A 70014-nucleotide genomic window follows, 5' to 3' on the forward strand; every position below is an offset into this window, starting at 1 on the left:
GAGCTGCCCAATATCAAGGTTGCTTTGCAGACAAACACCACCGACTCTGTGTAACACCCATTGTTCCCGCAAATACAAAGATATAGATACATGAACCAACAGTAGTTCTCATCACATTCCAGTTTTGATATCCCACATACAAGTCATCATTCATTAGTACCAAGCTCATACATGAAGAAAGAAATGGACCTGGCAATACAATAACTCAAGAGGGCATCAACAAAAGTAGGATACACACTAGACAACGCATGCCAAAATACTTTAATCATTTAATTATAATTAGTTCAACAGGCACATAACACCATATGAATAAGAGAGTTTATTTTAGTTAATTTGCCCCCAGACCCACTGTCTAAGAGAGTTTATTTTAGCCTATTGCTAGTAACCGTATAGTTGAAATCATGCTATTATCCAATTTCTTCTCACTTACAGACTAACAGTTAAGGCCTAGTCATGATTGGTGCATACATAGATAATAAAAACATATAAAAAAGTAAGAACCATACCATCCTATCGATGCAATGGTCGCATTCTTCATCAATCTCGTCATTCGACTCCTCTATGATAACTACATCGGCAGTGAGGGGCTTCGATGGCGTCCCTACCTTGCTAACCTTCTTGGCCCGGGCAAACTGACCCCTAGCGTCACGCAGGTACGACATCCTTGGCCTGGATGGTGCGGATCTTGGGGAAGGGATTTGGAAGGGATTTGTGAATGGGGGGATTTGTGGATGGGGAGCGGCCGGGACTGGGGAGCGGAGCGGTGCGGATCTTGGTGGAGGATGAGAAGAGGCGGGCGGGACTGAGGAACGGGAGAGATGAAGCGGACGGGACTGAGGAACGGGAGGGGAGGAGGCGGAGGAACTGAGTATGTTTAGGTGAGGAGGCAGAGGAACGGGAGAGAGAAGCATTAAAAGGAATAAATTTCTTCTCACTTATTGAAATCAAGTGATATCTCAATGGTTTGTTTGCTGCTCTGGAACTTGTAGGCCGCAGTTCGATTCAGTGATGCATCACAAATTTTTTTGCATTTATTTTTAGTTTATTCCTAAATTTTTGCCAGTTTTTTATTCCTAATTTTTTGCCAAGTCAAGTTTATATAATTCCAATATATATTTTCTTAAGTTCTAACACAATGTGCATGAGTGAATGCTATAGGTTTCAATCATAAATACAAAGATAAGTGTATCACGAGCTTTGTACATGACAATCCTATATGGTTTTCCTCTCGCAATGGTTTAGTATCCTGGTGTCACGAACCCAAACCTTAGTAAAGATGTCATGCCACTGCAAAAAGAACAAGTAGCTCAATGGTTTGTGTGATAAATCCTATCCTTGAGGTGCTCGTTTACCAATTTGCACCGAAACATTGTCTTAGCTCCCACATGATATTACCTCAAGGAAAAGAAGGTGACATTGAACATGATATACCTATATTGTATGCCATATATATAGACATGATCAACCAAGAATTCAAGTTGTCTATTTATATGCCCCTGGTACCTTTAACACATTCGAAAAAGGTCATTTCATTGTAGAGTAAGTAAATAGTGAAGCAAATGCCAAAATGTTAGTACAAGGGGTCGAGAACACCATGGAAATAAAACCATGTGAAAGAAAAAAGTTTTTTGAGAAATTAGAAAAAAGAATCACCTGATTTGGATAACAAATGCGAAATCTATACATGTTTAACATTTTTACAATGAATCAAAAAACAAAAAAATAAGATCACCATGAACCGAACTAGAAGAGCATAAGAACCCGGCGCCAACAAGTGGGACCTGCATGTCAGTCGCACACCGGCCCAAAACTATGTATAAGAATGTTCAAAAGCAAGAAAAAAACAAAACAACAAGTACCTCAATCGTTTCTGTGATAGTGATATTAGATTGATGTTCTAGGTTCAATCCCTACCCTCCACCCTTTTTCCACTTTTTTTTTCCTGATTTTTTTATTTTTCTCAAAAATTGATTTGGCGCCAGCCAGCAGCCATTTACCGCCTAATGGCCTGCCCATCCTGCGAACAAATCGCATCTTAACCTCCCCACTTCCTCATTAACCCCCCCTCTCCTCTGTTCTTTCCTTTGCTTCCTCCATCTCGGTAGATTGGGTTCTCCTTTTTGCACCCGCCGCCACCGGTTCCCTTCGGTGTCCCGTCGCCATCAAAAGGGTGCGATTGAGTGTGGCTTCGTCGCTGGTGCAGGACAGCCCGCACCCGGACGCCGCCGCGACGTGCCCTCCCACCGCGCATTCCCCCAAGGGTTCCTTCTCAGTCTCCATCATATGGACCAGCTTCCCATCAAGGTCGAGGAGGTGCTGAAGCCTCAAGGACTTCCAAAATTCCTCTTCCTCAGAGTTACGACAATGCCTCCAACTTCAAGGTGCTCAGACATTAGCATCCTGGACGTACGTAATGCGCCCCTCTCCTGATGATCCATCCCGTTTGATCCCACCTCTGTGTTTACTGATTCTACATTGAATTATTTACTGTATTGCTGGATACGGAAGTAGCAGAGAATTTGCCTACCTGCCTGCGATATGGCCCAGCTCCTCCCTCCTCTCCCTGGGCACCAGCAGCAGAGATTCAGTAGTAATTTATATTTTTTAGTCATCTTGGTTTGGAATCTGGTCTGAAGTTTCCCTACAATTGTGTTGTTTATGAAATTGCACACCTACTGTAAAAATTTGAGAGCAATTGTACAAGTAGTTTTAGATATATGAATTTTTCTTTGATGGGTTCCTTTTCCTTTTCAAAGATGTGTTCTACTGTACTAAAATTGTCTCCACAAAATTTTAGGTGGCTATGTGAATTTGATCACTTGATTCTCTCTTGACATTGATACCCTTCTTAGCGGATCACTTGATCTCCCAACACTTGAATCTTGTGCTCTCATTGCTCACTAAAATTGTCTCCACAAAATTTCAGGTGGCTATGTGAATTTGATCACTTGATTCTCTCTTGACATTGATACCCTTCTTAGCTGATCACTTGGTCTCCCAACACTTGAATCTTGTGCTCTCATTGCTGAGGTAATTAGGAGCTTGGGACGGCGTAAGGACGATCCATCCATGGGAGCAGCAAGCAAGTAAAAAATTTCCATTATGTAATTAGCCTTCTTTGATTACATTATGTAGTTTAGGAGATATGCTCAAAATACTATTGCTCAACTTGCTGAAATTCAATTCTAGACATTCGGTAGTAATTTAGATTTTTTAGTCATCTTGATTTGGAATCTGGTATGAAGTTTCCCTGCAATTGTGTTGTTTATGAAATTGCACACCTACTGTAAAAATTTGAGAGCAATTGGACAAGTAGTTTTAGAGAAATGAATTTTTCTTTGAATCAGCTGAAATGGGCAGAATGTTGCACTTTAAGTTTTCCTTTTCAAAGATGCATGCTACTGTACTAAAATTGTCTCCACAAAATTTCAGATGGCTATGTGATTTTGATCACTTGATTCTCTCTTGACATTGATACCCTTCTTAGCTGATCACTTGGTCTCCCAACACTTGAATCTTGCGCTCTCATTCTTGCTCAATCAAATATAAATAAATGAGAAGGATATATGTTAAAGATATTCTTGTTGTACACGTGACAATCTTGTTATGGTTGATCACGATGGCCTTGGTTGTACATGAAGCTAGGATAGTTAGTTAGGATCTTGCTAATCTATGTTTGTACCTTGTACTCCAAGATGTATGTGCCACGCCTATGCTCTGAACTTACTGGTACCAATGCTCTTCTTACTTGCATCAGCTTGTGAGCTGGTATAACTCAATTAAACAAATTTAAATGGTTCTTCTGTCTCGGTATGGTGATATTTCCTGAAAATTACCTATTATGCTATTTCTATAATTATGCATCAGTGTATCAGTGTCTTGTAATTATTTTCTCTTGCAAGCTTTTGGTCACAAATCATAGCTTCTATCTTGCTTGCATGTCTTAGCAATAAAATTAGTATATGACAGATTTAGTTGGAATTACTTCCTGACATGGAATACAATGTCATTCTAAATTTCTAACTAGCTACATTTTTCTTGATGGTTGACTAGAACTTATATGTATCTGAGCAGTCAAGGTGTTTCCTATTGCAATGCACATGTACAAGTAGCCGGTTCATAGTTTGATCATTTATCATGTAAGCTTTTGTTCAGATTTCATAAATGGCAAGTGGTTTGTATCATAGTGAACCTGTTATGCACATCCGTACTGCTGCCAATTTGTACTGCTGCCTTTTGCCTTCTGAGAGGTATTGCACTAAACTGTAAGTGTTGATCTTGATACCCCATGTATATGCAGAAGAAATCATGGTAAGACCACTTCTAAGGTTAAGGAACTTGAACCTTGAAGAAGAAGAGGATGCAAAACCTATTGATAATGGGCAGGACAACTTAGCAGAGAATGAGAATGGGCATGACAACCTAGCAGAAAATAAGAACGATGATGACTTACAGGATCCTCCTGATGTTGATGGATTATTAGCCCGCCTACCACGCCACCACCCACAAACCCCCATTAAGATAATATGTAAGTTTCATGTTTCTTCCTTGCATATCCAAATGCAGTGTCAAATAAATCTATTTCATATATGTAGGGCCAAATGGAGAGGTGAGACAAGTTTTAGGGGCTTTTAGAGTTTCAAATATAGAGGATTTAGATGGAGAAAGGTAATTATAGGTACTGATGAAAATGGTGTCCCAAATGAAAGTTCAGCCTCCATTTTTGGTCAATACCTTGGACAGACAGCAAAAAAACCATCATTAGCTCCTTTACACATTGAAAGATGGTACAATGCTCTGTTCAATATTAACAAGCAACAAATAATCAAGGATGTGGAGGTAAAATTAATCTTACTAGTTCAAGCAAGTACCTCAATTTTCATCCATCCAATAACATTTACCTCTACTCTTTATAGGAACACTTTCAGTTCCCCCGCCAAACGCTGAATCTTGCAAGGGACTGGGTGCTAAGGACTGTTAACAATAGGTGACGATCCTACAAATCAAAGTTGAAGAAACAATATTTCAATCGTGAAGAGAGATCTCTAGTTGAAATCATAAACGGGAAACCAAACAAAGTGAATGAACTTCAATGGAATGCTCTTGTTGGATTTTTGTGCCGAGAACAACATAAGGTGACATCCTTTTACTTAACATTTATATGCAATTTAAAAGCAACGAGTGTAACAGCGACTTCATCACTATTCTACCTTTGCAGAAAGTATGTGTGACAAATTCTAGAATTGCAAAAGAACAGAAGAATACACACACATTAGGGAGGAAAAGCCATGCTAGGATGAAAAAAGAGATGGTGAAATATATTCATCCGAAGTTATTTATTATATTCACTATCATCTAATTCAGATATGTAATGAGCCTCAAGTTACTCTGTTGTGCAAGAAGATAACCAGAAAAGGAAGGTTCATAGGCTAGAATTATGGGAGGCTGCTCATAAGAAAAAGAATGGCAGATACACTACCCACAAAGTGGATGCAGTAATGGTACATTTTCTAATCCTAAGCATTTATGTTCGATCTGAAATTCTATTTACCATTCTGTGACCTTCCATTATTTTTATTTCTATAGAATGCGTCATATGAGGAATTAGAAAAAAGGCAACAAAACAACAATGGTAATCTTTTAGCTCAAGATTTTAATGAGGTGTTCAATGAGATAGTTGCTAAGGAGTTAAAAGCACGTGGGTACTATGATGATAAGTACTGGAGTAAAGTTCCAGTGTCTCAAGGTCTAACTTTTATCACTCAAACTAAGGAAGAAAGAAGGTACCAAGAGAAAGTAAATGAAATGGAGAATAAGATGCAATGCATGGGTGGTTTCATGAAGCACTGGCTTGGTTTTATGTTAAAAAGGTTTCCTGAAGAGGATTTCATCAAGAAAATTGTAGCAGATCTACATGATGATGAAGTAAGCATCTATTCGACCTGTGTCATTTCATATTACAATGAACTGTATATATGCCTACCATCTGGAAGTAGACCATCCCTCTCTGAATTGTTTGTTTTTTCAAAGATGGACTTCTAGAACCAGAAAGTCATAGTGATCACAACCTTGCACACTCACTTGGTAATGTGCCCTCTCCCACAAATGAAGTGCAGGTAATAGAGTAGATACTTTACTTCTAATGTACATAGCTACAACAATAATATTAAAGTTTTTGCTAATGTATTATGTAATATGACTATTGACACTTTGTAGCAGGAGACATCCACCCAAGACCGTACGTCTTTACCTAGTGAGCAAACAGTTGCCAAGGTATGCTTTTATTGTTCAAAGCATACAATTAGTTTGCATAGAATTTATTTGCTGCAATTGGGTTAGTGTCAAAAATTGTTTTGTCAAATTTAGCAATGGTATTTTACCCCAGCTATCCTAGTGTATCCAAATGTACAACTGAAATCTGTTTCCTAGTTATTCAGTATTGGGTACGAGCTGTTGGTTTTGCCTTTTTCTTAGATGTAATTGGTAAAGGCAACATGTTGTGGTTGCAAGGTTATTTCTATAACATGCTTGAACAAGTACAACAGTAATGTGGAATACGACAGGAGACCATCTGTTCTTTTGCAAGGTTCTTCATTAGAAACCATATGTGTGCAGATGCAGCAAGACTCTTGCATGCTATATGTAAATATTTTATTTGTTCTCAACAAAAATCACTAGGTGTTTGACTGTATACTTTGCTACTGTACTGAATCATGTTGAATGTTTGCAAAGTTGATCTGTTTGTGCTAGTTTGGGTTCATACAAAAAGCGAATTGGGCAACCAAACTTGCTAGGGCAGTATCTATCTTGTACATTCAATCCCATTCACATTCAGTCCCCTAGGTTATTTTGGTGATGTTAGTAGGACGACTGCTTGCATATTTTTGTTCAATCTTTCTGCTTCTGCAGCTTTTCAGTTCATGCTGCTCTTGTTGCAGTCATTAAATTTTGTTTCAGTTCAGATCAAACTTTATTTATGATACATCTACTTTGGCCATACCTAGTTATCTACAAACTCATACTGCTACCTACACTGTGGCTGCAGGAGTCACATATTCAGAGTTCTATTCATGAAGGTAATGGTAATGCAGCTACAAATTTTTCACAGAATCCCATTTTGACAAACATGGTATGTCTAAGCTAATATTGCAATATTGTTTATAATGAGTGAACTTGCTTTAGTGATGCTGTATTTTGACTAATACAATTCCTGCCTATTCTAGAGGACTCAAAGAGTTAAAGCCTCCAGTTTGAACCGGTCAGAATCGGTATACTTCTATTTCGCTTGTTTATTTTATAGTTAAATTAGTTAAATGTACAAAACTCTTATCTTCATGTTTTGCAAAATGGTAGAGCTGTTATCCAGTCTATCTTCTTTCACTAAGATACAAAGGAAGAATTGTGGCCAAAGCGAAGTTAGGGACTACTGATGCCAAACGAAACATTGGAGGAAGCGTGCTTGGAAAGGAATATGTTGGGGTTTATGTTGAAGGTCTTGAAAATGTTGACAGTAGAAATAAAGGAGATAAGCTAATACCTAGACCTATTTTTGACATTCGTACACTAATAGATGATATTGGCTATATCATTCCATGGCCCCGTTCACATGCAAGTTTTTTTTCAAAGATTAAACTTACAATTTCGTAATATGTTCAAATTGTGATATTCATCTAACCCCATGCCCCGTTGCATGTGAAGAAAGCTACAAGTACAAATCTGAAACAACCTTGTGATGTAACTTTTCAAGGAATAAGTGAAGTTGCGATGGAGAGAGGGGCAAGAATGGGCAATGAAGCGTAGGTGCTGTTGAGCTATGCTGCTGTTCGACCAAATGCTGGAAAGGTATAGTGTTGAGATTTTTTTTGCTAAACTGCTGGTTAAGGGGAGCTTTCCTTCATGATTAGTTCAACCCATACCAAATAAACACAAATATAATTAGTTCAATCTCTAGAGCTATAGGAAAGCAACATTTTAACAACTAGGATGGGGTGTGATCCACATGCATGATTTTTGCGGACAAAATAAACACAAAGCTCTGAAATGTGATGTTCTCGATATCCAAAATTCCAAATGAAGAAGAACTGAAAATGGTGCGTGCTACTCTCACTTAAACTGTAGATCTGTAGTGGTTGTAGAACCCATACCCATCCATATTCAGCATTTGCTCTAAAATCTTATGATGGCGTCTTTTCAGTCATCCTGCAATGTGCGCTTACAAAAGAAAACATGTTAGATATCCATACTGTAACATCCCTACTTTTGGTTTAGTCATTAAAGAGTCTAACTAGAGTGTTTAAGGATCAATTATCATCTAAGTTTCAAACTTTTTATTGTTTGAGCACGATCACATTTAAACACTCAAAGAAATGTCACATTAGGGGCTAAATTGATCAGATCAAGTCAAACCCAAGGACTAAGTGGCAGAAATACTCACACTAGGTTTGTTTTGTGGTAAAAATGCCAAAAACCCCAAAGGACCAGGTTGAAATCTAATCAAGCACTTGAATGGACCTAAATGCCCTTAAAAAGGCTTAAATTGGGGACAATTCATAAATTTAGATTTTGTTAAATAAATCAAAGTTTTGCCAATACAAAAGTTGTAGAACTTTTCAAAGCACACAACTTTTCTTATTTGAGCTTTTGCTAGTTTGTAGTGGAACCCTTTCAAAAATCAAGTCAAAAATCAGCTCAATTTCAAACTCAATTCAAATTTCTCGAAGTCCTGAAAAACACCTGTTTCTCCCTACTTTGTCTGTGGTTATCTTCAAATCCAAGATAGTTTTGAACCGAACCCTTTCTAAGAGTTGGAGTCTAAAGTATGGACAATAACTTCTACTTTTGGAATTTCTCAGCTTTAGTTTAAACTTTTGGAGAAAATTCAGTTTGAAGTTTGGCAAAATCCACAAAAACTGCTTTGAAGTAGCTAAGTCTGTAAAAATTGGCGTTCTGTCAAAGTTTAGCCTAGTCTATCTCCAAATCTAGAAAAGTTTCAACCTTAGACCCTTTATAGAAGTTGTAGAGTTTGGTTTGGCCAGCAAGTTTTGTATTCGAACTTTTGAAAGTTTGAATTCAAATTTGTGCGCAAAATTGCTTCAAACCACACAGCTTCGCACGCCACGGCTTTTCCCGTGCGTGGTCACCGCGCCCGGCGCGGCGCGTGCCGCATGGTGCCGCCCAACCGGTGCTCCCGCCGGCCAACCCCTACCGCTGATGTGACGGGTCAGCCCGACCCTCCGCCCAACCAGCTCGCAAGCGCATCCCTATCCTCTGCGCCGCATCTCCCTTCGCCAAACCGCCCGCCGGCGCTATCTTCCGCATCCCGCCCCTAGCCGCCGCGCTCGCCACATCGCCGTTGTAACTTGGCCGTGCTGCCGCACCCAATGCCACCCCTGAGGCGACCACACGAGCTCAGCAACCGGCCAACTGCAGCCTGCAGCACAAAGCATCTTCTCGGCTCGCTATCTCACACCGCCAATCCATCGGAGATCACACTCGAGTGCTGCATCTTCGCCCGTCCAACCACCGACCTCGCTCACCGCGCGCCAGTGGTGTTCCGCCCATTTCTCTGCCTCCAATGCCCACCGGGCCTTATCCTTCCGCCCGGAGCCTATCCTTACACCCCCACATCTCTTCCCCAGGCTATAAAAGCCTTAAGCGCTCGTTGGAGCACCCCTTCCCTCGCCGTCTCCCTCTGCCCAAGCGCCGCCGCTCACCTCACCGCGGAGAAGTACATCCCGAGCCTCCACGCCGCCCACTAAGCTCGTCTGAGCATTCACACACATCCACACGCAACTCACCGAGCCGCCACCGAGCTCCCTCCCGCAACCACCTCGCCGGCGTAGGAGCCCGCCGCCGCCGATTTCGTCCCCACCACGGACAGCCACCTCCGACCACCCTCCGCCCTCGATTCCTTCATCCAGCAGGCCCTAGGTGAGCTCCTCCCCACGCCCGAGCCATCCTTTCCTCCTCTAGCACCACCGCTCGCCGGCGATTTCGCCAGAATCGCTGCCGGTGTGCGCAAGGACCACATTGCAAACCATAGTTTCTTTCTAGGGTCCTTTGCATGAGATTCCAGGACCTATCTGTGGAGTTTTAAAACTTCCGAGGGCCCCCGCGTTTAATGTTCTATCCTTTTTTCTATTTTTAAATGGTTTAAATCAACTGAAACTTTGAAAATGCATAAGAAAGAGTAGAAAAATGGGGAAAATGCAAAACCAACTTTGTAAGAATCTGTGTGTTGAGTAGTTTTACAGAAAAATATTTTGTGTATGTCACTGTTGTAGTTTTTTCTCTAGGTTTTATTTTATGCTTAGGAAAGTAAATGCCCTATAAATCACACAAAAATGCTAAAAATGTAAATCCACTTCTGTTAGCATTGTTTTGCTAATCTTGTGTTGAATAAAATAGTCGTGACACAAGTTTAGATGTTTAACTCACTGTTTTAGTTTAAACCTTGAAATCTGAGGTGAAATCTTACTTTTTGCATAATAAATGGTTCAAGGCAGAGAAAAATATGAAACTATTGGGTCACAAATGCAATACACTCACTAGGAAAAATAATGGTTACTTCATGACACCTAGTGAGACATGCTTAACTTTTGTGAAAGACTAAATGAAAGGAAAATATGAAAACTAGATGTCATTTGCTATAAATCTTGGACAAATCATAGAAGCCTCTGTCACACTACTGTAACCTCCTGTAAATTTATCAGAGCCAAACTGCTACTCGAACTTGAGTTAAAAATAGATCGCTATAATCTACCATAGGGTACTGTTTTATTTTTAATTAATTTTATAGAAGTCCAATGCATCCCAAACTTTTACAGTAGCGCACTGATGTGATTGGAAGCCTCTGTAAAATTTTCAAAACCATATCTTATCAGAAGCTACCAGAAACATTTATGGAAGTTAAACCAAGAAAAAGGAATAAAAACAAGGTAGTTAATGAGAAGGACAAAATGGTAAATACACACTGAGGTAAAGAAAAATATTTAGAAATAGGATAACTTTCCAAATGAATCTTGAGCAACCCTAGAGTGACCCCACCTTTCTTTTGTGAAGTCTAAGTTGTAAAACCTTATATGTGTACACAATCACCCGGGTTTTATATCACAACACACCTTGAACCTATTTAGGTGAATTTGGTCGAAATGCAATTTACACTTCAGCAATAATTCATATTTTGCATCCTGCATGCGAAAGCATGAAAACTTGAACTATTACATATGCATCTCGTGTAGAAGCGAATCTCGCAGACGGAACGTACGAACTGCTCCCGACAACCGAGGAAGTACCTGCCAAGCTACATCACGTCGAGGTCGAGCAGGAGATCAGCGAAGCATCCAATGAGCTTCCCACTAACTTAGAATAGGAAGGTAAGCCCCGGAGCATAACCTAGTTTTCTAAATACATGCAATGTCTATGATACTTATGCTTGTGCATTTACGTTCATAGGAGTTGATTGAAAACCTAGTTGCACAATCTTCGGTACCTATGGTTGAACACTAGTATGATAGGCCGAGTAGCTGCAATGCTAAATAGGACTCGATAAAAGTCAAGTGATTTCCTATCACTCGCGAGTTTATAGTTGTTGATTTCTTGCTTATGCTATAACCATAAGGCTGACGAACGGGACCGGGATTGGTTCCGACTCGGTGGTTTTTGTCCCATCTGTCTAGTGATGAAAATGCTAAGGCCAAAATGTGTCGGCGTTCGCAGTCAAACCTGATTGAATCGGGACGTGGGCATACTCCCCGATCTCTCTGGAACGGAGTTCTCCTGATGCATCATGTGGGTACAAGTGCAGTCACGGTACGACAATGTTCCAGGACCGTGGGGCCTTGTATCCAAGGGAAGTGGACCCTGGCCACGTGCTTGGGAATTGATGGGGACGGCTGACATGTGTGGACCCGTCATGGTACACAATATCGTGGGATTAGGTTCACCTTGCAAGGTTAATAAACTCGATTTAAATCGTCTGCCTCTCACAGCTTGAGGCTGCTTGACTACTGTGCTGCACTAAGTAACAAGTGGAACAAAGAATGATTATCTTAATGATGATGTTTGGAATATAATGTTTGCTCAACTTGCTTGCTTAGAACAGTTTGCTTACCTAGAATAAATAATCTACTAAAACCTGCTGCTAAAACTTGAAAGTAAGGATCTACTTATATGCTTTTGGCAAAAACAAACCCCTCCGCCAAAAAGCCTTGCATGTCTAGAAGTCGGTGGAGTAGTTGCCACCCGACGGGGAAGTCTTGTTGAGTATTAGTATACTCAGCCTTACTTGTGGCTTTACTTTCAGGTAATTTGGATGTTAGTGCTTTTGCTGAAAGTGTGACTTGGCCAACCCAGCTCCCTCCGGGTTGGATGGTCGAGTGAGACCCATCCTCGGTGGGAGAGGACCGTGGTAACTGACGTCATGGTTGGCTTCTCCATGATGTTTCTGCTTCGACATTTAGTCACCATCCTTTTTCTGCTGCTTAAACTTTGAACATTTTACTTTATGCACTTTTAAATTACTGTGATGTAATAAATAAAGTGCGACCTACGTATTAAACTACTGGAATGTTGTAATCGCTAGACTCGACTTCGTGTGAGATGTTTTTCATTTCGATCCGAGACAAGTGGTTTATCAGGTATAACCCGATAGACTACCAAATTGGCTTGATTAAAGTGTCGGTTCGCATGTGAAGCGAAGTGAGAACACTTTAGCCAGGTTAATTTGGGTGGTTCTGTCACACATACCATTCATTGTCTCCAAAACATTTCTAGAGTAGTATAAGAGAAAACAAATACGCATGCCTTCACTCATTTCAGATTGAGAAATGTCTTTTTCATGGACTTTTGATCTGTGTTGCTTGACGGCAAGCTCATTTCTGATCTACTCATCTCTAACTATGGCTCTAATATTTCTTGAGTTTTGGTGTGTAGGTGTTGTTGCTATTGGTGTTCTTGTGCCCAACTCTTGTTGCAAGTGAAAAAAGCTACAAGTTCAAATTTTAAACAAGCTGGTCATGTAACTTTTCAAGGTAGAATCGAAGCTGCGATGGAGAGAGGGGTAAGAACTGGCAATGAAGCATAGGTTTTAGTTGTTATTAAAAAAATTTAGAAATAATTGTATGATATTGTCAGTTTGTCTGTGTTTCTTTATCAACACAATTGTCTTGTTGACAGTAATGTACTTGTTGGTTCTTGAATGAATTACTCAGTTTTTTTTTGAAGCAAAGAATTGATTGCCTATGCAATGTCATGGATAATTTATTTAGGCATTATTAAACTATTCGAAAATAAAGCGTGTCTAACTCTAAATCTGACGTAGCTAGGGAGGGTTTCTAAGTAGTGCCATCGCATGTTGTATTTCCTCCTGCGACGCTCTCGCTCTCTTCCACGCGCGACACCACCGTCAAGAAGATCGACTCAACCAGTCTACCTCTGCACCAAAACCAAGTAAGCCTAATCACCCTAGATCATGCATAGAACCCTAGATTAGATCCCTGCTAGTGCTAATTAATCATGTTTTAGTGTTAATTACTCTATATTAATGGCAAATGGCCAAGATTAGGGTCAAATTAATGCAAGCTAATAAGGTTCTAGCCCTAATTGCTCTCGGTAATCATGCTCATGTGGTCAATTAGTCTCGGGTAGATGCAATCTCTTGTCAAAATTGATGTTTTGGATCGGTTTAGTCCTAAATTGATGTAATCAATCAAGTTTAGTGATACCCTATGCCACTGTTAGGGTTAATCTCTCTCGATTCATCACAAATTCGACGCAAAACCCAACTCAAGTCATCGAATCATGCAATTGTAGGCCCGGATAGCATGTAGAAGGAGGGGAAATTGAATCAATTGAAGAAACCTTAAAGAAATCCCCTGAAATTCCTCAATTTCCAAAACCCTAGATTTTTTTCCCCGGTAAAAAGCCCCAAAGTCGAATACCCATGTCCCAAATTAAGAAAAAATATGGCACTTACAAGTGTGTTTCTTGATGAAATGCCGCCGATTGCGCACGAGCCTTGGGCTCATGCGCGCGTCGTGCGAATCTTGCCATTGACGCCTCCGGTCGCCTTCATGGCTAAGCCACCACGCACCGCCGCTAACGCGTGCCACCATGGGACCGATCGATGGAGCTATGCGCGGCTCCAGCCGCACACGAGCTCTGGTGAGAGGATCCACGGCGGTGGCGGGATCTTCACGCGCCTTGTAGCCGCCGTCTCCCTCTCTCCCTCACGCGAGAAAAACGGGAAAGAATGACATAGGGTTTGGCGAGAGCCGGCCGTCCGGTTTTTTTCGATGAGGGTGAAAGCTGAACCGTTGGATCCGATGGACGGCTCAGATCGACGTGCAGGAGGGGTGGGTTTGGTTGTTGGGCTAATGGGCCTCTTGGATATTTTTATTTTGGGCTCGGCATATTGGTTTGGCCGGCAAGAAAAGATGAAAGGGCAGCCAGGCCTGTGGGGTGAATTTTGGGCTGTTTCCGTCTCACGGGCCGAGATGAAGTTGTTGTTCACGAGTTTATCATTTTATTTTCAGTGTATTTCATTGTTTTAATGTATTTCTGATATTTTTTCACGTATTTTCGAGCACTATTAATGTTTTATTACGCATTTCAATGAATTTTACACGGAATAATTTATGATGAATGCCCAAAATAATGTTGAATATTTATGTGATTTATTCCACTGCATATGCTTTGTCTCTAATTAAAATGGAACCAATGGGAAATGTTAATTAGTGATTTTCATGTAATTTTATTTGAAATTATGATTAACTCATGTTTATATTTCTGTTCAAAGTTGATTTATAAATATGTGTTATTTATGGTGTATGTTTTTTAATTCTTTTCTGCCCAACAGTCCTAATTTCTCTAGAACTAATGCTGCTCACCGTGTTAACTCAGGACATGAGGATGGCTGTCCGATAAGCATTGAGAAGGAGGGGATTGATCTGAATCAAGGAACTATAAAATCATTGAGGCTGCAGGGACAAGCAGCTTACGCATTTTGACGTTCGTTGGTGTCATCTGGTCGTCAACCCACGTTGGTTGTCCTCACGCTCACGGGCGGCATCAGGAATAATAGAAGCTAGGCTGCGCTCCATATTAACGTTGCAGGTTTGAGTTTACGAAGTGAACACTTGCACTTCTATTTATTTGAATTGAATGTAAAGCAAGTGAATCTATGATATGCTGATGTCATTCTTTTTTCCTTCTTTTTTTGGACAATGTAAAAAAGTCCTATATGTTTGAGTTGTATAATTTGGAACTTTTCAGTTGAGATATGAGTTGTATATTCCTAAATTTTGTATGATATAGTGTAATCTAATATGAGTTGTATATTCCTTAATTTTGATATAGTGTAATCTAATAATAGAAGCCGAGCCCCAGTGCTACCTGTATTTGTAGAGCAGGAAGAGCAGAAATGTACAGAGGAAACATACATCGATACGTGTCGTTACTGAATGGAGCGCGAATTGTCAGCTGAAATCTGAATTCCTCGTGAGTGCATTTCATACATTTTCTCTGGAACGCAGTAACTTCATATGACTGGGTTCAGTTCTCGCACGATGCTGGAAACAATACTGCATTCTAGTCTTCTATAGGCTGTATCCACTTTTCTTGAACTCGCTTATATGACAAGCAGGCTTATCAGATAAACCTGCTGTCTTAAGAATCCACTGTCTGAATAAGCAGAATATTTGGCAATCCTGATTATTTTGTGTCGATTGTCTATCTAGCTGTTAAATTGACCTGAATGCCCCTGAGGCTGATAATAGCTCATTTTTCTTGTGAATACGAGGAGAAGACAATAATTCTAATGTCTTTGGAGTTTGTTAAATAAAAATTGCAATACAATGATATGAAACTCATATGATAGATCGGTCTAGTATGGAAACATCCATCATGGGTACAACAACAAAGTATTTTTCTAACTAGTTCTAACACGAGTCTGAGTTTTCTATAAATAAAAATGTATATGAATGATGATTTCTGAAAAATACTAGACCCTGCAGAAGCAGCAACAAATCTCCAGTAAAGCCTACCTATGCTACTGTTACTAGCCTAGACCTGAGTTTTCCTTTTCCCTTTGGAATCTTCGTAAAGATGAATTTTAGGATGCCCACCACATATATCACAGATGTCATATGAAAATTATAAATGATTAGATTCTAATCCTTAAATGGTTGCAAGCCCCATGAGCTAGGATTGAAATCCAGTAGTGAACTGTGAACTTGGTCAGCTTCTTTGTGATGTGAAACATCCAACCTTGCATCTGGGACCATCACTACATGCCTGCAAAAAGAATAAAATGTAAGTCTGCCATCAAAAGGTGCAGAATATGCATGACAAAAAACAAAAACTTACATTCCAGCAGTTTTTGCTGCTGCAACACCCAATGGTGCATCTTCAAAAACCAAGCAATTATTGGGTTCTACATCACACTGACAAAGCACAATGGAATTGCATCAGGGCTTAAAGACAATCACTTGATGGAACATCCAAATGGAACAGTGAAATTATAGTTTTTTCAGTTCGGTTAACTTGCATACCTCAAATCTCCTCATGGCAGCCAGGAAAATATTAGCAAATCAAATCATAGAGAACATTGATTCTCCTTCACATGGATTCGCCTAATCATCAGCAAATCAAATCAGTTTCGCATGGATTCGCCTTCACAAAGAATAGGAACATTGATTGTAGAGATAGATTAGGAAGGAACAGAAATTTTACCTGAACAGGGAGGCGGGCTGGAGCGGCCAGCAGGGGGCCAAGCCTAGGGGCGCGGCGACGGTTGGAGGAAGGTGGGCAGGGGCGAACGGCGGTGGGGGCCAAGCCTGGCTGCGGCAGGGAGGCGGGCACGGCGAACCGGGCGGCAGCGGCAGGATCTGCAGGACACGGGCAGGGCGAACCGAGCGGCGGCGGCGGGATCTGCAGGACGCGGATGGGAGCCGGCGACGAGATCTGCGGACGGCGGACGGGAGCCGGCGGCACCGTCGCGGGATCCAGGCACGGGGGCGAATGGTGGAGGTGTCGGTGGGTGAAAAGGTAGCGGAGGAAAAACGGTTCGCTTGCCCCAGAAGCGACTCCCATTCTGTGTACACGATAAGCCCGACGCTAGTTATTTTCAGGATTGTGGATTAAACGGCTTACGTGGTAAGCGAGAAATAAGCAAGATGTTTGGGTGGACTTATGGCTTATTTCCACCAATAAGCAGGAAATAAGCGGATACAAACAGGTCATAGACGACTCGGTCTCAGCTCTCAATGTCAGAGAATAGTACTGCTTGCTAGCTCAAACCATCAGCAACACCTGCTGTGGAAACGTCGTCCTGGTCTACATCAAGATACCCACGAGATTGCTTACGCTTACAACACGCTGAGTTCCTGTTCGCCAAGCGTGCCACCGGAAGGCCGGCACGTCCCGTGCCCTACCGGCGTTCTCGCTGACCCCTTCCTGATCGATCTAGACGACAAGACGTTCCGGACGATCTAGAAAGGAAAATGAAGCCGGCGAACTTTCAGAGTCTCAATCCGGCGACTGGGCGTCTTCAGCAAAATTCAGCAGGCTCTACAGAAGCACTAGTCGGCCAGGAGGCTGTAGCAGTTTATATATGCACAGACGTGGACAGTGCTCAGAAGTTGCATCGGCTTGCTTTGCTTGCCACCGTGGAGCTCGATTCGATGGGGGCAAGCACACGCGGAGGAATCATGTGCCCCCTGACGCCATCTCTTCATTCAGAGCTTACAGGAATTGTGCCAGAACTTCACAGGATTCAGGGCAAAATTCCACGTTCTAAAAAGATATATGCTTCAGCCCTCAATTCCCAAGTCTACTAGCTAAAAGTATTTCAGAAACCTGATACGAAACTTCATGGTCTCCATCAGAATTCAGCGCCTTTTGGCTTTCGCTTACCACGCCGGCTTGCCGGAATTTTCCGGTGCACGGCCGCATGCTTAATTCTGGTTTACGTGCAATTCAGAATACTTTCGCGACGAATCCTAGTTTGTCTCCTGAAGGCCAGCACATGGTGCGTTGGACTCGCGGCATTGGCATTGAATTATTCTGGTCCTAGTTTACACGTGCTGCCATGAAAATATGAAAATGACATTCGACCCACTAACTTTGGATCAATCGGGTGGTTGCTCCGTGGATACATCGTCAAATTTATCGACAAATATATTAATATCTACAATATCAAATAAATGGTAAATCAATATGTATTTTTTTGCGAATAAAAATCAATATGTATTACATGATGTAATAATGCAACTAGTTTAGTCTTATAGATTTTTGTAAATTTTTCTATAAATTTAGTCAAATCTAGAGAAATTTGACTTGTGATAAATGAAAATGACTTTAATTTGAAAAGGAGGGACCAGCTACCAGGCAGTCGGGGGACTTTCTGCCTTGCCCCTGTTGTTTAATAGTAGTTTGCTAGGTGGCTGGATGCAATATTTGGGGAAATGGTACATTCATCCCTGTCCTGGTCGTACTTTGTTGTGAAAGAAATTAGTAAAAAAATGCTAAAGCTTAGATGAATATGTGTTAGAGGACAAAATTTGTCATAAAGTGCAAATATACATGAATTTTGTTATCGGTTCGTATGAATTTTTTGGGGAAGTCCCAACTTATTTTTTTATATAATTTTTTTAAAATCTGTTTAATTCGCTCTCACAGGAAGTCGCATCCAGACCTGTTAGATACTTACTCAGGTATTGTAACCACTAGGCTAGAGACTCTTTCACACCTTTTCTTATGAATTAACCTAGCACCATTTTGAAATATGGTTGTGCCAAGTTTTATTTTCTTTGAAAGTACAAACTGTGTGTTTGGGTGAATTTTTACCATTTTGTATATCAGAACCATATTAACGTGTAGCTTGCTTCTGGTAATATTACATTTTCAACTTGAAACTTTTTTTTTGGCAGATTAACTACATGAAATTGGATACGCCATTCTCCAAAACTAAATTAATACTTTCACCAAAAGGTTTGCTGGTCTCCGTCGATCTTACCAACCGTGCTAAGCTAAGAGCATCTGCGCCCGTTAGATTTGTGATCCAACGGTTCTGGACCGGGAGGCGGGCTGCAGGCACGTGCGCGGACCAATTCAGATGGGAAGCACGACGTGCGTACGTGGGCAGTCGCCGACCCACACCGCTCGCCTCTCTAAACAAAGACAACCCGCGCGCGATTCCTGGCAGGTCCCCGGCCACCTCACCCCACAACGTCACGTCTCCTACTTGCGCATGGCGCCGTCAACCGGCTGGCGGTGGTTGCGCTCCCACCTCGCTGACCCCGCAACAGCGCTTCTTCACGTGTTCAACGTGCGCCGCGCGCTCCACACTCCTCGGCAACGTGTTGTTTCGTTCCTCCCACGGAAAACACCTATAAAAACCAAGACCTCCCAGCGAACCCACAAGAGAGCCCAAGCCAGAACAAATTACGAGTTCCCTTTGATCAATCCTCCTCCTCACGCGACAAAGAGCATTGCCGGCGATGGCGGCGGCAGAAGCGACCACAACGGCGACGACCAGCCGGTTCGCGGCGGCGTGCGGCGCGCTCAGCCAGTTCGTCAGGGCGGCCGAGGCCGAGAGGGAGCGCGGCGGCGCGTGGCATCCCGCCGTGCCGGTGCGGCCACTCCCCCTCATGCCGGGCGCCGACGTCGACGAAGAGCCCGAGGCTGGGCCCGCGCCCACGGCGCAGCTGACCATCGTGTACGGGGGGCGGGCCCTGGTGCTTGACGACGTCCCAGAGGACAGGGCGGCAGACTTGCTGCGCCTCGCGGCGGCGGCGGCGGCGCGAGGAGTCACGGGGCAGCTCTCCTCGGCCGACGACCTGCCGGTGGCGAGGAAGGCGTCGCTGCAGCGGTTCATGGAGAAGCGGAAAGGGAGGGCCGCCGCGCGCGCCGCGCCGTACCGCCGGCCCGGTGCCGCTGAGCGACATGACGGCCTCACGCTCGCGCTGTGAATCTGGGCTGCTAGATAGCTGGTAGCCTGTTAGTAGACTGTTTGGCTTGGTAGTATTGCAATCGTATTTGTTAGGTTGTTGACTTGTATAGATACAGGGGACTGTTCTTGTCTGGTGATTGTTGAAGCAAACAGAGCAATGTATAGATGGATGATATGGTTATTGAACACTGAATTCCGATGGAATTTCAAGAATCTTGAATTGGAGAAGTTATTTTTCTTTTGCACACGGAGAAATGGTTTTTGATTCAGGAAGCATTGAACAAGATTGACTTTCAAGGTCTTTCAAGTTTTATTTAAAGTAAAAGGTCTTTCAAGTTCGAAGACATGGAAATGGAGATTTTTGTGAACGGTAAAGAGAAAAAAGAAGACGCCCAAGATTTCCCTTTAGTTTTGACAACTGTATGTCGGCAGTCACAGATTCTACCCGAAAAATGATTTTGAGCTTGTGTACCATTATGAGTTTTAAATTTCAATAGTGTGAACGATGAAACAACATAAAAGAGCAGATCCGCTAATTCGTGCAGGCGCTAAATGTGGGCGAAGTTCCCCGGAAGTGAAGCTCAAAGGGGCGGCCTGACATGGACAGCCCAAGCGGAAAGCGACCCAACCCAACCGACACGTGCTTGTTCCACGCGAGTGCCTCCAGAATTTCAGATCCCAAGCGTTCCCACCGCTACTGGCAGGATGCTTGGTCTCGGAATTGGATCGTTCAAGCGGCCGGCACGAACCTCCCAAAGGTGTTCCATGGATGATGCTTTCGGGACCAACTCCGCTTTGCCTGCCTTATCTGATCGTAAACGTACTGTTGTATCGTCTTGACCTCTATCACAAAAGTCATCCGAAATCATTACCAACGTGTTTGGTTTGAGATGCTGGTGATCCGAAATCATCCGAACCTGGCCGCGCTGTTGGTTCGCATCGCCTGACGAGCTCATCTACCATCGATCGCTTCCGTCTAGTGCTAATCGCAGAGGCAAAATGTGCCGTACCACTTGATTTGGAGAAAAAAATATAAGCGGACGAAGCCATTCCATTTGGAGCGGAGCCACCCGATGCGCATCGACCGCTAAATCAAACAGGTTGTACCTTGCTGTCGTTTCTTTCTCTCAGTAATATGTATGCTCGAATTCTCGATACACCCTCCGTTTCTTTTACAAAGCGCGCGGACATGCTGAGATTTATATTAATTGACCAAGATTTAATCTAAGAGTGTGTAGATTGTGCATACAACATTAGTAACTTTGAATTTGTATTTGAAAGCACTTTATATAGTGTTGATCTTATATAAAATCCGTGAAGGAGGAAGAAAATAGCGTAGAAGTCTTTTGACACGGTCGATCCACGCTGCATGTCACGCCACATCATAAAAATTTGCAGAAAATTTGGAGATTCATTTTAATAGTGGCAAAAAATATAGGAGCTTTTGAATGCTTGCATTTGGTAACGACGGTAAAAAAAAATTAAATAGCGCGCAAAATTGATGGTCGGAACGTCGTTCGAAATTTATCATATGTTCCTTTTTCCCAGCAGAAGTTTATCAAAATTTCCTTTTCCGTTGGTAAGCGTGAGTTACTGAGCTGGTTACTCTAGCCTCCGAGTCCGAGCCGTGGCACGGTGGCAGTGCTGGGGCTTCGGCCGCCTATCAAACCCCCGATTGAGCCGAAAAAGGTCGAACACATTTTTCAAACCAAACGCGAAAAAAAGGAAACCCGCCCCTTCCGTCCATTCCCCTCCCACCCAACGGCCGACCCGTTAACCCGCCATGGCCGCCACCGCCGGCGGCGTCACCCGCGCCGGCCACCTCCCTCGGCAGGAAGATCGGCGCGAGGGGGATGAAGGATCCGTTGAATCGGAGGAGGAAGAGGAGGTGGAGAGCGACGACGAGGGCTCGGAGGCCTCGAGCCCCTCCGACCTCGGCGAACCCGACGCGGGCTCCGACGAGGACCCCACCTTCGACCCGGACGCCGACGGGGACCTCGAGGTGGAGGCCGTGCTGCGGGCCAGGATGAGCCGGATGTCCATCTCGGCCTCGGCGCGCAAGGGCAGGTCAGGCAGCGGGGTTGGTCTCCGCTTCTTACCTTCTGTGATTGTGTAAATCGGTACAATTTGTGCGATCGTGGTGGATCGGAGAAAGGATTTCGGTCTGTGACTTTTGCGTGTTCATGTGAGATGAATTTCGTGATTTCAGGAAAGGGGCAGCGGTGCTGAAGATGGGAAAGGAGGAGATTGACCTTCTGGCCATGGTGGACAGGCTCAAGCAGGGTGAAATTTCGATTATTGTTTCTTTCTGATAATGCCGATGGGAACTGGTTCAGAAATGGAACAGCAATGTATTGTGCCTACTGGTGTAATTAAACTTGGGGAAAATGACATGACAACCTACTAAAAACTTGGCTAACAGAAAAGAACTGTGCTTTGTTTTCTTACAGCATGTGAAACACAATTATGCTCAGCATTGAATCATTCATCTCAATACCTTGATGCAAGGAATGAACTTCATTATGCATTTATCTGCGTAGGCACAAAAGTTTAGAAACTGGCATGGGAATTTTGATTGATATGCAATTTCCCCAAAAGAAAACCATTACATTTTTGTATTTATCATGCGGTAGTTGTTTTATAAGATATTCAAGATGGCAATGGGGACCCGCGACTCGATACCCGATGGGTATTTACTCCATTAGGGTTTGAATATGGACTAAACACACTACCCACGGGTACATAAATTGACCAAACCCTTCACCCATCGGGTACACGGGTATGGGTATGTTCCAGCGGTCCCCATACCCGTTAACCCGTGGGTGAAAAATACCCGGCCCAAAAGTAAAGAAGCATGTTTGTTGTCCTATATATGTTGACTGCAATGAACTTGGAGATTTATTTATGTACCCCTTTTGGCTATGTAATGTAATGACAGAATGACTTGTGTGATGGTGTTATGTGACTGGTGGTTGCAGTAGAGATTATTATATGCTATTATTTGTCTAATTTTATGTATTCTGGGACTGGTGGTTGCTGCTGAAGTGCTGATTTTCATGTGCTTAAATAAACTATTGGCGGGTACGGGAGACCCGCCGGGTATGATTTACCCTACCGGGTATGGGTTTGGGGAAATTCCCCACCCACAGCTGGGTATGGGGATTCTGGTGGTCTCAAATTTTTATGGCGGGGATGGGTCTGGGGTGTGGCCATACCCGATGGGGATTTACCCATTGCCATCTTGATATTGAGCTTCAGGTATTCCTTCTGTTGTCAATGTAATGTTAAGCACAAGCAGAGAGGTTGTTAGGTCATTTGGAGGAAACCTGTTTAATAAATGTGTTTCTGCCTACAGTTCCACGGATCAGAAGTGCAAAATTTTCTTTTTATTTGCTTAATGTAGTTGCTCATATGAGCATTGTTGCAATGTGCAGATGATCAGCTGGAGAAACTAAAGGTTTATGAATGTAAAGCATATTTGCGGATGCACAAATTAAGATTGACAGGCAAGAAGGAAGTGCTCCTAAATCGAATCAGGGAGCATATAGAGTATGAACTCCAACCATATTGTGATATATCCTTTTTTTTTAGAACTTTAATCTTGAGCTTCTGTTGTTGACTTTGTTAGATCATATCTGATGCCCATCAATGTACTCACACTTTCTTGTGCTTCACATACATTCAGGGTGAAAAATAACGGCGAGGAGAAGTACCCAGTTTCAAACTTTGTTCTTAACTGTAAAGGTGAAACAAGCTAGCTAACTTATTCAGATGTTTGAACAGAGTTCAAGTGCTTATAGAAAATGAGGTTCATAACTTTGTAGCGGTCCAGGCATCTACATGACCTTAGTTTAGGACTTTTAGTAGAGAAGCCTATAATAATTTGTTAACTTTTGCCTTCCTGTGCCGTTTGTGTGCAAATTTTGTCTCTCTTATACGTCACTTAATTCATGCAGGTGATGCATGCAAAGGTGATGTTGTGATTTTTGAGCAAAACATTTACAGAAGGTAATTGCTAAGTTCTGGTGGTATTTATCATGAATCGTGAATCTTTAGACATTGCATTTATTTTCCATTTTTTATTTCTGTTGAATATTGATGTAGGAAAAAGGGAGCTCCTCGAGAAGTCAAGGGGCGCCTATGTGGTCAAAGGACCAATGCTGGTAGAATAATAAAAGAAAGCTACGGCACTGCAAAGCAACAGCATACATTCACTGTAAGTCCTTAGTTCTTGTACAAGCATGCATTCTTCCCTCAGTTACAGTATAGCTAGAAGCCTAGAACAATGATCTTTGGAATCCATTTTATGTGCTAAAAATGTATATATAATGTAGATTGAGATTTTATGGAGTAAAGGATACAAACCATGGCCTCCCCTTCATCCGCTCCTCATTAAGGGCAGAAATCTTTACAAGGATAAGACCATGAGACAGGTGCATTCTCTAGCAATGTTCTTTTGCATACTCTCTCCATTCCAAATTGTAGGTCGTTTTGGCTCTTTTAGGTTCATAGATATTATTATGCATCTAGACATACACTATATCTAGATGCATAATAATATCTATGAATCTAGAAAAGCCAAAACGACCTACAATTTGGAACGGAGGGAGTATATGAAAAGAAAGCTTATTATTGATTGAGCTGCACTGATATATTTTACTACATTCACAGCCATGGCCTGATGAAGAGGAAAGAAACAGGGTCATACAAGAAAAACATGAAAGAGGGGATGTGGCACGCAAGTCAAGAGCAGCCAGGATTCATGAGAAAGAGATTGAAAAGCTGTCGAGGTTAAAAAGGTAAGCTCAAATACTATAATGTTGTACATTTTGACATGATAATATGGTATTTACAGTAATACTCATGGCGGGAGATCATGGTCAGTAGTAGTGTAGTACTGTTTAAAAAAGGTGCTAATAGCTGTTTCAGGAACAGGATGAAGGACAAGATCAAAGAACAGCAGAACATGAACCAGAAACAGCCTCAAGAGCTAAAGCAGAAGGTCGAATCCACGAATACTGTTCAGCAAAGGTATCTCAATGGGTTCGTAATGCTGCAATCGCTCTGATGCCCTCCTATTAGGCTGTTGCATGAAATGGGTCAGCTTGTGTCACTGCTTAGCATATTTACATTAAGCTGTACTACCAAAATATGTGCTGTCCATCTGCATCTAATACATGGTAGACACTTAGGAAAAGAAAATACTGCCTTTCTATTTCTATCATTCTCCTGTTACTAGGGTTATCTTGCTTTTTTATTGCTTGTCATATTAATGTACAGTTTATTTGCATCTAATACATGGTAAATGCTTACTAAAAAGAAAATGGCATCTAACTGTATTGTTTATAGAGTTCTTGGGCATTTACATCTACGATTGTGCTTATATAACTTTTTCTTGCATCTGTTAGGGTTGGTGAGAGGAAAGGCCCTTCCCCTCAAAATGGTGAACCAGGGAATACAAGGCAGCAACATATATCTTCGAAGGCTATTTCTACACACCACAATGAAGTGTTTCCACAGATGGGTGCAACAAGAAATTTCCAGCAAGAGTTCAACGGTAATCAGGTCTCTTCCAACCAACATGGAGGACCACAGCCGTTTTCAGAGCCCACTCATACTCAGCAAATGTTCAAGGACTCGCACCACCACCACAGTTATCAACAACGAAATGAAGTTCTGTCGCAGGAGGTTGCAATGATAACTTCCAGGAAAGCATTCCTAGGTCGTCAGGCCCCTTCCCAACACAATGGAGGATCAGGGAGCACAAAGCATCATCCCATATCTTCAAAGCCCACTCCTTCAACGTTCAAGTACCCACAGCAACCCCCCAAACATCAAAACCACAATGAAGAGGATGGTCCTAAGAGAACTTACAGAGAACATCATCATCAGAATAACGCTGACCATTCCACAGAATATGATGAATCTTCATTCCATCCTCAAGGGAAGTTCACTCAGCATGCAAGTCCGTACCAGCATGGCTCCAATTTTCATCAAAATGCCCCAGGTAGTCACCAGGCACATCAACCCCAAAGACCAAGAAATCAGCATCAAAGTAAAGCTTACTATGCCACAAAATATAATGACTCATTCCAGCCTCAAGGGAAGTCCACTCACCATGCAAATGCATACCAGCATAGCTCCAGTTCTCATCAATATGCCCAAGCTAATCACCGAGTGCATCAACCCTTGAGACCAAGAAATCAGGATTTCAATTCAAGTGACCCATCTTATGGACAGGATTACCATCATCAAGGATGCCATGATTACAGGGGAATCACTCGTGGCCAGTATCATCCTCAACAGAGCCAGAATCAAAATTACTATAGCCGCAGGCCTATGACTCAAGACCAGTATCTAACCCAACAAAACCATCATCCGAATTACAATGATCACAGGAAAACAAACCAAAAGCAGTATCATCCTAGACAGAACCAACCTCAGCAGTTTCTGGAACAGCAACCACAACCACGGCCATGCCGCTACTACTATAAACAAGGATGGTGCCCCTATGGGGAAGGCTGCTGGTATTCCCACGACATCTGAGTGCTAAAGGAGAGGCAAAATGTTGTGCTGCAGTGCTGTGACCTCAGCCAAGTTGAAGATTTTGAAGTGGCAGGGGAACACTAACTTTTTTTTGGGCGAGTAATGTGGAAATTTTTTCATTGAAACTTAAGCCACATGGGTCTACATCACGCTCTTGTATTAGCTGTTCAGCTAAATTTGGGATAATCTTTAGGTACCTATGTATTGCAGTCATAAATATCAACTCCATTTGTTGATTATTAGTTAATCCATATGCCATTATGATATGATTTATGGAAATTCCATAGAGATTTCACATGAAAATAGATCATATTACATAGAAATGCCCTGATTTTCTTAGGATACAGATCTAAGTTAATTTTATGTCCGTTCTGTGATTACGGTTTTACAATTACTGAAAGGTGAGTGAGGTAATGTAATGCTAATTCGCTTCTTTTGAACGTAAATGTAATGTTAATTCGTCGCTACCTGTAGTAGCTGATTGGCCAAACTGAACTTGTTTTAGTGGGCAGTTCAGTATTCATGTCCCCTAGGTCGTTTTGGCTTTTTATTTGCTATGTATCTACATGATCTATATCTGAATACATAGTAAAAGTTACGTATCTAGAAAAGTCAAAATGATCTATAACTTGGTACAGGGAGGAAGTACGTAGAAATCATGGTGAACGCAAAACAAGTGTGAAAATCTAACTTGAATTGCCATCCAAACCTCTTGTTTCCTAAGTAGAAGCTTATAAGTAATGTTTTAGACATTGACACCATCTCCAAACCATAATTTTGATCTAAAAATTATTGCAAAATATAACAAACCTATACTTTTATAAAGTTATATTTGGAGATAAAATTACCCATGCCATTTCCAAACATCCAAACTCAGTATATAAAAAGTAATATGTAACCAGAATTTGAAATTGATAATACAACCCTCAAAACATCACAAGCTTTTCATTTTTTTCACTCCATTTTTTGCTCACAGCTTAAGGCCCCCTTTGGTTAGGCTTTCCAACCTGCTTTTGCTTTTGCAAAAGTCAAAAGCCAACCAAAGGGTTCCAAAGCCATTGATGCTTTTACCCAAAAGCAATTTTTATGGTAGTACAAATCCAAAAGCACCTCCCCCCTACTTTCAAGTACTTTTGGGGCAAAAAATACCCACCTGCCACTGGTTATGATGTACCGTTTCATTTTCTAGCGATCTATTTTTTCTCCCGCACGCGAAGAGAACACGACCGGCTTCTCTCCCCCGTCCCCCGCACATCGCCGTCTCTGATCCAGGCGGTCCGCCGCCCGCCACCCTTGGCTGCCGGCCGGCCGTCCGCCTCCCCTGGCCGTCGGCCGGCCGTCCGCCACCGCCCATCCACCATCCCCCCATCGCCGGGCCCCCGTCACCAGCCCGTTAACGCCCGTTCGCCGCCCCCCATCATCGGACCCCCGTCACCGGCCCATCTAAGGCCCGCCGCCGCCCCTAACGGCCGCCGCCGGGCCCTCGTCGCCGCCCCCTGACGCCCACCGCCACCCCTTGTCAGCTGCCGCCAAGCCCTCGTCGCCGGTCCCTGAGGCCCGCCGCCGGCCTCCTGACGCCCGCCGCCGCCCCCTGAATCAACAGCAGGGCGCCCCATCGCCGGCCCCCCATCGCCGGCCAATTGGCTCTGCTCCTGGTCACCAGCGCACCGACCGGTTTGTCTTCTTTTTTCTTCTCAACTAATTTTTCTTATAACACTTGTTTCGTATAAATCATTTATACTATTCCAATTGTTTTATGTTGTCAGTTACAACTACAACACAAAATCAAATAGGAAGCTACCTGTGAACTTGCACAACATGCTGGTGCTATTGGAGAAATGGGCAACTTGTATAGTGAGTGGTATTTGCACAAAGCTGAATATAGGGAAACGTCAGAAACTGGAATTCAATGGGTGATGAGGCGTATGTCACGTCCGAGGTATTTTTATAAGATGTTTTGGATGAGCACGGAGATTTTCGATAAACTTCATGAGTTGCTAGTCTCTACTTACGAATTGACCTCAACCAACAATGTTTCGTCTACTGAGTCATTGGCAATGTTCTTGTGGATCGTCGGAGGACCACAATCTTTTTCACAAGCTAAAAATCGTTTCACACGGTCACTTTGAACAGTTCACATGAAGTTTCACGAAGTGTTGAAATGCTTGCGCAAGTTAGCTAAGGACAATATTAAGCCAAGAGATCCTACTTTTTCTACGGAGCATGAAAGGGTGGAGAGGACCGTTTTTGGCCATACTTTAAAGGTGCAATTGGAGCAATAGATGGTTCACATGTCAAAGTGGTAGTGCTAGTGGACGAAGTGGTTAACCACACATGCCGTCATGGATATACATCTCAAAATGTGCTAGCTATTTGTGACTTTGATATGAGGTTCACCTTTGCGGTTGCCGGGTGGACGGATTCTGCACATGACACACGTATCCTCAATCATGCATTGGCAAATTTTCCTTCATTTCCCGTACCTTCTAAAGGTATACATGGTTCCTTCAACAAATTAGCAATATTTGTATTATTATGTACCTTACTAACTTGATTTTGTAGGAAAGTATTATCTTGTGGACTCAGGTTACCCAAACCGAATTAGGTATCTTGTGCCTTTCAAAGGAAGCACATACCATACCAGAATTTCAGCATCGTTCGGGGCTTCCTCAAGGAAAGTATGAGATGTTCAATTTCTTGCATTCATCTCTTCGTAATGTCGTTGAAAATTCTTTTGGAGTCTTAAAGCAGAAGTGGCGTATTTTGAAGGACATGCCAAGTTTCTCACCTTGTACTCAGAAACATATCATTATGGCTTATCTTGCATTGCATAATTTTATTCGTGACAGCAATTTGTGTGATAAGGAGTTCAAGAGACGTGATGATGATGAGGATTACTTGGTACAACATACATGTGGCATGAGACAAACACAAGGAGATGAGAGTGACGATGTGGAGAATGAGGATACCATGAATACCATTCGTACTAGGATAGCTGATGCTTTAGTTAATACGAGAGAAGGAGAGTAATGTTGAGGGATGGCATCATTGTATAGAACTTTTAATGGATATAGTTCTATTTATGTGGACCAATCACTTTAATGGATGAAAAACATATAAAATTTATTTTTTTCTTTCTAAAATAGTGGTTTACATTTGAACTAGCGAACGCATTATTTTGTTACGAGCAATTTGCATATAAACACACTCACAGACTTTTAGGGGCATTACAGGTATTTCTTACACAGCCTACAGTTTCACAGCTCCTCTAACTAACGGTCTTCTGCTTTTCCTATAGTTGCTTCCTCACAGCTGCTTTTTCACAGCCTACAGCTCACAACAGCTTTTTCAAAAGCCACAGTCTAACCAAACACATCATTTAAGTCAGCAAATCAATTAGCATCATGAGCATCTTGTGGAACATGGATAAATTTCCGATTTTTCCCCCTCCTAGTTCACAGCCAGCCCAAATATCCGCTGCATGGGCATGAGCCCAACTGTCCAAACCCTCTCAAAGTAAAAAAAAAGAAAAGAAAAGGCCCAACCAGCCCCCCAAGGCCTAACTCCCCCAGGTCTGACCGCAAATCTACGAACGCCCCACCCCCATTTCTCTCTTTCTCGCTCGCTCGGTTGCTCCTTTTCTCGCCCATCCATTGCTCCGATCCAAACGGTGGCGGCTTCGGCGGCGGCCGGCGACCGGCGCGATCGGGCGCCCTCCCGAGCCCCTATGCCCTGAACGCGCAATCCGAACCCCGACGCGCCGGTTTCGCCGTCGCCACCATGTCTACCATCCCCTCCATCGAGCCCTTCAACCGGTGAGCCCCGACACTGCTCCATTCTCGTAACCCTAGCCGCAGCCGTCGCTGACCTCCGCGGGATCGGACCCGTTTTGTCGCAGGCTGGTGAGGCTGGCGGCGCGCGCCTTCTACGACGACATCTCCATGAAAGGCGACAACCAGCCCAAGACCTCCCGCGGGGACAACCGCGGCATGGCCGTCGTCGTCCTAGACGCGCTCACCAGGTACTACCGAGTCATTTCTGTTGAACCTTTTTGTCTTCTCAATGAAATCTTGTTGGGTGTGCACGCCAAGTTCGTTTGCAATATGTTCGGCGCTGTAGGTGGTTGCCTTGAAGGCTTGAACAAATGATTTGCTGCTAGTCTTCTTGTTTGCATGCACACCCTGCCTTTCAGGTTCCATCAAAACATCTCGCCTGCCCGTCCAGTGGCACTGCTCTCATGCTATCTCTTTTGAATGCTTGATTAGTTTCCTGTGGTGTGCTTCTGAGACAGCCTATTTGATTTATTGGGTTCTGTTGATTTACGCAAAACCTACTCTTTTTCCACCTCAGACGGCAGTGGGTCCGGGAGGAGGATTTGGCTAAAGCGTTGAAGCTCCACTCGAAACAGCTACGGCGCATTCTCCGCTTCTTTGAAGAGGAGAAGCTAGTCACAAGGGATCACCGGAAGGAGGTTGGTTCTATTCGTGTGTATTAATCTGCTGTTGTTCTTGCATCGCTGTCATTCCGACTTTTTTGTGGTAGAATTGATCAACTTTAACTGCCAGCTGGTGACAAAACATCATTGTTTCCTATTAAATTAAATGGCATTAAACTGTGAAGAAGATAGTTCGACATTTGTTTGGAGTCTTTTAAATGTGACACATGAAGATTATCAAATAACTAATGCATGTAGGTGGACATAAATTTCTTCACCTGAAATCCTCCGCCATGAAGCTGACCATTAGCTGCAGGCTGTTGATACATGACATATGTATTATAACAATCATTTAAAGGCGCTATGTAAATAGTTCTCCATATCTGAAAGCACGTCAGCGACTATCTTATGATTTCGTATATCTCGTTTCTGGTTGTGGTTCCTTGCCTTATTTTCTTATTTTTGTATTTTTTTCTTGGAAACTTTGTTGATGAAGAATGCAAAAGGAGCAAAAGTACATAATGCTGCTGCTGCAGCTGCCGGTGATGGTCCGCCAGGCACTAAGGAGGGAGAAGAGAAAGTAAAGATGCACACACATTCATACTGTTGTTTGGATTATGCTCAGGTTAGTTTCTGAAACCTATGCCATTAAGTTATTATTGCTTTTATAGATAAATAAAAGAACACCCTTTTATTAAAAAAATAACTAGATATTTCTATGTTGGCTTTATTTATTTGTAGCAATTATCTTTTCTTTATATTATCTCAGGGAACTGACTGAATGCATTAATTTCATAGACTTCTGATTCTGATGATGCTTTGGGATTCCTCTTTTTCATTTTATCTTCTTTCTGATTGGGCTTGATTGCAAAGAGGGAGAAATACTATTATTGCTATGTTATCATGAGTTAATCCTGCTTTCTGTTTGAAAACTGTTAGCCTTGGAGGGAAAGTGTTTGACCTACATTATTTAAAACATGACTCTTCCAGTATGAGCCATTGATTAATGTCAATCAATATCCAGTCTAACTGTTTCATGCCTCCAATGACACATAGTGAAAGCCATCTCATCAACTGCTTTCTCTCTGGTAGAACTCTCTAGAACTTCCTGTTTTAAAAGAACAGTTGACAATCCTCTATGTTCTCTCAATGGCATGTGAATGGCAATGGACCTTCTCTACATAACATAGATTACGGTAGTATTCTGTTTTGGACATGTATGCAGGTGATATTGAGGACACTTCTCTTGTTCTGAAGATCTCTTGGCTCAAAACACTTATTTTGATCAGTACAAAAACTTTATTGGTCATTTGCTCGAGTGTAGTTATCATTTCCATTTCCATTCATTGGTTCACATGTACTGGTTGTCTGGTTCTGAAGCTTACTACTAATTAAGAGTGTCCCCATTTCATCTTTCCTCTGTTTCTTGTTCTAATAATCCAATATAAATTGTTGCTGACAGATCTTTATCCTACCCAAACACAGATTTGTGATGTTGTAAGGTACAGGATTCACCGCATGAAGAAAAAATTGAAGGATGAATTGGACAGCAGAAATACAATTCAACACTACATATGTCCTAGCTGTAATAAAAGGTAGTAGGTGTTTGTCTAGTTTATTCATGCTGGGCAGAAAACTAGGGTGCTCAGGTAACTTTCTTCTGACCTGCAGGTATTCAGCCTTTGATGCCCTGCAACTGGTAAGCTACACGGATGAGTACTTCCATTGTGAAAATTGCAACGGTGAACTGGTTGCAGAGAGTGACAAGCTCGCTTCTGAGGAAATGGGTGATGGTGATGACAATGTTAGAAAGCGTAGGCGTGAGAAATTGAAGGACATGCAACAAAGAATTGAAGTAAGTATTCAATTATCTTTAGAACTCTCAATGTCAATATTTATATACACAGTCCAAAGATTACGAAAGGATACAAAAGTGTTAGGTTTTCAGATTTCCAGCATAACTGCTACTGAGAATAGATGGCTGCATAGAAGAAAAATCTCAAGAAAATAAGATTCCAAACTGTTGCCTGACTTTCTCATTGATGCAGGAAACTATTCTCTTTGTTTTTGCCTTAAGAAATGCCCTTGCTTTTGAGAATGTTGTTTGCACAGATACTCCCTCCGTCCCACAAAGAGTGTCCTTTTAGGTTTGTCCTAAGTCAAACTGTCTTAAGTTTGACCAAGTTTACAATGAAGAGTATCAATATTTATAACACTAAATAGGTATGCTATGAAAATATATTTCATAACAAATCTAATGAAACTTGTTAGACATCAAAAGCATTGATATATTTTTATATAAACTTGGTCAGACATAAGATGATTTGACTCAGGACAAAACTAAAAGGACACTCTTTGTGGGACGGAGGGAGTATGCTAAACACCCATCAATATATAGCCACACCAATTAATTATGTAATACCATCACATACATCAACCTGTGAGACAAATTCAACACTAAACATGTGGAGGCATGCTGCATTAGTCAAGAAATAGTTTGACCAATACACCTAGAAGTGTTTGGATGAGAAATTCAGAATATTAATCTCTTTGGTAAAAAGGTTTCTGTATTCTGTCTCTTTCGGGAAAAGAATGAAAGAATGAATCACGTTCAACTAGTGTCTCAAAATCCTGGTTATCTTACTTTAGGAGCAATTGAAGCCATTGGTTGCACAACTTGATAGAGTGAAGAATTTACCTCCGCCTGAGTTTGGGAGTCTACAGACATGGGAAAGAGCAAATGTTGGCGCTTTTGCAAATGGTGACCCTAGTGCAGCTGATTCATCTAGGAACTCACAAGGGCAGTATGGTACACCAATGCCGTACATGGGTGAGACAAAGGTAGGGCTGTCATAGCTTTTAATGCTACTGTATCTTCTTGGTTAAGTAATATGCACAGGCATAATAATTATGTTAAATGTGAATACTTTACAATATCCCAATGAATTTATCAATCATATTAGTCCATCTTCATCTGCGCAGAAAAACCTTATAAAATTGAATCAGAAGTTCTCACATTTGTACAACATAAATATGTCTCAATAAAATTTTCTCACCAATGCATTTCTGTGGTTTATGTGGTAATATGGAAGTCTCATGCAGATGCTAGCTTGTGTAGCATTGCATTGCACCTTACAGGCGTACCTTTGCTTGATAGATCAGATATCTGTTTCACTTTTCAGGTTGAAGTTGAGATAGCTGATGGTGTGAAAGAAGAAGGTGCTGAATCAGGTAAAAACGGTTCAGAGCTGAAAGTCTTACCTCCATGGATGATCAAAGATGGCATGAATCTTACAAAGGAACAAAGAGGAGAGACCAGCAAGGTATCAAAACTTGATGAAGAATCAGAAGCCAAGGATGACAAAAAACAGGACTCAAAAGATGATCAAAGCATACAGGTCAGCTTGGGAATAAACATAAACTGGATTCTGCAGTAAAGGATTTACTTTTATGAAATGTTTATATTAGTTATTTTTATCTTGTAGGAGGAATACATAAAAGCTTATTATGAGGCCTTAAGGAAAAAGCAGGAAGAGGAAGAAGCAAAAATGAGAATGCAGCAGGAAGGTGAGACTTTTGTCTCTGATTCTCAATCTGAACGCCAGGTGGGCAAGAAGTACAAGCGGGAGGATGAGGATGAAGGTATTGAATGGGAAGAGCAGCAACCTACAGGTATCTTTTATTTATTCATTTTTGTTAGCTTAATCATTTAATTTGTCTTTATACGAATGCTTGTATAAACTAAGAATGGTAGAATCAAATCCTGCCTATATATTTTTCCTACCTATCTTCAAACTACACCTGTATTAGTGTCTACCATATAGCAAATTGATTTCCAGTGCACATGGAAATGCATGTATTTAAAGAGTTAGAACATGGTATTGCCACCAATTCCAAAACTAAGTCTGACTAGCCTTTTCGAATTTTCCTCAAATAAAATTCCTACATATTTCATTTTTTTGCTTTTTTCTTCCGATTATTAGCCTTGTTTATGTAATGCTCTAATCAACAACCAAGACGTGTCTTATCATAGCTTCTGATAAATCCGCCTGCTAGCAGTGGTGCTGCCTTAGTGTAATGGTGGTGGTGTGGGGTGGGTGTGAGTGTTCTTGTGCTCGGGTAGGGTCTTTCCAGACTCGTGTACTATTTCTTCTACCTTAATGAAATGATGCGCAGCTCTCCTGCGTAGTTCGAGAAAAAAAAAGCTTCTGATAAGTCCGCCCATATCTCTCTGTGACATCAAACATCTGTTACCTTTTACAAATATTTTTTTTTTGAAGGGTAGCAAGGTCATTTCATTTATGACCTTTAAGTTGATTGTATTTAAGATGACACTGTTCAGGTCCTGGGTAAATCCATGACTGGGCTTTAGGAATGCCATAATTACTTGGGAACTATTTTTCCCCTTCGGAATTTTTTTAATTTTATCATCTGTTTTTCAGTTAAAGAACAATGATGTGTAGCGTGTCAACCTCCAATTTCACATTTAATATATACCAAAGTTGATGTTGCACCCAACTGCTGTGTCTAATCTGTTTAAAATTGTGTAGGGAATGCAACCGAGCAGTACAAATTGGCAGATTTAAACGCGGAGGCCCAAGAATCTGGTGATGACGAAGATGATCTTGAGTGGGAAGAAGGTTAATACTTGCTGGTGTACCCCCAGCTCCCTCTGGGATTTTGTCGAAATAGTCCAATTCCAGCATGTCGCTGACAGCCAAAAAACTTGAATCGTGCGCTATTATGTTAAGAGATTCTACCAGCTGCACAACCACAAAAAAAATTGTCAATAGTACTGCACTGATGAGTTTGATTCAGTTGTGCTTGATCATGGAAAACTTGTTCAATTGAAGGCCAGCTCGTACGCGTTCAGTTAAAGAATGTACAAAATGTTCCTATATTCGAGCAGGAAAAACATTTTTTCTCTGTAATTTGGAAGAGTTGTGCACGATTATGTTGTGGACGATTTCATGCCCGCAAGAGGAATTACAAGTGTTGAGTTAAATTGTCGGATACAAACTGTGCTTCATTATACATTTGAATTGTCCTGAAAATGCAATGTATTAAGGTCGATACCATTGATCCATACCATTATACCAACCTACCGCAATAGCAGAGAGATAAAGGAACATGAGCACTGGCGCTTTTGTTTGTCTTAAGGTTGGTCTGACCGCTCCCTCTGCTGTGAGTTTTGGTCATAAACATCATAAGGAAACTGCCAACATGCCTTGCCACATGCGCGCATACTTTGAAGCATGAACAGTTGAACGGAACAGGACATATTTTTGAAAACACAGATTTTGCTAGGCAGAATTGCAGATAAGTCGATAACACACCAAAAAAAAAAACGATCACACGATGTAAGCACTGTGGCAAGAATGTTAATGCTGCATTCTACCATCAAAAGGAACATGACAGATTGGACCACAAATTATGTCAACTATTTTATCTAGATTACAATGTTATTGGAATCTGCACATTTGCAGAATCTCAATACATTACAAGATAAAAAACATAGCAAACTTTACTGAGCAAATGATGATGCTTGTTAATAAGCACAATGAATACATATCAGTTCCACAATTTTGATTATATAATTTAAACGTGAAACGAGAACCGTCCAATCAAACAATGCTTGCCCCTAGCTATCCACTACTGAGATCCTACACACCATTCCTACTAACTACAGTCTACAACATCAAAATCCAAGCATAGAGCTCCTCCACAAATTATCATCTATGGGCTATAACTTATAACACAATCCATTGACCCCATTTACCACAACAAACATGAAAATGCAGTGATCTTGGCCGGTGTTTACACCTTCCTTTATTGTATAGGCCAAAGAAGAGAACCAAGTATTTCCAGTTACTACATGCTACCAGGACCTCCCTTATTTGCACCTTGAAGTTGCTCCATCGGAGAGTTAGCAATGCTGTTGACCGACCCATGGGTCTGGGAGCTCAACTGCGGGCTTGGGGGTGGGCCTGGAGTGGCTACAGGGTTTGCCACATTATTGCTCATTTGCTGCAGAGTTCCTGAGCTCAACTGGGGGCTCATTGCAGCATGCTGACCCATTTGCTGTGGGCTTATCTGCTGCTGCTGCTGCATCATCATCGACTGCTGTGAGCCAGCAGGTGAGCCCACCTGCGCCTGCTGTAACGGAGACCCCATTTGTTGTTGTTGCTGCTGCTGTTGCTGCTGCTGCTGCTGCTGCTGCTGCAGCTGTTGTTGCAGCTGCAGCTGCTGCTGCTGTTGCATCTGTTGCTGTTGTTGTAGCTGCTGCTGCAGTTGTTGCTGCTGCTGCTGCTGTGGGTTCTGTTGGAGCTGCTGTTGTTGCTGCGGATTCTGTTGGAGCTGCTGCTGCTGCTGCAACTGCTGCTGGAGCTGCATTTGCTGTTGGGCGTTCAGCTGAAAGTTACCTCCTGGCATCTTTGGAGGGCCCATAGAAGACATCATGGCCCGCTGCAAGGGGTTAAGGTTGCTTCTATTTAGCGGATGGCCCATCATGGACAAGCCAGCTGAACTTGGAAGGATTGGAGAGCTGCTTCCAGGCATTCCAACCATTCCAGTCTGCGGATACATGCCTGCTGCCCTTTGCTGTGCAGCCAAACGCATCTTGGCAATAGCAGCAGGGTTCATACCTGGCCGAAGTCCAGCTGCAGCAAGGTTGGATGCCATTCCCATGTTCATTGTATTGGAACTGTTGCCTAAGCCTGACATCGATCCCATGGGGGAGGATATTGGACGCACGTTGCCCATTCCCATAACATTTCCTAGGCCACCGAGACCGACGACATTGTTAACCATATTGCCCATGTTCATGGCTGAGCCAAGCCCCATCATCACTTTCCTAGACATAGGTTGTTGCTGTTGTGCCTGCTGCTGTAGCATCTGAAGCTGCAAGGAAGTCGGAGTAGCCTTATTGTTCCCCATTTGACTTGAGCCCATCGGGAGATTTGAGCCAGGCCCCAACATCTGAGATAAAGGGCTCGTTGGTAGAAGTTGAGGTCTCTGCATCTGGTTGAGTGGAAGAGATGATGGTTGCTGCATCTGTGCTTGAGCATTTTGCTGCAGTGGTTGCTGCTGGGGCTGCTGTTGCTGTGGCTGCTGAACCAAAGTTTGGTCAAGTTGCTGGCTCCTCGGAGGCATGGCTGCCCCTTGCATATACCCTTGCTGCATTGCTAGAACCTGGTTGCTATTTGCAGATGAAAGCATCCTGTTGACAGGAAGCTGTTGCATTGGTGGTCCAGGTGCCACATTTGCATGGGCTGCAGCATTAAGTTGCTGGCTTACACCTCCCTCTTGCTTCACGTCACTTGCTAAGTTGTCTGGTAAAATTCCTGATAGTGTATTGAGGTTAGCAGGAGGGGTGCCACGCACAACTTTATCTTCAGCTTTAGAATGCCCATCTTGCAACATCTAGGGTTTGTTCATGGAGAGGCCAAAAATCAGAACACTAACATAGCATCTACTATTCGAGTCTTTAGGTTAATTGACCTTACCAGGGGAATAAGCTGCTCTGCCAGCAAGTCAGCATAGTACTGCCAGAGCAAACAATTGAAAGTTAGGACAGAAATGCAACAATTGAATAGTATGACATAGTGTTTCGGGGACACTATGCTATGAACGGCAATAATCAAAACATGAGAGATAACAACAAACCTTCGTCGGTAATATGAATACACAATCATATGAATTCGGACCATCAAAATCTTCTAGATCTCCATATTGCATTCTAACAGTTTCATCAGGCATTTCCTTGAAAACAACCTGGAATGGCCTTGCATGACCTGTGACAATGTAAATTAAATTAATTGAAGGTGCTGTGGTTTTTCTTCACTGGAGACCTTATTAGCAAAACATTTGTAAAACATACCTTGGTACATGCGGTTCGAGCTCACAAAGTTTATTACCCTAGTCTTGCACGTGTTTATTGTTCCACTAATCATAGAATTGCAAAGAGGTCTTATTGTATCTATATAGTCCTCAGTATGGAAACAACTGGAGAGACATCTTGCTACATCTTGGCTTGCATTGATCATGGGTTTCCTTTGAGGTATCTTATCAACCTTGTTCTTCTTACTGTGAAGCTGGTACCTGCAGCAGAATAAATCAGCAATTATAACTACATAAAAAAAATACTATCACAATGCAACGGCCAAGAGAGATATTTAAAATCTTCCACCACGACCAAATCTCCATGTCAGCTATATAACATTTTATAATAAGATCTATATTGGATAAAAAACATGTATGCATCGTGACTTTTCACCTCTAGCCTAACCCAACTTGCTTGGGACTAAAAGACTTTACTGTTGTTGTTGTTGTTTTGTTGTTGTTGTATATGCATTGCTGACTTTGCTTCTCAAAGTGCTATACTCACCTCTAGCCTAACCCAACTTGCTTGGGACTTAAAGACTTTACTGTTGTTGTTGTTGTTTTGTTGTTGTTGTATATGCATTGCTGACTTTGCTTCTCAAAGTGCTATACTTAAATGAACTTAAAGGCAAACATATATACAAAATGACAAATCAAGTTGACTATAATCCACACTCGTAATAACAGATTAAAGCTCAGGCAAATGAGATTTTAGTACAAAAAATTTAGACTTGCAAAGCTTTCTCCAGGTTTTTTATTTTGTTGAGAAATTCCAGTCACAGGAAAAGGTGCTTTACTTCTTTACCGTATATTTGTTAAATAGTTACTTAGGTAAAAAATGATGATAACTTAAGTGAAACAGTTTATTTGCACATTCTGGGTTGACACTTTGTGGCCAAAGGAAGTAATAGAGTTGGATATCAACTCTAAAATAGCCTATATGTCAAATTCACATAGCGCAACTCAAAACTTCCTACAAAGTGCTTCCCATAACAGACTTCCAAAGAAATGAAGAATAGAAGGGGAGGTGACACTAAACCCAAAAAAAAATTGTTAGCATATATCGAATATTATGCCATACCGATGGGAAAGATTATCAATTTTTGCAAATTTATCCAGGATTGCTTGGTCACCCATAGGTGCAGTCCCAATCGATGGGCTGCTAGCATTCAGTGGGGCGTGCATATTTGAAACACTGGCTGGAGACCCAACAGCACTAACAGGTGGTTGAGTTTTAGGGACAGAATTTGTTTTTCTCTTTGAAGGAGCAACAGCAGGTTGCTGTATTCTGTGCATAGAATCACTTGGGCTGGAAGCTACAGAAGGGTATCCAACAGCAGCATTGGAATTTGCAGCAAATTTATCTTTCTGTGCCCCAATTACAGCCGATGTCACAGCAGAGCCAAACTGACCACCCATTGAACTGCTTGATATCTCCCCTGATTTAGAGGACACCGGAGACTGGACCATTGGACCAGAAGGGGCACGGGAGCTAGGTGCTATCTTTCTTCTTTGAATTATTTCTTCTTTTTTCAAGTCCTTCTCAGCTGCAAACCGAGTATTCTGCCACTGTGCCATGTTTGGAACATTATTTCTTGCTGTTGATTGCTGTGATAAATGCTGAGCCTGAGGTTGCTGTTGATCCAGCACAGAATTTTCAGGTGCCATAGATTGCAATGCGTCTTTCGACCTATCAGAACCATCCATTTGCTCTTGCTTAGCACCATATCTTAAACCTTGCTGATTGAAATAGAAGGAAGATCCTGAATCTTGCATGTTGTTCATCATCGAAGGAGGATATCGCTGACCACTCAATGAAGAAGCATACTGCATCCCCTTGACATCTAATTGTGGATGCAATTGTGGGTTCTTCCATTGCATTTCCTGCCCACCAAGGGGTTGAGGCCTTATATGCTGCTGCTGTACATCATCAATACCGCCAGTTGGCTTTATTCTCTTAGGATCTTGAAGCGGAGCATCTTGCATTTCCCTCTTCACAGATAGAAGGCCATTGGCAGTGTCATTGTAACCAATCATGCTCTGAGGAGACGAAATGCTTGGATTGATTGCAGAAAAATTGGCAGGTGATCCTGCCACACGATCATTACCAACAGCTGAATAACTTACATTTTGCTGTATACCAGATTGGGATAACAGCATTCTGTTAGCATCTTGTGAACAGTTATTTGGTCTAAGTAGCTGAGAACCACCCGAAATATTTTGGATGGTAATGTTATCGACAACCTGGTGAGCTGCATTACCACCTGTGATGCCCGTCTCATCTGCTTTGGCATTTTCAGGCAACCTATCAATGCAAACCTTTTTACCATGAGACATGTTACTGGATGTGACGATAACTTCAGGATTTTGCCTCAGCCTCCTCTTTTTTCCGATACCAAGGCTCAACTGCAAGAAACACAAGAGCCTTAGCTTGCACCAAGATAGACCTACCATGGTAGTATTTTCTGTTCAGCATGCATGCGTACCTTATGAGGAATAGGATCCTGACAAAGTCGATCCAGTTTAGGAGTAGGGTCTAAGCAAAGTTCTGGTTGTAGGGCTCTCACAATACGAGCCTCAGCTTCCTAGAGAAACACATATAGCATAAGAGTCCATATAGTTCAGCAAAATCAAACACATGAACTGAAATTTCAGGTCCCCCTATTTCAGCAAAATTTCATTTAGATATCCAACAATACATTATTTCACATTTAATTTGTTGTATCATGCTATTCCTGTGTTACTAGTCAGTTATTGAAGAACTGGCTTTTAAATTACGAGGTATTAACTACTCAACAACAAATTTCAATCAATACATTCTCAGATAAACAATTGCTTAAAGATATTAGAGTAAAGAAAACTGGGAGTACAGATGCAAAAATGAGCCATGTTGAAAGTCACACTAACAGAATGTTACCACAATAATACTTACCACAAAATCCCTGTAACTCCAGGAATCATCAGATAGAAGCGTAATGTCTTTTACAACATTCTCAAAGGTCATCCGCAGTCGTACTTTATTTATGATGGGTAGTCCTAGCTCAGAAGATGATGCAGGAACTTGATTGGATACATGCTTCCGGTAGTCACGTATCTAGAAAGAATTCTCATTACTTCTATTGTTTGTGTAATATGAAACAATAGAAAGATAAGGTGTAGGACAATGATGTACTGCTAAAGAATCAATGGCCTCTTATCAATAAGGTCACATGATGTTTCACAGTAATGCATAATGATTGTTAAAAGTTTTTACGAATAAGCCTTCCCTGGTAGGTTGGCACAATGTACTGCTTGCAATAAAGCTAGCCAAACTTACAGTTTTCCTTTTTAAAGGAAGGATTTCTCCCATCTAGGGTAAACATTCTGTACAGAAAATGTGATGGTATGATTGTTGACTATCAAAGAGAAATCAAGCACGAATTCCAAAAGGTTTTAGCATGTTACAGTTCAAGAACATTGAATGCATACCATTTCTTAAGTGTGATAAAACAACTGACCTCACAAACAACAGATCCATTATAGTACTTGCTTGGTATCTCATCAAGAATATCGCCAGGCAGCCTCCCAGCTTCAATAGCCTGCAGATCATGAGGAAACTCATGTAATTGTAATTAGAGTCATATAACATGATTAACATGTTATTAGTTTTTGCGAGCTGATAGGATAAACCTGGTCAAATCAGTTAGGGCTTAGGAGACCAACAAAAACAAAGCAGAAAATAATTGTCTTGTGCACAAAAAGGTCAGTGCACTATTGAGAAACATTGCCACTCATAGTATAGTAGTATATGAAAATGATCATCCACAGCAAACTTGAACCACAGGATGCTTAGGTAAAAACTACAGGGTCACACAAGTGTTGTAGTCATGTTCTTATAGATGAACAAAGCTTCATCACCATGTAGAGGTGCTGATATGAAAACTTTTTTGAAACATTCTTCGGGTTTTTTTTAGATGGGACTCAACATTCTCAGTTGAGAGCGCAAAAGGAATATGCGCTAGTTCATCATACACAATAGGATATTGTTATGTTGGTTTCTTTTCCAATCTAATTTTATAATTTCACACCAATCTGAAAATATTTTCAGGTTTGCATAAAAAATATTGATGCAAATATGGTATCGGCGCTGCTAGCGCTCGGACGTCCGAGGGGAAATTTCCCATCGGATGCTCCGACGAAACATTAAAAATTACCTAGTGCAACATTAGAGGTCATTGTATGCAACATGAAAAAATAATGTGTAAAAATGACTACGCCGTTCAACTCTGGGATAGAAAATTCCCACCGCAACATGAACACTATATTTCATGCAACATTCACTGTGAAACATATAAAAACAATAGTTGCAACATCAATGCTAAACTATTGCAACATATGTCGAGGCGTCCGATTTTTTTTGAAGATTCCGGACGCCTGTTCTGTAGCATTACCGATATGGTATAGAAATTTTCCCAGCCAAAGTTGTAGTTTATCCCAACTATTCGCGTTCAAATTTGGTAAAGCACAATATACATGTTTTGCAGTGTGCCTCATTGGTTTGAAGAATGAAATAAATAAATTGGAATGAATATATTAGGACAGAATCTCACTGGTATCTTAAAATCACCTGATATTTGTATCTGACTGATTGGCATAAAATATTGCCCCAACTCTACCTCTACCCCTATTGTGATGTACAATAATTCTTATGTCAAGCATATTCAAATCTGCATTCGTCTTAAAGATTAAGCAAATGTAAAATGAACCCAATTGGTCCATTTTGACCCCTAATTTGGCTCTAAATTTTATCCACAACATTGCATACACTATGGACATGCCATCAGAGTACAAAACTAAAAAAACTCGAAACCAAGCGATACCATACTTACAGAGAATAATTTTTCTGATGCTCTATCATAGGGATGCAGTGTTTTGCCATCCTGAATTGAGGTCTGGCTGGGATCCATCTGAAGATACATGTATTTATGTCAGGAATGTATTCGTGGTTCAATGTTTTTCTCTCAAAATTCAAGAAAAACAATGCAGCAAGAGTAATTATCGAAACAATGCCACAAACAACTCCTGAAGAAAACTCACAGATGCTGATTTTGAAATGAGATAGCCTCTGTCATAGAGGCTGAATGTGAAAGAAACCTCATGCTCTGCAATACAATGTTGAATGCTTAATATGAAGCATAAATACTAGAACTGGTACAAATAAAACATTTTCTTCAATTATTAATCGTACCTGGCAAAATTTCCCTGGTGCACACTGGTGAAATTTTGATGCCATTGACATCTTTTGCTCTCTCCACAAAGCCATCCTGTATAAAGAGATTAAATGAGCATTCTATCACAGGAAAAGCAAGTTATCATGAACAAAAGAACATTACAAAATCAAAATCAAACAAACAAACTACATAATAAAAAAGCTAAAAAAGTCCCTTCGCCGAACCATTTTGAGCTAAAAAAAAGATCTGGTAACGACATTTGGACCCTCTAGCATTCGCTTGAAGTCTAACACCAAGATACATTTATCCAAGCCAACACTTGTTTATTTCACCTTGCAATACCACAAAGGGTGAACCCAAATGGTATGGCTTGGCTCCCAACTAAAATTATATGCTACTCAAAACTAGAGCAACAATCCATGTGGGTTAAATGACAATCAAAGCGAGGATAATTCAGAATGAGCAATTGATTAGGGTATTTCATTTCATCACTATATAAACACTTCTTTGGTCCATAGTGGAGTCCTAGCAGCCCAAATTCCTTTCCTCTAAATTCAGTTGCCCACAGCCCAACTGAAGCACATACGCAACCAAGAAAACGAGCTTTCGCACAAATTAATTGCACAGAGAAAAAAGTACCCACAAACCACCCTCAGACTGGCGCAGAGTTCGATCTGCAACGAAGAGCACAAACCCTCTGAAAATTCAATTGAATATCCAATGGGTCCAAAGGACTTGACCATTCCGAAAGGCAACGTGATTGGGCGTCGAACAGAAGCTTTCGAGTCGAAATCACCCGAAAGATTCGACCTTCTTGTAAACCCGAAAGATTCGACCTTCTTGTAAACCCGAAAGATTCGACCTTCTTGTAAATCGATGAAAATTCGCCGGGGAAAAACATCAAATCCCAAATAGAAACTCGATTTTTCATCAGTTCCGCACACAAAGCTCCCGTCTTTACGCATCCAGATCCCCACCCCCGCCGTTGCCACCCAGACCATCTCGCAGCGAGACAGAAACCCCAGCCCACAAGAGAGAGAAAGTACCGAGCGCCTCACCTCGCGCCTTGAATCGGACACGGACCCCTCCGTCTCGGCCGCGGCCGGCTTTTCCGCCTGCGACGGCGCGGCGGACGCCGAGCGAGCGGCCGGGTGCACGCGGACGCCGACCTTGGACAGCTTGAACGAGATCCCCATCCCCACGGGGGGGCGCCGCCCCGCGGCGACGACCTAGGCTTCCTCACAAGCAACCTCCGCCGCCGTCTCCCTCACCGCCGATGAGCTCGGGCAAGCGAGGGGGTTAGAGAGAGAAGAAAGAGGAGAGGGGAGAGGACGTGTAATGAGGTGAGCTCGGTGTACGGGGACGCAGTTGTATTGCTCTGGCAGGGATTGCGCGTGTCACTGACATGCGGGGTCAAGATTCAAAGGGACGAGACGTGGGCCTTGGCGGCAGCGTGAGCTGGTGTATGGGCCGGAGTTGTGGGCTGAGTTTATTTGTGGAGGGAAGGAAGGTGGTGGATGACTCGCTCGCTTGCGTGCGTGAGACTTCGTTCGGGGCTTGTGCAAGAAACCCCCCTTCCTGCTTTATATTCTTGAGACGTCCAATAGAGTGGCACTGACATTGTGATGATTTTTAGGGTTAACAGTTCAATAACGGTGTTATCCTGTGCGAAGAAAATGTTCATATATACAGTATCGTAGTAATAACTTTCACATAAATCAATCCATATTTTGACGTAATTTATGACTAACACACCGAAATACGCTAAATCGTGCGTACATGAAAATTACTTCAGAAAGCCGTTGCCTCGAAACCGGTCGGACTTGTTCAAGCGCTAAATCCACCACTTAGAGGGATCCCGTGAGGGATGGTGCGTCTAAAGTTGCGTTGAGATCCGCATGTCACTTAGAGCTTCCTCAACCGTCGTAGAAATGAAGAAGGAAGAGAAAGTAGGGGTTGGAAAAGATTAGAATTTGGAGATAAAAAGTAAATGTACTTGTAAGGAAAATGCTCTAGGCATAGTGATTTTGATGATTAATGACAACATAGTCACTAGGACTAATGTGTTTGCAAGATCTATCTTTGTAGATGGTTTATAGATCCCAATGATGAATTCCAAAGCAATCAAAATGAGAATTAAAAGAAAGACTTAATATTTTTAAGGCATCCAAATGATGGTAATGAAGTCGGAACAAAAACATACGAAGAATTGAAGCAAATCCTACTGAAGACAATGCACCGACGTAACCGCCGATTCATACGGTAATCACTGGGGAGGTCACCGAATCAGTCGGTGACCACAGGAACAGTAGCAGGACCAAGATAGGCGCATGGACCATGTGCACCGATTCATTTAGTGTGAGCAGTGGGTCACCATCGAATCATTCGGTGTGATCAGTTCGGCTCACGATCGGCTCAAATTCAGCTCTAGGGGTTTTGAAGTTTATTTATGGTCTCACCAATTCATATGGCGAGAACAGTTACCAGAGCGATGAATCAATCGGTGAACGAAAGCATGTGAAGACTGGCTCAGGGGTCACCGACTCATTCAGTGATGCCCTTCATGTATCACCGAATCAACACCTATCTAGATTTGGGCGAGATTTGCACACCTCCTTATTATCAGTGCTTGCAGGTACCAAGAGTTGCAGATATACTATTGAAGAGATATAATTGGTGATGTTATAATTCACGGTCTACAAATTAATTAAGTTAATATAATTGCAGATTAAAGGCTAAATATATAGTTTTGGAGCGTAAAATGCAACACTATCATATACAAACTCTTAGCCCTTTCTTCTTCCAACGCCGAACATAGAAACTCTCCTAACCTTATCAGAGAGAGGAAATTCAGGGAAGAAAATTAGGTGCATCCAGCATGCAAAACGCATCCGATCACTATTAGAAATATGAGTATTCGTCCTTGACGTTAGCACCGAACGGCTTTTCATCCGGTACTAACACGCGAAATTAGTACCGGGTAGAAATTTTCGGTCCTCGAAGGCCTTTTAATACCGGGTAATAACACCAGTACCCTGTGGAGTACCATTTAGTACCGGTCAATAACACTAACCGGTACTAAATGGTGACATTTAGTACCAGGCGGTGTTATTTCCTGGTACTAAAGGCCTCTCTACGGGTTACTTCAAAAGGAAAGTATATCTAACTCAATCACATGTGTTGTGTAGGTGAGATAGTAAGGAAGGTTCGCACGAGGCTTGAGGTTGTGGGTTCGAATCCCACAGACTGCGCACGTGCATATTATGCGTGAAATTCGAGTGACTTGTGACTTGGGACTTGCGGTGATGCGTGTGTGCGGAGACCTCTCGGCTGTTCATAAATTTTGTACCGGGTACTAAATGGCGTATTTAGTACCGGGTATGACATGGAATTTTGTACCGAACAAGTGATACCGATCAGGCACTTTGGTATTAAGAGTGATAGTTTCGGGACAGTTATAAAATTCTCACTCGACTCGAATAACAAAAGAAAGGAAAAATTTTTAAAGTAAAATTAAGGTCTTTGCTTCTACTTGTAGCATTCTTTCTTTTAGGTAAAAGAAAGCTAAAAAAAGAAAAGTATGATTTTTTTTCAATCAATTCGAAAGTCGAATAAACAGAATATATGAATTTATCTCTAATCCTCACGTTCCATTGATTTAGAAATGGATATTTGCAGATCAGATAAAGTAGAAAATTCGAGTCCCTATGCGTAGAATGAAAACCGTGATACTCAGTATTAAGGAGGGTTCCTGACCGGTACTAAAGGTCGATTCTCCACTAGTGGATGCATACCCAACGCATGGAACTCGACTCCATCCAACGGATCGCGTCCTGCGGAGAGTCTCACGAGCTCCCGACTCCTCCACACGCGGAGAACCTCGCCCCAGCTCAGCTCCCTCCCCAGCCCAGCATCCAGGCAATCTCGGCTCGCTTGGTTTTCCCTGTCGTCGCCGCTGCCTTCCTCCTCCCACGGTCACCAGTCACCAGGACACCTGCCGCCACGCCGCCAGCGCGGGCACGCACACGCACTTGCAAGTCACCGCGTACCTTATCTGCCCCTATCCGTCGTCCAAAGCGGATCTAAAGGCTCCCAGTGTTTCCCAGCTCTGCCAAACACCTAAAGACTTGTCCTTTTCAGCCTGCGGTACAAAACAACCACACCGCCGGCGGGCTCGCTCTCTCGCGCGGCCGAGCGGACCCATGCCGTGCCGCGAGGAAGGAAGGTTCGGCCGCCGCCAGGAAGGCCAGAAGAAGAGGAAGGAGAGCCGAGCCGCCTCCGGCGCTTCTTGACGCGAGGGAGGCGGGCTGCCTCCGCGACGCAGATAAAGAGACGGTGGAGGTCGTCGCCGCCGCCTCCCAGAACAGCTCCGCGAACCAGGGCAAAACGGCTAGGATTTCGACTACTTTGCAGCAAGGAAGCAGCCGGAAGGGGATTTTTTTTAATGGAAGCCGAAGGCAATTCGAGACCGTTCCTTCTATTGCACGGACTGGCTCCAGATGCCATCGTGCTCTGCCCAGGAGGAGAGGAAGGTCCGCGCCGGGCCACCGTGGAGGGGGTCTCCCGCGCTGCCTCTCCCGGGAGAAGATTGGTGGAATTGATCATGACAAAACTCCAGAGGACAGATCAAATTATTTTGCATTATGGACTGACAAATCGAATTTCGGAGAATATAGAGAGGAAGCTCGTAGCGGTCGCGCGGCACGACGATTGCCATGTGCTGCTGCATCCTATCCGCTGTTGTCGAGCTCCTGCACTTCAACGCATCCTATAGCTGTGCCAAGCTTGCTCTCCGGCACGCTACACTCCAGCGGCCGCGAATGACATGTCTGTCGTGGCCATGCAGCGCCCCAACGAGACATGTCTGTCATGGTCGCACTTTTTCAGCCTGTTTGGCTGGACTTATAAGCTGGCTGAAAAGTTGAAACGACTGATTTGTTGTGGGAGAAAAACACTGTTCGGTGGTTGATAAGCCGGCTGATAAGCTGAAGCGAACAAAGTGTTTAATTATTTTCTTTGGGTACGAGATTACGTGTTTAGCAAGAAGAAGCATTATTATTCCGGACGAAAACGCGTACTCCACCGGCCGGTCCGTCGCAACCGACCGAGCGAGAGCACGGCACCTGCGCTCGCCTCGCTACTTGTATACTCCCTCCGTACTGGTATTAGAAGTCCTTTAGGACATGATTGTGCTTACCGAGGAGTCATTAATTAGGGGTAAGTTCTCCCTATCTACCCCTATTAAATGCAATTGCGGTATGTTTCATATGAGAAACAAACCAACGGTGGACTGGCTAGGCCAGTGTGGTGGGCGTGGGGACCATCGCGGTGCAAGTTTGATCCCCTACCGCATCATATTTTTTGCTTGTTTTTGTTTTGCATGTGTTTGCATGGCACTGTGCGGGACGTGCACGCTGGTGCCTGGGCGCGTCTTTTTCCGTTTTTCCGTCGATGGCGCGCTTCATTTTTTTGCGTTTCGTTGAACGCGCGCTGGACGCCTAGCTGCGCTCTCACTAGACGTTTTGCCGCGCTAAGTTTGTATTTATACGCCTGGTCGGCTGTAAATTAACAAGCACAAACAAAACACCCGCATTTATACCTTCGATCTAAACGTGCCTGTACCGGAAGCTGAAGAAGGCAACGCTGGGTTAGACCTCAACGAGCCTGTACTGGAGGATGATAATGACATCAGTAAGTTTGCTTCCTTGCTTTTCGACTGAGCCTGTACCGGAGGATGATAATATTTTTTTTTGAAATAGAACATGTTGCCGAGGCTAATGTTCAAGTGCACCACCGAAGGAAAGAGATGTCAGAAGATTTGAGAAAGCAAGTTTATCAAGCGTTGTTGGCTAGAAGCAATAACGGGATACTCCATAAGAAAGATACCCAGATTATTGCTGATCGATTTGATCTACACCTTTGGACAATTCAGCGCACATGGAGGAGAGGTAAAACACAACTTGCAAACTCCATCCCGGTTGTGGTCTCTAGTTTAAAAAATGGTAGAGTTGGTTGTAAGGCAATTCCTATTGATTAGGAAACCTTGCGTGACATTCCTCTGAAGGAGGGGATGACTATACAAGATGTTTGTGCCAAACTAAACATTAGCAAATGGAAGGTGCAAAGGTATTTGAGAAGAGGTTTGCTAAGGCGCCATTCTAGTAGCATCTAGCCCTATCTCACTGAAGGTAATAAAAAGACTAGGTTAAAGTGGTGTATTGACATGATTGAGAGGGGGTTGAGTGGTGATCCAAGATTTAAGGATTTTTTTGACTTTGTCTTCATTGATGAAAAAGGGTTCTACCTCACCCAAAAATCTGAAAAGTATTACTTGCTCCCCGAAGAAGACGATCCACATAGGACTTGTAAGAACAAAAACTACATCCCTAGGCTCATGTTTTTTGTGCTTGTGCTCGGCCGAAGTTTAGAGACGGGGAGTGCATTTTTGATGGTAGAATTGGATGTTTTCCTCTTGTCACTTATGAACCGGCTCAAAGAAGTAATGCAATAACCGACCGTGTCCGTGGAGATATGGTTATGAAGCCCATTACAAGTATCACAAGAGATGTCATTAGAGAATTCATGATTAACCAAGTCTTGCCGGCTATTAGAGCCAAGTGGCCAAGAGAAGACGTGGGCAATCCTATTTTCATTCAACAAGACAATGCACCTTCATATTTAAAGTTGGATGATCCATTGTTTTGTGAGCATGCAAAGAGAGATGGTTTTGATATTCGGCTTATTTCTCAACCACCAAATTCTCCTGATTTCAACATTTTGGACTTGGGGTTTTTTTAAGCAATTCAATACAAAAAGAATGCAAAAACTATTCAAGACCTAGTTCCAGCAGTGCAACAGGTAGTGTTCACACATGATTGATCAAATTGTTCACACATTTTTCATCATTCCAACAACTAATTTCATCACTGATTTTTGTAGGCAATCATGGATTATTGTCCACGTAAAGCAAACCACATCTTTGTAACACTACAAACTGTTTTAATAGAAGCAATGAAGAAGAAAGGCAACAACAACTTCAAGATCCCTCACATGAAAAAGGAGACATTAGAAAGACAAGGGCGCCTGCCAACTTCTATCCCGTGCCCACCATCCTTGCTAGATGAAGCTGAGATTACACTTGCTGCATTGTAGAGAGAAAAGGCTACTAATTAGATATTGGAAGCTTTAGAACGTTGTTGTGTTCTTCATTAGTATAGACATTGTTGCTGCTATTTTCCTTGCAAGAATTAACTAATTAGAAGTAAAGCTTGTTATCTTACCGTTGCTATGCCGTCGTCCTTCCTAACAGCGAGCTCACGTTCGCACTTCTCGTCGAGCATCTTGAGCACTTGTGGATAAAACTTGATACTGTTGCCATGCATCACGACTTTGTCCAGATCGGGGATGAAAGCCTTGCAGTCGAACTTGTCGAGGCAGTAAAGCATGGTGAGGAGCATGTATTCCAAGTGCATGAGACCGCAGCGAGAGCATGGCCAGAAACGCGAGTGTGCATGATCCCACGCTTGGCGGTCCTCATGGACGAGATGACAGCGAGCGCAAACAAAAGCGCCCGGCGGCAACGCGTGCTCCGACTCCGGTGCCATGGAGTCCGGCATGAACTCGAGGGACTCCGGCACCATCTCGGAGTCCAACAGGGAGGAGTCGTCCTTCGGTGCCACCTCCGACTCCGACGGGACGGAGTCCTGCAGCTCAATGAGAAGATCCGGAGCCACGGACTCTGGCGCGATGACCATCGAGTCTGGCGATAAGGAGGCCACAACGAGTGGCGATTCCGAGTCCAGGGCGAGCGGCAAGTCGGAGTCCATGGCGAGGACGTAGAGAGGCGCGGCGTCTCGGCCGAAAAGAGGCAACATGCGAGGAAGGAAGGCGAGGCGTGCGGTGTTAATTACATCGGGGAACGAAGCGTGCGGCGCGGCGCAATTACTCCGTGTGCGGCGTGGCGCAATTACGCAGGGGCAAAGAAGTCCAAGACCCACGCCTCGCCACACGGACGACTTCTAATCTGCTCTGGCTGACAGAGCGCAGGACGACTTCTAATATTAACCTAGAGGAGTACATGCGTATATCCATCAGTCCCTGCACCACCACAGCTCCTCGATCACCTCTCTCGGGTCTCACCTCACGTGTGAAAGCTCCGGGGGATAGAGAATACATCATCATAGGTGAGAAAGCTCCGGGGGATAGAGAATACATATCATCATCGTCGGTATCTACGTGGTAACATGGGGATCACTAGCAGAAAACCGGAGATTCCTGTCGGTTTTAAGAAAACCAACAGGAATCCTTGCGCAATCCCGTCGGATGGGGAAAACTGATAGGAAATCAGCTCCCGTGCATAGCTCTAGGGCTGGACGCCGGCTGGCTCGGTTTGGCTCGTTAGGATAACGAGCCAGCTCGGCTTGTCCTATTAACAAAACGAGCAAAAAGGCTAGCTCGGCTCGGCTCATTAACGGCTCGAGCCAGCTCGTTAGGCTCGGCTCAACTCGTTAACAGCTCGAGCCAGCTTGTTAGGCTCGCGAGCCAAATGTAAATTTGAGATTACCATATTAACATATATAAAATAAAAAAATATAGCAATTATAAAGTTCTAAGCGTCTAGAATTGACCGTCTATGAAACATGCGCAACACAAGCCATAATTATTGAGCAGTTGAGCCATGCTATGAGTTGCATGGCAATAATAACTCGTACCATGGTTGTTGAGTTGCCTCGTAGTCTTACAATTTAGCTTATGAGGTGGTTGTTTCACGAAACAACGATCTCTTTCTCTCTCCTCGCTCTCTCTCATCCACATCATCAAAATTCCTACGTGGTACTGCATGAGACGACTTATGAGGCCGTTGACGTGTAGTAATGTACCTAGTAGGCGGAACCATCTTGTCTAGAAGGATCCGCACCACCCCGCGGTCCACGTCATGCCTGCTGGGTGCTGGCTTGCGTGCGCCGAATCATATGAGCGAGCTATCTGCGTCTGGGAACGAAGCCTCGCAGCTATCACGAGTGGATCCTTTTTTTTCATTTCCTTTCTAGATCCTTTTCGTTTCTGGAAAATCTTCAAAACTTGCAAACACGAGTGTATTCTGGGGACTTTCACAACTCCGTAGTGGGATCGGAGAGTTGGGCGGCCATTTCTTCCGGCGAGAGAGCCGGCCAGGAAGGTGCATGCGGTCGTGGAGAGAAAGGGACGGAGCACCAGCAAGGACTGAGGCACGGGCCTGATCGTCGCTTCATCGCGGGCGCGCCCGTGTGGCCGGTAAAATACAAAGCCAAACGGCCGGTACGGTGGCATTACGTTGCTAATAACAAAGTCATTTACGGCGACCGCAGCTCCCGAGCCCTTCCGCGGCGGCTGCCCCGCTGCGCGCGATTCCTCTGCCTGGCGCATCGCCTGTGGGGGTGCAGGTCAGATATAGGCGCATGTGTGTGTACGGGGCGTGTCCCTGACCGATTTGTGTCATATGCGCTCAAATTTTGTCTGATTTTGGTTCATTAGTGGGTTAGTTGGATTCGATTTGTAGTCTGTTTAGTGTGTTGGGGGTCTGGTGCTTTTATGCTCGATTTCTGTTGTGTGTTGGGGTCTGCATCTTGAGACCAGCGTTAGGCCTGGATCTCTGTTCGATTTCTAGGATGGGCTGTTGTGGTGTTCGATTTTTAGGTACTGTTATGTTACTTGTGTTAGATTCTTCAGTAAACTAGGTCATGGTAACATCACCAGGGGAATGAAGAGTTATTTTTACCTCATCTATGTTGTGTGTGCAGAGTCCCTAATGGATGAAGCTACGAACCTGCCTCGGGATCTGAGTTGGAGAAGAAATGGAGAATCTGAGATTGGTGAGAAAAGTTGAGAAGCCAATCCTCCTCTTTCTTCATTGAGCTGCATTTTTGTGTTGCCGCAATAGATAGAATCTGGCCATTGTGCTCTATTGTTCCCACCAGCAATTTGATCGGATTGTGTTTTATTCTGGATTGTAGGTACTCCTGGTTGTTGAAACTGAGTGTACCTTGCTCTTCTTTTTTTATGCTAGGATAACATCACAAGGGTATTCCATTCTGCTTGAAATGCTACTCCATAAAGTTTTCCAAGGAATTATTTGCCATTGTCTAGTTTATTGTGAGAAACTATTTTCTCATAAATTTATACCATTTTTAGCTCCTATATGCATTTCACAAAGTTGTTTGTTCACCAAGGTTGTATTAAAATAGGCCCCCGAGAGATGTATTTAGCAGGTGCATCAATGAGTGCTATGTGGAAATTTGCATGATTTTTTTTTACTAAATTAGCTAGAGATGTTTGTGTGCTTTCCATTTTAGTGTATTTTTACATATAGTAGATTATACGTCTCTAAAGTGTTTGGTCCAGTAAAGTTACATAGTAGAATTGCGAGCTTGCTTATTTATGAAGATCAAGTAGTTAAGGATAATTTGTTTTTGCCTGATCAAATACACAGACCTTTCATCAATGATGACATTGTGTTTACTTAATTGCTATACAAAAAATTCACGTTTACTCTGCATGTTTGTTAGTGCGTATTTGCTGATATGTAATTTCTCTACAGTGATTTTAATGTGTTCATCATGTGGTTTTGCATTTCTTGATCTACATATGAAAGTTAGGCATTTTCTAAAAGAAGTGAGCTCTTTGCTAGAGTGCATGGTTATTTTGAGAGCTCTTTGCTAGAGTGCGTGCTAATCTGATTTCTGTAAATAAAGTTACAAATTTGTTTGTGATGATGTGTCTCTGCTCTGTGATTCTGATTGTTAATGGTTTTTATCTTCATATTTTCAAAGGTCTATTGTTTCACTGTTGCGAGCAACCTACCTCACTTCAAAGGTATGGTGTAACGGTTAAATTGTCTTACTGTAAATATCATATTCAGTGCTCCTTCTCTTTTCTTTTGTGCGTTGTGATTCCATGTTTTATATTTTATATATAACCATATTTTTATATGCCAGTTGACTATCATTATGCTCAATATTTTTTCTAAGGAAAAAATACTGATGGGGACTACCAAATTTGCATCCAAGTTAAGGCCTACGTAAATTGACCCTTAGGTATGATTTGGAAGTTGGGAGTCTCAACTTATCACTTTAGAGTTGGCACAGTTCAGTGTATCCTCTAATATTGTGCATGGTGCATCTTGTGCATCTTGCGAGTTCTAATCTGTTCCATTCAGCACTAACGATTTGAATAGCATGCTTGGCTTTCTCATAGAAATGCCACCCTCTACTTAAGAGTTATCTGCTCTTCTTTCATACATCTTTTCAATGATTGTATCATTACCTTCACCAGTTGCCTGCAGGAAATACAACACCCCTCGCACGTGTAGTATTTCAGTTTCATCAGGCCCAACACTTTTTCTTCACTTGTGTATTATGCAAAACAAACTGTGTAGATTCTTCCTTGTTTTCAGTTTAGAATGATGAAATTTATATTATCAATTTATATCTAGGGTCCATTATTGTGTCATTTGTTTTGCTAGAAGGTTAGTTTCCATTTGATTTTTTTTTCAAGTAGTAATATGAATATTACACAGTATCACTTCTGCAATTTCATTGTTGCATGGCTCAGGTTAGAATTTTTCATCACAATATGCAATTTCAATATTCGAAACATTGTCCGGTTCATGAGCAATGCCTACATGGAGCTCTGAATGTGTAAGTGACATTCGGATATATACCTGTTAAATACATTCTCTCATGACAAACATTGTAATGAGTTCTTGATATTTGCCTTGCATTTTAGGTTCTTGGGTATTTTGCAACCCCAACAACAAGAACCTTGGAACAGGCAAGAAAATCCTGGAAACGAGGAAGATGAAAGATATTTGCTGTGTCGACGTGTAGTGTTGATCAAGTAAAGAAAACATTAGTTGAAATCCAGAAATGCCATTCACTTTTGCCATAATGGATGGGCTTGGATGGTGCTATTGTTCAAAGTAAGAGTAAAGCTATAAATATTTTAATTTGATGGAATGGGATATATGAAACTGTCAATCACGTAATGCATGGGTCTCATGTGATGTCTATTTGTGGAATTATCAGATCTGATGAACACATGTTTGTCATTTGTAGCTTGTCCTCGTACTGATTTCTGAAATTATTTACCATTTCTAAATTAGCTCTTCCATACCAAATTAAAAGATCATTCAAGATAGTCATCAGAATTTTACAAGCTTACCATTGATCATATTCTGACTAACCACTTTTGTTTCAATTTTCAGGGAATCCAAGTATAAAGAATTATTTAATTCAAACTTTCTAGACTTCGGTGTGCTGTCATCATATGCTGGAAAATTTCATGAGGCAGTTTCGGAGCGGTGACATAGGCGGCAGCTAATCATGGATATCTGTGTCTAGCAGTGAATTTAATAGACAATATTTTTACTATTTTCTCGAGTGCTGAAGATTTTTTTTATCAATTTTGTTTGTATTATACCATCATAGGTATTTTGCGGTTTGTATGGATGATTAATAAATTACGTGAACCAGTTCATCTTGTATCGATAACTGAATACGAAAAAAATACAAATTACTACCCTCAAGTATCGCAGAAGTCTGGATAACCCACTAAACTATTTTTTTTTTCAATTTACTCCTTAAACTCTATTATTTACTCCCTCCATTTTTATTTATAAGGTATGGTATGACTGGAGATGATCTTCCAAATTACACTTTGATCGTTCATTTATCTTATCTTATATTATTTTTAGTTATAAACTTATAATTATTGTAGAGTATAGTAATTATGAACCCAACCATATAAAGTTTACATTATAAAAATAAAAAATATAGTTAAATTATTGGTCAAAGATTGTAAAAAGTTTGAATCTTGATATGCGCGTGTGTCTTAAAAAAAAATGGAGGGAGTAGTTCACTTTACCCCTAACATAACTCTTATCTTCATGTTTTGCAAAATGGTAGAGCCATTATCCAGTCTATCTTCTTTCACTAAGAAACAAAGGAAGACTTGTGGTCAAAGTGAAGTTAGTGACTACTAATGGCAAACGAGAGATCGGAGGAAGCATGCTTGGAAAGGAATACATTGGAGTTTATGTTGAAGGTTTTGAAAATATTGACGGTAGAAATAAAGGAGATGAGCTAATACCTAGACCTATTTTTGAGATTTGTACACTAAGAGATGCTATTGGCTGTACTATTTCTTGGCCCCGTTCACATGTAAGTTTTTTCAAAGATTAAACCTACAATTTCGTAATATCTTCAAATGATATTATTCATCTAACCCATGCCCCGTTGCAGGTGAAGAAAGCTACAAGTTCAAATTTGAAATAACCTGGTGATTAACCTTTCAAGGGAGAAGTGAAGCTACGATGGAGAGAGGGGAAAGAACGGGCAATGAAGCGTAGGTTTTAGTTGTTAGTGAAAACAATTAGAAATAATTGTATGATATTATCACTTTGTCTGTGTTTCTTTATCAAGGCAATTGTCTTGTTGACAATACTTTAATTAATGGACATGTTGGTTCAAAGAACTCAGTTTCTTTTTGGTGAAGCAAAGAATTGATTGCCAATGCAATGTTATGGATAATTTATTTAGGCATTACTAACCTATTAGAAAATAAAATGATATATTGGATTTATAGATGCAAATAAAATAATCATTATATATTAGTACACATGAAAATAGATGTATCTATAAATCGTCTCTACATTTCTTAATACACAATGTGGTGTTACTATAAAGCATGTCTATATCCGTCGACGCGTAATGAAAATGTATCTACGATATTATTTCTACATTTGTTAACACGTAATTTGGTGTTAATACGAAACGTGTCACCCGCCACGTCACTCGCCATGTCACGTGCCACGTCACCTATCACGCTCTACTAAATCGTCTCTATATTAATTACTGCGCAATAAGGCGTCGTTATAAAAAGCGTCTATATTAGTAGGTATGTTTTATATATGTATTTATAAATTGTATCTATATTTCTTAACACGCAATGAAGTGTTACTATACTACGTAACTACACCACTAGAGACGTTTTATACATGTATCTGCAAAATTATATCAATATTTTTAGATATGCATCTAACGTGTTTATAAAATGTCTCTTTTTTCATAGTACGCTTAAAGGATTCGTCTCTACAAGATATGATGCGGTACATACGAAGGCGCTTCTAACACATTTTATGAAAGCGTACCTAAATTGATATAGAGATAAAATAAAGCGTGTCTAACTCTAAATCTGATGTATCTAAAGAGGGTATTCTAGTAGTGGGTGACTTACGGGAATTCACTATATCGATCACCTGTGAAGAAACTTCGCCGCTGGCCGATGTGTGCTGCCGCATGAAAAAGTTACGGCCAATACAGGCGTTACAGTACACCACTAGATGTGCGGCGCCGCCACCCAGGCACGACAGAAACGCATCAGTGTTTGACGATTAGATGGAAGCGGGAGTGAGATCAGAAAAATCGATGGGAATAAAAACTCCTCATCTGCATGAGGCAAGGAGATTAGGGTGAGTGATAAAAACAAATCCATCACTACATCAAACAGGAAGGATTAGGCTAAGAGGTTCTCTCAACTATACTTTGATTTCTGCACTAATCCATCCATCTATGTATAGCTACCACCTCGATCGCCTGGTCATAACCCTGCGCAACGGTGATTTGCATCCAAATTGGAAGGGGTTAGATCACGGATTCGGAGGTAGCAGAGACACATACGAACAAACCAACACATACATGCACCGATGCACGTCATGGCCGGATGCGATGGATCGGATGGACTGTCGTCCGCCCGGCACGAGGTCGCCACCCCGCACCGGCCAGTTGCTCTCCGATGACCGCACGGGCTGGTATAGAAGAATAAGCACCCAAGAAAGGGGATCGGGGAATTTAAGTGGTTAACGTCCTCGAAACTAGGGTTGCCCGTGCGGCGGACACGGGTGTTTACATTATTTTTTGCTGCTTGAGGATATCTGAATGCATGTCTGGCTTAAGATTTAGAACGGGGATATGTTCATTGGCACAAACGTATCAGCCATGAGAAAAAAAACCTTGAGTATTGGACAGAGAGAAGCAAAAATAGTTGCTGCTATAGCTAGATCTTGCCGTCCAACATCAGTGTAATCAGTTGTTAATAGCTCATTTTATTGCTAGCCGATTAATTAAACAACATGCGTCTCCATGTTAATTAAGGCACGTCAAGCACCAGTTAGTGATCTAACCAGCCGAATAAAATTTAAACTACCCGGCCATGTCTCGATCAAAACTGAGCATCTAAAAACGGTCTTTATAGACCAACTATAAAATTGAACTAAATAATCTTAACCCGACTATGTTGCTCCATAAAGTGTCAGATTTGGTTGTCTACACGTAGCAGGCACACTGGTTAACATGGCTAACCATGACGGATCAATTTATCAGCTCTTCTTGCTGTGTGAGTTCAACTTGTTGCACCAAATCCCAAAGTCTGACAAACCTTGCCATTTCGTCAACAGTGGTCATCCTCCATATCTGGTCGAGCTCTGACTCTCTAGTTCTTCCTTGACTACTCTGTTTTTCCTCCAGGCCAATCTGTATAGGTTCGGGAACAAGTCCATTGGTGCACAGCCTTGGAGCCACCACCATTTTTCCAGAACGTTGCTTTCCTCCCATCTCCCCTGTTACTGATGTGTGCTGACTCTGAACAATTGCCTGTCCAATTGTGAGACTAGTGGTTCAGTCCCCATTCATGGCCTCCCTGAGTCGGTTCACTCATACCATAACCATCTAAGTCTGAGAGCCCGAGAGCCCTGCTAAAGCACTCCAGAACAAGAATACCGAGGCCTCCATATTCCTTTGGCCTCAAAACTTTAGCCCACCTAACCAAACAGTGCCCTAGCATGAAAAAAATCGGTCCAATTATCAGCTACAACAATTCAGATCGTGCCGGTCCATAAACAACCGGCACATATAATTTGGTTTTATGTGCTGGCCTTTGACTAGTCCCAACATGAATATTAAATATGCAACCGGCACGGACAATTAGAATCCGGTGATCTCTTCGTCAGCTATGGGCCAGCACGATATGCCGTTCGATCTGTGCTGGTATGGACACACGGATGAAATGTTTTCCACTAGTGTTTAATTTACTTGTAACTCTCGCTACAGTACCAGTCTGGTGCGCTGCCACATGTGAACAGTCTAACCCGAACACAAGCGCGAGGGAAGAAACCATACGTGCAGTGCATGCATGCTCTATTGACACTTGGCGCGCGAGAGGTCCGGGTACTTGGTAACCCAGCCGCAACATTAGTGTGGCTCACGGCCAAGCTGCGGTAGTTGCAGATTGTGTGCGCGCCTTCAGGAAGAGACGTGTCGCGTGCTGGAAGGAAGGGCTGAACAGCTCGGGCTGAAGGCCGGGGCCATCCGTCACCGGCCATGCTTCGAGCAGGGATGATCGATCGCCGGCACCAACGCAATGCGATCGCCAGTGACCGAGAAGCGTGCTATAGCTGAGCGGATGGAGTGCTATTGTTATGTAGTACAAACTAGAAAGGCCGCAACTGCAGTTTCCTTCTGTCCCTCCCTTTATCCCGTGTGGGTTCCTCCTGCTAATGAACCGCGTTTGGTGGCCGACTTACCAAAGTATGCTGTCCGGGTCACCAATTAGCATCCAAGGCGACTACCATTGGACATTGGAGCATATCGATCTCCAACGTCTCACAGAGCCCGTAGGTACAATTCAATGTGAAGTAGACTGTGCATGAACCGAAGTAGATCCAGCTTCAACCGCGCATTTCAAGGAATCCCAGTGACTCCTCTTCCTAGCAAGGACTACGATAAAGTTTCATACCTGGGACACCCGGCTGAAAACTTGTGAACGGGAGAAAATTAAATAACATGGGGGAAAAGACTAATGAGATGAGAAATAACTCTGATCTACGGGAGCTCAAATACATTTATTGTTCATTTTACTCGGGGAATCCATTTGCGATTCTTCATTTTACTCGGGGAATCCATTTCAATTAAGCAACAAATCCAATACATTTATTGTTCTTCATTTTATTTAGACCTAATTATTGTGGTACTATTATTTTTGACCCTGACAAGTTTTGGTTCTATTTACTCCAATTTATTTCAAGGGGTCAAACGTACCCTATATTGACATTTGTCATTTTCATGCTAGAAAGTACTTCAAGATTTTTTCATAATTACTTTTTGTGCTCCTAGTCTGTGAAAATATCATGAACAATTATAACATATATATTTTCCAACATAATTTATGATTTCCTATGTAAAAACAATTGTTTTCATTATCCATTTGAAATGATATGCATGCTGGTTGCAATTAGTTACCCGTCTCCAGCTCCCGCCGCCCTCCTCGCGGCTCGCCGGACTTCCGGCGTACAACTCTGGCGGCGGCGGAGGCAGGGAGAGACGGCAGCGGGGGCTGGAGACGGGGGACGGGGAGCCACCCGCGTCAGACGCGGGGGCGGAGGGTACGTGGTGTGCACAATGGATACTAGTGCTAAAAGCAGTGTCACGTCGGATGTTCGGATGTTAATTAGGAGGACTAAATATAAGTAAGCTAATTATAAAACTAATTGCAGAACCCTGTGCTAATTCGCAAGATGAATCTATTATGGCTAATTAATCCATCATTAGCAAATGGTTAATGTAGCACCACATTGTCAAATCATGAACTAATTAGGCTTAATAGATTCGTCTCGCGAATTAGACTCCATCTGTGCAATTAGTTTTGTAATTAGCCTATGTTTAATACTCCTAATTAGCATCCAAATATTCTATGTGATAGGTGCTAAACTTTAGCAGGGGTATGCAAACGGGGTCGTAGTGTTTGCAACTTATAAAAAAAGTACACATACTCCCTCCATCCTGAAATATAAGGTGTTCTCAAATATAAGGCGTCCTAGGAGTTTTTGAGCAAGTACTCAATCAACTCAATTAAAAAACTTGCTAAATATTTTTCTTGTTAACTGGAAAACTTGCCTTGTAGTACCATTAGCTAAGGGTATATGAGATATTTGCCCACCTCCTTAATCTGTCCTAATCTAAAAATCCTAAGATGCCTTTATATTTCAGTTTCAGGACGGACATAGGGAGTACTTCTTGTTGTGATGTTCTTTGAATCTGCAGGTGGCACCAACAAAAGTCATGCACTGACAGTTCAAGAGAAAAGACAAATATTTCACATCTCAGTTAGGCTACTACCTTTTTTCCTGTCTTAGGTTTTTGAGTTGTACATCTTCAACACCTTTGATTGCCAAATGGTACTGAAACTGAAGCTAAAGTAAAATTGTGGGCATGCATCCCCTAATACATCAGAGATTGGGCGATGACCAGCTAGATCAGTTCTTCTCTCCTGCAATCTTATACAACACACAAAGATCCTTATTAACCATTACAGAGCAAGCAACCAAACAAGAGACCGTGTACAGAACTAGCTAAGCTTTTCAGCTTCTTCTTCAGTTCTTCCCCATGCTAATAGCAGCCGGGAGGCTGCTCCAGTCAATAATGCCCGCTACCGGCAATGTCCTCTGCATTTGATCTCCTTGGTTTTTTGCATTTCTAATCAAGCACATCACAGTATAAACAGTATGTGATCAGTTGTTGCATTCTCTACTGTTCACAGACTGTAAGACAGATCAATTTTGAACACGACTTACTTCTCCATGTTCAGTTTCTCCATGTCCTGCCAGGTCAGCCTCGGGCCTTCGTCTAGGCCTTCACACACCAATTCGCCATTCTTATCAGTGTAGCAGAGGATTCCCATGTTCTTGTCCTCATAAACCTGAAAGATGAGTTCCAGATCAGAAAAGACCAGCAATGTCTCAGATGCTCATCATAGATAACATCTCTGAAAGAACAGGTATATACCTTGTGGACCTTGCCAGTCAAGCTGACAGACTTGGGGCTTTTTTTCAATTCAGAACTTGGACAGGCATCCATGGAGGCTCTGATCATCATCTTTCTTGAACTCTTCCTCCTCTGAACGATGGCTGCAGTCGATTGAAGGCAATAGCACCTCAAGGCCGCCATGGATGATGGGATTAGAGGAGCCTTGCAGCGACCATAGAAGTATTCATGGGTTGATGTCATCGAAGTGGCCATTAGTGGTGATGGTGGTGGATATAGTTTTAAACAAGGATGTTAGGTCAATGAAAGGTGTGGCGAAAATGATAATTGGTTGCTTGATTAAGCGTTGTAGATTAAGCACAGTTGCTCGGCTGTGACATTGATAGATAATTGGTGGCAACTGGCGATTCCGTCTCTAATTCTTATAGCATTATTGAGTAAAAAATTATTGTTTATTCAGGTAATGGATCTTGACAATGACTTCCAACTTGCTTGCCACGAATTCACTCAACCTTGACGACCTCGGTATTACAGTGGACTTAAAAAAAATCGATGAGTTTTAGCTTCTAATCTTCGAAAACAAAATGCGCTGGACTAAAATGCTGCAATAGAATGGAGGAGAATGAAAACACTCAAATAGTTCCAGATAGCAACAGGCAGTTATGGTCCAGGTTTTCCCCGAGGTATGACTTGTGCTAAAGCCTACAGATCGGAAGAAGTGCTGCAGACTGTTATTCGCAAAAATTCTTCCATGAATGCTTCATGAAATGCCATAAAGCGGGAGATTATAAGTGGCATCCTCTCTTCTTGTGGCAGGATTGTCTATCTGAAATGCCCTGTGCCAGGTATCTTTAGAATACAACACAGGAACAAATTATTATAATGCCGAAAGAAAGAGATGAAATTTCTATTTATTCCAACTAAAATAAGCTTGTTCCGTTGTCTAATTTATTCGTGTTATAACATCTTGTATTATCTGTTACAACATACAACTAGATAAACATCAACAAACTTACTCACTTGTCCAAAACCAGAACCAGAGCACAACAATCCCTGTGTTTTCAAGAAAACGGAGAGCGCAGGACACATCTGGTTGCATGTTCCTTTGCTCAGCGGCGCCAATTTCCTTTTTCAGCAGACAAACACAATAGAATACGGAGACTGCACCTTCGGTCTCGCTACAAGTCACTCCTTCAAGGCGGGTTGAACGTGCGCACCATGGCTTAAAGCCATCGCAAAAAAAACACAATATGCGGATCTCAGTACTGCACCTTTTGTTGCTGTTATATCGTAAGAGATTAAGCGAACGAATAGAAAATGTACATAAACAACCTCTGCACACCGAGAAAATGATGATAGCATCAAATTCTTATATGCCTGATATGAGGTGTATGACTCATCTCCAACCTGAAAAGGTGGCTTGTTCTGTGATATAAATGTAACTACCAGATACGCTATACAAGAATTTATAATTACTGAACTTTGGTGGATTCATGACTAGACTCATGAGGATCTGACCGGATTTTTGGAGCATGATCTTAGGCATGCAAATTTGTACAGTTGTTTCTTTACTTCAGAATTAAAACCTGTACTTCCCTGTAACTCTCCTTCTCCCACATTCACCATGTCCTGACGGCAAGGATGAAAAAATTAAGGTTTTCATATCCAAATTCCACATGTATTGCGAGTTTTTAGTGTATGATGTGCCATCCCCTGAAGTTCATACTACTTGGAACAAATCATTAACACAAAGAGGACGTAGCTGGGATATGAGAAAGAAAATAATATCAGACATTTATTATCAAATAATCTGCTAGAAGAACAAGGTCTTCATTCCTACAGAGTTCAACAATTTCACGCTGATTATCCTCCAACAGAACCTATCCAAACCTCAATTGCCTTGGGACTTGTAGAAATATATTTTTCTAAAAAAATCATGTGTCAGTGATCGGTAAAACACACATCCAGTAGGGTTTCCTAGAATTATCACCACAAGGCACCTCACAACAATGCCATTTGATCAGGCACCATCAATCTGATTCTTCAGATCTAACATGTTCACTCCCCAATCTCTAGATTCGTTAGATTAAACATAACAAATTCGTTATATTAAGAGATTGCATCACAAGGTTAATCTACTAATATAGTTTTATGGTTTCAATGCAAATATATATTCCAAAATATATTTGCTCCGGCAACACACAGACCGAGAAATGGTCTTTCCATGAGGCACATAAACAACTCAGACTTGACTCTCAGCTGCTACCCATCCGGGTCTTGCACTTCTGCCGACCTCAATATTGGATATCTACTTAAAGTTATGTCAAATGTATACAGAAAGGAAAGTTAATGAGTTTTATGTCAAAATTTGGTATCATAAGATTCTTGGAGAATGGGATGTATATGTAAAAATTTTCTATTGATTCTTAGTTTTTTCAAATAGTATTTGTTTAAATATTCGTAATTTTGAATTGTAAACATGTTTGACAAAAATACATGAGGTCTCTTACTAGAAAAGAAGATAGACACATCGAGTGTGAAAAATCAAGTTAGTTTCAGACAGGAATCATGAACTTGTTACATGGATCCAGGTTTTTTCCCAAAGTATTAAGTTGAGCTATAAATAGGAATAAGTGCTGCCAACTGTTAGTTGCGAAATTCTTCCATGAACGCTTCATGAAATGCTGTAAAGCGGGAGATGAACAGTGGTATCTTCTCTTCTTTTGGCAGGATTGTGCATCTGAAATGCCATGTACCATGTACCTTCAGAATATAACAGAGGGGAACAAAATATTAGAATATGAAATAAAAAAGATGAACATTCTGTTTTATTCTGAAACAAAATATGTTTGTTCCTTTGTTTCTTTATCTATCACAGATATTATGATCTGTTTATAAAAATAAGTACATAAACATGAACGCATTTTACTCACTTGTCCAAAAACAGAACCCGGCGCAACAACAATCCCAGTGTTTTCAAGAAGACGGAGGGCATAGAATACATCTGGTTCTGTGTTCCGTTCCTCAGCAGCTGCAATTGCCCTTTTTGGCAGGTGCACTGAAGGGAACACAAACATTGCTCCTTCAGCTTTGCAGCAAGTCACTCCTTCCAGGCAGTTCAATGCACACGCCATGGACTAAAATCAGTGGGAAAACACAATATGCAGACGTTGTTATGCTCTTTTAGTTGAGGTTCTATGGTAAAGTCAGAAGTGAGGCTACTGAACTGAAAATATACTAAAACAACCTCAGCACATCGAGAAAAAGTTGATAATATTCCATTTCTTTCTGCCTGATAAGAGGTGTATGACTCATCCTCAACCTGAAAAGGATGGGTTATGGTATATAATGTAAAAACCAAATATGATACACGAGATCATTTTATTCAGACCAATGCAAGGAAATGCATTTACTGTTCTAAAAAAGGTGATCCATTTACTGACCATTGGTGGGTTCATGACTAGGCTCATGAGGATCTGGCCGGAGATATTGGAGCATGAACTTAGGGATGCAACTTTGTACACTTGTTTCTTTACTTCAGAATTAAAGCCAGTGACTTCCATATAACCTCCCCTTCTCCCACATTCACCATAATACCCTGACAACAAAGATTTAAGGTTTAAATGACACCACTAATTGTCATTAGGTTCATTTAACTGTGCAATTTTTTGTTTGCTCGAACTTTCTTATGTCCAAATTATGCAACATTCAAATGTTAAACAAAAGTTGCTCATAAGGTCAAGTAACAATAAGAGACGTTTCAGTTTTTTGAGCTTATTTTATATTTTATTTTGTTTCCTTTTTTCTTTTGCAAATGATAGAAGAAAGTAGCATATAAGTACAACAGAAATATGTAAGAAAGCAAATAATCGAGCCCAATGGTATATACCATTAGAAACCGAATGAAATGACACTAAAGATATGTCTCCTTCGCTGAACCCCATGGACCGTGCTATCTTCTTGAAAGATTTAAATTTCTTATCAGCTGTGTAGATGTTTTCTTGATAAACCTAACATACAAAAGGTTCAGAAAGACATTGGGATGTATTTGCAAATAACTAGAAAATTTGTTTAAACAATTAGGAAGATAAGTAGAACAACCTTACCTCATCTGCTAGAAGAACAAGGTCTTCCTTCCTACAGAATTCCACAATTTCACGCTGATTTTCCTCCACAAGAACCTATGATGAATATAATCAGATTTGGACACTTGGAAATTAGAATCAAGAGTCTGTGATCAGTAAGCCTACATGTCCAGTAGGGTTTCCTGGATTTATCACCACAAGTCCCCTCACATTTACACCCTTTGATCGGGCACCATCCAGCTGCTTCTTCAAATCTGACATCCTCACTCCCCAACCTCTAGATTCGTCAAGGTAATATGGTACCTGAGAAAGAAGATATGTTTTTCTTGCAAAAATTGGTAAATCATAGTAAATTAGTAACTGGTGTGAGCTTTTTGTTTCTGGTAAGTGCAGCACGTACAAGAGTCGCACCCTGGAGAACCATAGAACTTGTGTACAAATAATGTGATGGAATTGGGCAGAGGATACCATCTTTTTCATCCCGTATCAGTATGTGCATCATCATGTGAACCTGTTGGAAAATGAGCAACACAAAATGATCTTCATTGTGAAGAAGACAAGAAGTTCACCACAAGAAATTAAAGATATCAAGCATTTGTGTTGGGCACACTGTTAGGCCTACATAAAGTCCTTATATCCTGCACAATGGTCTTCATTGTCAATGATCTCACATGATTTACTTGGTGTTTAATTTTAGAAATTATTTTTTACCAGCAAAACACAAAGATGTAAAATCAAAAAGAAGATTAACCATAGCAAAAAGGCAAAGTTTATATTTGCTTTTATGTTACTGAGCCAAATCATTCTCTTTCCCTGTATGACAGCCATATTTTTATTTCCTCGATAGAGTATCAAGGTTTTGTGCTTTTTACTTATTCTCTTCCACAAAGCCACATGCATTGTGAATCATGAAGTGCAAATATTATATCTGGATAGCTAGCAGAAAAAAAAAATTATCACTCAATGTGCTGTGCACTCTGCATGATGAAATGAAAAGGTACCGGTGGAGCTGCTCCATCTGTCAGGAAAATGTCTTCTGCATTGCAAGGGAAACCATCTCGAGATGTTATTCCAGCAGCTATTACATCGCGCAATCCTTCAGTACCCTAATGTGACAAAATAGTTCAGTTTAACAAAATCTCAATCCGCATTCTCGAAAAGAAAGCAGAAGGTTATTTCTGCATTTGTCCAAAGACGTTTTAGAATCCTGATCTTGCCTGACAGTGACTATACCCTCCTGTTGCTCTCCAAGGAAAGAGGTCAAGAATCTTCCGTGACCTTGCTATTGCATCAGAGCTGCAACATCAGGATAAGATAAGAATCCAATACAACCCCTGGTGCGTCATAAGTATTACCATGAGTAGTACCATGAGTAGGATATATATACTTAGCTTTGTTCATATTTTACCTGAATAAGGAATTAGTTTCACTCTGTTCTAGAAGACGGGGATAATCACACAACGCAAGAACCTGGAAAAAGAGAGAATCCATTAGAGGGAGAGGAAATGAGGAACAACTAGTACAATTCTTAGGAACAATCGGTCACCTCTCGGAAAAACTTGTTTGGCTGCTGCCCCATGGACTGAGGATTGCTGAGGTTGCAATAGGTTATCTACCGGGAGACACAGAAACTTTGTTAACCATGGTAAAATGTAGAAGCACTAAATAGAGTGTAATAGATGTGAAAAGTTCTGAAAGCCAGAGAATGCCTAGCGGAGTAGCAGATGAATGAGATTATGATCAGCATACCTCGTCGAAAGGGTGTGACCCGGGTTTTGTTTCTATCTCCTTCTGGATGCACTGGAAAACAAGAAGGGGGACAATATCTGTTAATTTGCAAAGTTTACAAAGTCTTAGTTAATTATCACCATAGTTTTACTTTTATTTTTCCTTGTGTCCCTCTTCGTCTCTAGAAACAAAAATACGTGTGAAGAACTATAGATGAACAAAGAAATTCACCGGACGAACTCATAGAAGCAATTCCGTGTGGATGTGCGGCGTACCTGCGCGCGGCGGGCAATGGCGTCGCCGCCGAGGTGATCCGCGAGCGCCAGCACCTGCCAAAGGAGGGTGCACGGATCAGCCGAGCACTCTTGGCCCTCCGAAACAACCGAAACTGACGGGCCGGGAGCGGCATTTGCGGCCAAAACAAAGGTGGCAGTGGCACCAAGCAACCAACCTTTGGGTTCAGGGAGTCAACGGTGAGGGCGCAAGGAGCCATTTTGCTGTGTCCTCCTCGGCCGCCGCCGCCGCCGGGGACGTATGGAACAAGAGGACGTTTCGACTGAGCTCAGTGCGGTAGGTGAGAACGTCCAAACAATTATTGCCAGGCAAGGACGGCTTTTGCGTCGCCACGGTCGCCATGGTGGCTCTCGTGGATTCCGTGTCCTTGGCTGGCCACAATGGGAGACAGGATTCTCTGGGAGGGGATTTTTCTATCTCCCGCGTCCAAGGCAACGGTGCTCGTTTCAAGCGTGGGGATTAGAATTACCCACCAGACTGTGCCACAATTCCTCTCGCATTACAAACAGTTTTCGAACCACATTCCTAGGTTCTGCCAGTCTCAGAAGACTCCCAAAAGTAAAAAGGAACTTTCATGAGCGAGTGGCTTCAGCAACCATCGTAGCAGGGGCATTGGTACCCTCTTTATCAGCTTCAGCAACACGCAGACTTAGGGCCTGCTTGGGAGCACTCCACTTCAGAAAAACCAGCTCCACTCCACTAGCTTCACACTTTCCTAGCTCCACTCCACCAACTCCAAAAAAATATGGAGCTGCTGCACGTGTTTGGCTAATGGCAGTGCTCCAGCTCCAAAAACATTAGCACTTGTTGTGAATGGTCTATTATACCCATGTGAATGGGTCCCACTGGTCAATTCTCCTTTTCTTCTCTTTTCTTCTCCTTTTCCTTTCTTCTCCTTTCTTCTCCCGAGGTGCAGGGGCGGCGGGCGAGTGGCGCGGGGCGCGGCGGGCGGCAGGCTGGGGCGGCGTGGCGAGCGGCGGACGGCGCGGCGGCGGCCGGGCAGCGTGCCGGCGGCCGGGCGGGCGTGGCAGGG

At 42.2% G+C, this 70014-nt stretch overlaps 6 protein-coding genes and 1 long non-coding RNA gene across 9 annotated transcripts; 4 read left to right on the forward strand and 3 right to left on the reverse strand.

Annotated features, from left to right (window-relative positions):
* The first annotated feature begins 19400 nt into the window (after nt 1–19400).
* On the forward strand, nt 19401–20196 carry LOC117835893 (protein TIFY 11e). The gene has a single exon (XM_034715218.2). The coding sequence runs from the start codon at nt 19500–19502 to the stop codon at nt 19968–19970; it is 471 nt and encodes a 156-aa protein (XP_034571109.1). The 5' UTR covers nt 19401–19499; the 3' UTR covers nt 19971–20196.
* A 147-nt stretch (nt 20197–20343) lies between these two features.
* Nucleotides 20344–26768, forward strand: LOC117835892 (zinc finger CCCH domain-containing protein 62). Of its 3 annotated transcripts, none has more exons than XM_034715215.2 (10): nt 20344–22018; nt 22161–22234; nt 23386–23500; nt 23637–23695; nt 23908–23959; nt 24056–24167; nt 24286–24384; nt 24623–24750; nt 24872–24982; nt 25360–26768. In XM_034715215.2, the coding sequence occupies exons 1-10, from the start codon at nt 21735–21737 to the stop codon at nt 26495–26497; spliced, it is 2172 nt and encodes a 723-aa protein (XP_034571106.1). In that variant the 5' UTR covers nt 20344–21734; the 3' UTR covers nt 26498–26768. The 3 variants fall into 3 exon arrangements, with proteins under 3 accessions (XP_034571106.1, XP_034571107.1, XP_034571108.1); XM_034715216.2 differs by having other exon boundaries at nt 24881–24982; XM_034715217.2 differs by having other exon boundaries at nt 24887–24982.
* Nucleotides 26769–30104: 3336 nt separating this feature from the next.
* On the forward strand, nt 30105–35937 carry LOC117839316 (uncharacterized). The gene is made up of 10 exons (XM_034719619.2): nt 30105–30312; nt 30396–30518; nt 30848–30968; nt 31429–31557; nt 32418–32527; nt 32604–32787; nt 33582–33773; nt 34115–34330; nt 34418–34604; nt 35483–35937. The coding sequence occupies exons 1-10, from the start codon at nt 30278–30280 to the stop codon at nt 35575–35577; spliced, it is 1392 nt and encodes a 463-aa protein (XP_034575510.1). The 5' UTR covers nt 30105–30277; the 3' UTR covers nt 35578–35937.
* A 501-nt stretch (nt 35938–36438) lies between these two features.
* LOC117839315 (protein PHYTOCHROME-DEPENDENT LATE-FLOWERING) lies at nt 36439–45357 on the reverse strand. The gene is made up of 12 exons (XM_034719618.2): nt 45082–45357; nt 44041–44116; nt 43890–43954; nt 43682–43759; nt 42311–42391; nt 41746–41907; nt 41300–41398; nt 39895–41219; nt 38812–39032; nt 38598–38725; nt 38438–38476; nt 36439–38354 (listed from the first exon to the last, which is right to left on the reverse strand). The coding sequence occupies exons 1-12, from the start codon at nt 45217–45219 to the stop codon at nt 36804–36806; spliced, it is 3963 nt and encodes a 1320-aa protein (XP_034575509.1). The 5' UTR covers nt 45220–45357; the 3' UTR covers nt 36439–36803.
* An 8045-nt stretch (nt 45358–53402) lies between these two features.
* On the forward strand, nt 53403–56520 carry LOC117840319 (uncharacterized). Its single transcript, XR_011897132.1, has 3 exons — nt 53403–55698; nt 55787–55979; nt 56265–56520. It is a non-coding gene; the product is annotated as an uncharacterized lncRNA (long non-coding RNA).
* Nucleotides 56521–61833: 5313 nt separating this feature from the next.
* On the reverse strand, nt 61834–63154 carry LOC117835947 (uncharacterized). Its single transcript, XM_034715278.2, has 4 exons — nt 62896–63154; nt 62685–62809; nt 62230–62586; nt 61834–62148 (listed from the first exon to the last, which is right to left on the reverse strand). The coding sequence occupies exons 1-3, from the start codon at nt 63127–63129 to the stop codon at nt 62484–62486; spliced, it is 462 nt and encodes a 153-aa protein (XP_034571169.1). The 5' UTR covers nt 63130–63154; the 3' UTR covers nt 61834–62148; nt 62230–62483.
* A 2255-nt stretch (nt 63155–65409) lies between these two features.
* On the reverse strand, nt 65410–69296 carry LOC117835945 (alanine aminotransferase 2). Its single transcript, XM_034715277.2, has 15 exons — nt 69139–69296; nt 68963–69016; nt 68709–68759; nt 68506–68571; nt 68368–68429; nt 68177–68255; nt 67961–68065; nt 67360–67470; nt 67125–67262; nt 66981–67055; nt 66764–66884; nt 66318–66472; nt 66122–66196; nt 65808–66011; nt 65410–65637 (listed from the first exon to the last, which is right to left on the reverse strand). Exons 1-15 carry the CDS (start codon nt 69178–69180, stop codon nt 65521–65523), a joined length of 1455 nt encoding a protein of 484 aa, XP_034571168.1. The 5' UTR covers nt 69181–69296; the 3' UTR covers nt 65410–65520.
* Nucleotides 69297–70014: the final 718 nt, after the last annotated feature.

Source organism: Setaria viridis, chromosome 9, assembly GCF_005286985.2.
Source record: "Setaria viridis chromosome 9, Setaria_viridis_v4.0, whole genome shotgun sequence".
NCBI classification, from domain to species: domain Eukaryota; kingdom Viridiplantae; phylum Streptophyta; class Magnoliopsida; order Poales; family Poaceae; genus Setaria; species Setaria viridis.

Excerpts from the sequence above, each read along its gene's own strand:
- LOC117835893 (XM_034715218.2), top strand. The coding sequence starts at position 19,500 with ATGGCGGCGGCAGAAGCGACCACAACGGCGACGACCAGCCGGTTCGCG.
- LOC117835892 (XM_034715215.2), top strand. The coding sequence starts at position 21,735 with ATGGCCGCCACCGCCGGCGGCGTCACCCGCGCCGGCCACCTCCCTCGG. Across the intron at positions 22,019-22,160 it reads GCCTCGGCGCGCAAGGGCAG|GAAAGGGGCAGCGGTGCTGA; the intron begins GTCAGGCAGCGG and ends TCGTGATTTCAG. Across the intron at positions 24,385-24,622 it reads AGGATAAGACCATGAGACAG|CCATGGCCTGATGAAGAGGA; the intron begins GTGCATTCTCTA and ends CTACATTCACAG.
- LOC117839316 (XM_034719619.2), top strand. The coding sequence starts at position 30,278 with ATGTCTACCATCCCCTCCATCGAGCCCTTCAACCG. Across the intron at positions 32,528-32,603 it reads TGTCCTAGCTGTAATAAAAG|GTATTCAGCCTTTGATGCCC; the intron begins GTAGTAGGTGTT and ends TCTGACCTGCAG. Across the intron at positions 33,774-34,114 it reads CGTACATGGGTGAGACAAAG|GTTGAAGTTGAGATAGCTGA; the intron begins GTAGGGCTGTCA and ends TTCACTTTTCAG.
- LOC117839315 (XM_034719618.2), bottom strand. The coding sequence starts at position 45,219 with ATGGGGATCTCGTTCAAGCTGTCCAAGGTCGGCGTCCGCGTGCACCCG. Across the intron at positions 41,399-41,745 it reads GGAGTTACAGGGATTTTGTG|GAAGCTGAGGCTCGTATTGT; the intron begins GTAAGTATTATT and ends GTGTTTCTCTAG. Across the intron at positions 38,477-38,597 it reads TATTCATATTACCGACGAAG|TACTATGCTGACTTGCTGGC; the intron begins GTTTGTTGTTAT and ends TTGCTCTGGCAG.
- LOC117835947 (XM_034715278.2), bottom strand. The coding sequence starts at position 63,129 with ATGGCCACTTCGATGACATCAACCCATGAATACTTCTATGGTCGCTGC. Across the intron at positions 62,810-62,895 it reads TGACTGGCAAGGTCCACAAG|GTTTATGAGGACAAGAACAT; the intron begins GTATATACCTGT and ends CTCATCTTTCAG. Across the intron at positions 62,587-62,684 it reads GAGAAACTGAACATGGAGAA|AAATGCAAAAAACCAAGGAG; the intron begins GTAAGTCGTGTT and ends GTGCTTGATTAG.
- LOC117835945 (XM_034715277.2), bottom strand. The coding sequence starts at position 69,180 with ATGGCTCCTTGCGCCCTCACCGTTGACTCCCTGAACCCAAAG. Across the intron at positions 67,056-67,124 it reads CAGGAAACCCTACTGGACAT|GTTCTTGTGGAGGAAAATCA; the intron begins GTAGGCTTACTG and ends TATTCATCATAG. Across the intron at positions 66,012-66,121 it reads CTTTTTCTCGATGTGCTGAG|TCCATGGCGTGTGCATTGAA; the intron begins GTTGTTTTAGTA and ends CACTGATTTTAG.